This window comes from Thalia democratica, chromosome 6, assembly GCF_965202585.1.
Source record: "Thalia democratica chromosome 6, ktThaDemo2.hap1.1, whole genome shotgun sequence".
Classification (NCBI taxonomy): domain Eukaryota; kingdom Metazoa; phylum Chordata; class Thaliacea; order Salpida; family Salpidae; genus Thalia; species Thalia democratica.
This window is the reverse complement of record NC_139170.1, coordinates 19575214-19644153: the sequence shown is the minus strand read 5'-3', so window position 1 is coordinate 19644153 and position 68940 is coordinate 19575214. Positions and strand designations below refer to the sequence as shown.

At 26.5% G+C, this 68940-nt stretch overlaps 3 protein-coding genes across 3 annotated transcripts in view; 1 reads left to right on the top strand and 2 right to left on the bottom strand.

The window, feature by feature from the left end:
* The first annotated feature begins 12179 nt into the window (after positions 1-12179).
* On the top strand, positions 12180-23153 carry LOC145838166 (serine/threonine-protein kinase NLK2-like). The gene is made up of 10 exons (XM_082945720.1): positions 12180-12272; positions 15192-15321; positions 15566-15618; positions 16947-17053; positions 17284-17455; positions 17609-17735; positions 17987-18205; positions 18608-18818; positions 18987-19476; positions 22314-23153. The coding sequence occupies exons 1-10, from the start codon at positions 12214-12216 to the stop codon at positions 22909-22911; spliced, it is 2166 nt and encodes a 721-aa protein (XP_082801846.1). The 5' UTR covers positions 12180-12213; the 3' UTR covers positions 22912-23153.
* Positions 23154-53202: 30049 nt separating this feature from the next.
* LOC145838384 (GEL complex subunit OPTI-like) lies at positions 53203-54808 on the bottom strand. Its single transcript, XM_082945965.1, has 2 exons — positions 54630-54808; positions 53203-53647 (listed from the first exon to the last, which is right to left on the bottom strand). The coding sequence occupies exons 1-2, from the start codon at positions 54802-54804 to the stop codon at positions 53484-53486; spliced, it is 339 nt and encodes a 112-aa protein (XP_082802091.1). The 5' UTR covers positions 54805-54808; the 3' UTR covers positions 53203-53483.
* Positions 54809-68420: 13612 nt separating this feature from the next.
* The window catches only part of LOC145838134 (uncharacterized), a 1575-nt gene continuing 1055 nt past the window's right edge, over positions 68421-68940 (bottom strand). The window contains exon 1 of the mRNA XM_082945680.1: positions 68421-68940. This exon is cut by the window's right edge and continues 1055 nt beyond it. Within this exon, the coding sequence (XP_082801806.1) occupies positions 68615-68940 (326 nt within the window). The 3' untranslated portion in view covers positions 68421-68614.

Below are 68940 nucleotides of genomic sequence, written 5' to 3'. Positions count from 1 at the left end.
CTATAATAAAGCCTTTGATCAATCAAACTTAACATAAATTATTTAATTTTCTGTTAGTATTAAATCAAAATAACATTTAAAAAAATTACTGGTTACTAAAAATGAAACATAAAATGAAATCATCTAGACTCTAGAGCACTTTGTAGTTTTTAAAAACAAATACTATTTGATTTTTAGTACTTTTTTATCAGGGCCTAAAAGTCTGTTCTCCACTTTATTTTAAACCTTGTTTCTTGGAAAATTGTGAATATAAAATGTTAAATTAAAAGCAAAAATATTGTAATACAAAAATTGTAATTAGTTTTTATTACAGAAGAACTAGGTAATTAACAAAAATTATGTCGCACCAATATCGAACTGAAGTTTTATTTTATTCTAGGTCTATTACAACCATAGTTTTAGGATAATAATGACATATTATAAATGCATAAATAACAAAATCGAATTTATTTATCATAAAACAATAAAACTTGAATATATAATTGCTATTTTACAATGTAAATCGATTGTATCAATACAAAATTTTATATCGAATAGAGTACTGTAAAATAAAAGCGATTAAATACTTAAGTTTTATTAGTTTATAATAAATAAATTTAATTCTACTTATGTATTTATAAAACTTGTTTAAAACAAAGTATCATTTAGACTAAACGTACATTTACATAAGTTTTTAGCCTAAAACTATGTTTAAAATAGACATTAAATATAATTAATTTCAGTTCGATATTGGTGCAACATCATGCTAGGTAATTACCAGGAATTATACTATTTATAGGCTTTTAAAAACTGATTCTAACTAATTTAGAGGTTTTTTAAGGGGTTATTCTATGTTTAAACTGTATCCAAAATTAATTATTGCAAAGTTTCAGTTGCAGCAGTTTTTTGTTATTTATTGTAATGATAAAACAAGTATTATGGCTTATTTAAATTTTACACCAATCTATAGTTTCTTAAATAAGAGTAGGGATCTGCCAGTCATTTAATTTTTTCAATAAACATTTTTTGATTTGCTACAAGTTTTATTTTTAGTGCTTAAGTTTTATTTACTGGTTATCTCGTTAAAATATGCGAACTTACTTTTAAAATTTTATTGTGTTTTTTTTTCAAAAATTAGTCCGATTTACCTTTTGTAAATTCAAGCTAGAAAATAACGATTTAAGATAAATCTAAAGTTGTCTATTTTTAATTTATAGTCTTAATAGAATAAAGTTTTTTTACATAAAAGCTTTTAAATATTTTTCATTTTAGTATTTCTAAAATTGAAGTTTTAAATTTCAAACTTTAAATATAAATTACAATAAAAAATAAATATTGTAATGTTTAGTGATAAATAAAACTTAAGTGTAAATTGTTTTTATTTACTCTGGAATTCGCTTCTTGATCTCTTTTTTAGGCAGAGTCATTACAAATAAAGTTATATCAAATCTAACTGCTTTAAAACTTCTACTCATACTTCTTAGAAACAAACTTGCACTAGTTGTTGTAACTGTTTAGTCAAGTCCAAGTATTTGTGATTTTTGCTAATTTTTAAGTAATTCAAAAACATAAAGTTTAGTATTCTCTTAAAATGTTAAGAAGAAAATGACAAATCAAATTATAAATAATTGTCAACTCTGCTTCTATTTTTTTAATTTATCACTGCTTTACTGGATCTAAGTAAAAAACTTCAGAAATCACTGAACAAGACGTGTATTCATGGTGTATGACTCGATAACTGAAATTATTTTTTTACTTAATGTCCACAGACCAAACTTTTTAAGCTCTTTTTTTCATTTAACAAACAACCTAAAATAATTTTTTTAACGGCTAAGTTTAAAGAAACTCAAAACTGTTATTATTTTTTAAACTGATTAAAGATGACTTTTGGTTAGCTTATTTACAGTTAATACTAGAATTTTATCTTATAATATCTTAGTTGCTTACTAAGCTTTAACTCAACAATTAGTAAAAATTCAGCTGAACTTCTTTCTTAATTTAAGTTTTAATTTTTTCGAAGTTTCAATTAACTTTTAATACTTACTAATGATCAAAAGCAATTGAGCTGTGGTGAGTTTTATTAATACATACAGTTTAGAGAAGTATGTAAATACCAGGGGCGTGTTTTGACTGGTTTCCTGTTTCCTGCGAACCCCCTAAGAAAAACAATTCTTAGACTATCACTAAAAACATTGTTTATTGACTTTGTTTTGGTTATTTGATAAACTTTGAATAATTAATGTTGAATTTATAACACTAAAAGATTATAAGTTTCCGTAACAAAAATGCTCGTTTTTGCCCAGCTAAAATAGATTTAAAATAAAATTTTAATCGTGACATGATAATAGGTAAACGTTTTAAAGTAGCATTTTTTTTTCTGGGAAACTTTTTACTAAGATGCTCTTAGTTCCCATAATAAACTGTTACTTAGTGTAAATAACTTTTGATTAAGTATTGTTTTTCAACTAGTAAGTACAGTTTTACTTAAAAAATGTCCAATATCACCACTAAAGTTTTATTTTACTTAGTTGATTGTATATAATAATGTTGTGTGAAGCTTTTAAACCTTGAAAAGTTCAATTCAGAGAGTTTTCCAAATCATCTTTAGACCACTACACCACCTAGCAATTCAGTCTTTTATCATTTAATGGAATTTTAATACTTTTATTTAAGTTATTTTATTTTTGTATATCTGTTGGCCACAAAGTTGATTCTTGATTTTTTTAAATTTTCAAGTCAAAGAGATTTCAAAACCATCATTAAAACCTCTGCACCATCAGGCAAACATTTATAATGATTTAAGGATTTTTAAATTTTATTGTAAAATTCTAAACATTTTTTTAGTGAAATTTTAATTTTTATAAATTAAATTACTTGAAAAAAAATATTTTACTATAAATAGATATATAAATGTACAACTGTTCAAAATATAGCTTTAATCGTTTGTTAACAAAAGAACCTAGTGAGGTAACTTCACTGGAATATAAATAAAAACAAATTATACAGTAATCTTCCTTTATTCTACCAACATATGTTTCTGTGTGTCAACGAATCAACACACTTCAACTGGGTTCTGTAAAAAAATAATTACTGTAATGAGAGAGTAGAAGCATAGAATAGAATATGTGTATACATGTTTTCATTAAAATAAGATATTTTCTACAGATAATAGTTATTAATAGGTAAAATACTTAATATTAAATCCGACTGTTATAAAACTATATAATATTTATGATTATTAAGTCTAAAATAAGTAAAGTAAGCTAAATTAAACAACAAAACAACAAATTATAATATAAACAAACAACTCACGTTAATGGGAAAGATAACTGATTCAAAATTTATTGTCGTTAACTAATGAAAAATATATTTATTGCAACTAATAATTACGTCACAATGTAAACGAGGTTATTTAAACTATTTAATTTGTATTGCAAAGATCATTAATTTAGTTTTTATGTAATCTATTTTGAATAAAAATAAAACATTAACCATTAGATAGTTGATCAATAAAATTTGATAAAACTTAACGACGGTGAAGGCAATAAGAGTCACAGAAACTCGATGTAACATGTATATTATATATTGAATGTTTGTAATGATTGAATCAAAGTTATATAGAATTAATATGAACTAAATCTGCTTCCTAATTCTATATAACTTTGAAAAAAAAACATTTAGTAAACAAGCTATTGAAATACTTAGAACATAGTCCCCCAAAAACGACTAAAATTTATAAAAAGGAAGCCAAAAACGATTAAAAGGGAACTACCATGGTTGCTAATTGCTAATATAGCACTAAACATACAATACTAACTAAACACTGATACAAACTAAACACTGATTACATAATAAAAGTATATTTGCTTTTTTCAAATATGTGGTGGTCGATTAAATTTTGGAAATAATTGTAGCTAAAATAACAAGCCTAGAAACTCTGACTAACAATTGTTATAAGTTTCTATGATATAATTTTTTTAACTTTTAATTTAAAAACGCAGTGTAAAAGTTTTAGATCGTTCTAACTTTTTTAGTATGTCTTAATTTTAACGAGCATAAAGTTATAATTGTTTTTACTGTTCATTCAAGGTTTTACGAGCTAAAAACCAAAGTGTGTTGTAATAAATTTCATATTATACACAACAAATTAATAAAAGTAGAGTTCAGAATAAGATAAAAGAAGGAATTTACAAATAGTGAAAAAGTAGTCAACATTTTCTACAACTTTATTTTTATTAATAGTAGCTATATTAATAAACTTTCCTTTATATATCTTTTTTTTTTGCGATTTTTGATATTTTAGCTACATATACTATAAGTATTTTAAAGTGTTAAAGTTTTAACTTACAGTAACCTCTCGCTTATTTACGCACATTGTGTCCACAGAAAAAGTGCGTAAAGATATGAGAGATCGTAAAGAAACGAGAGGTACCAAATATACTCACTATAATGGCTGTTTTTTAATATTGCTTCTAGTTAAAAGCAGACTAGGCACTTTCCCACTTATAACTATTTGTTTACTATATTTATAAAAATGAAAACAACAGATAAAACTAAACATATAAAAAAAAAGGATTTGAATTTCTATAAAATAATAATACGAGTAAAAATAATTTAACTATTTTTAAATAATAAGTAGAAATTATTTTTATCTTTATTTATATGTGACATTTATATTCTATTCTACTAAGCAAATTCAATTTATAATTAAGCATTTCTTTACAGTTTTAAAATGATGTTTATTAATATTTAGGACAAGACTGCTGTATTATTTCTTTGGTTTTAAACTCTCATTATTTCATTATACTTTCATTATTTAACACAGTCATGTTTATTTCAGAATTTTGATTTAATCTCTTATTGTTAACAAAATTTCTGATATACTCAGGTATAACTAAATGTTTATCAATAAGTCAAGGAACATAAATTTACAAAGTCTAAAGATATAGAGAGGTGTATTAGCATTCAAAAACATATTTTATCTTAGAAATATACATTAAACCTAATTTGTGCAATATTTAAAAAAATTAAAAATTTTATTTTCCGAATTCTATAGAATTCTGAAATGCGTAACTAAACGTAACGTCACGAGTGCGTAAAGATCTGAGAGGTTACCGTTGTTAAAAAAAGCCAAGACACAAACACGACTGTTTTTCTAAAAAAATCAAGTTAAATTTTAATTACAGCTGAAAAATGATATGATTTAAACATCTGCTTTTAAAGATAATAAACTAATAAAAGTTTTGTAAAACAAGTTTTAACAATATTTTTTGAAGTTTTAATGAAAAAATTACTGTACATACATAAAATAATGTGTGTTTTAGCTTTCAGGTTTATATAAAACATAATAACTTAAAAAAGTAATAAAAATGTGTCAGAAACATCAAAAGTTGCTTAAATAAAAGAAAACTACATATGTTTTTATATTTAAGATCAACTTATTTTTTGGCATGGCAAGTTGAGAATATCTTAAACAGTTTACATGAATCATACAAATTTGTTAATTAAAGGGAAGTTCCCTTAAAATAAGGTTTATTGTAATATACTATCTTATCCCAAAAGTTTTAACCCAGAAAGTTGAAGTTGCAATATATACATATATAAATAATTAATCTTAAATATATTATTTTATTCATAATAATTAAGGATTGCCACACATTCAGGACAGTTTGAAATTTTTGAAAATCTCAGGATATTTATATATTTTTTAGAATCTAGGCTGACATAGGATAGTATTGTTTTTTGTAAAAAAAACTCTTGATAGTTGCAATATTTTTTTCTAGATTTTAAATGCGGTTGATTTATTTTCAATATTTTGTTTTTATATTACCAATTTAGTTGAAAAACTTGATTTATATTAATTTTGAAATAAATCATAAAATGTTTAAGGATATAAAAAAAAGAATGACTCAGGACAGTTTAAGGTCACTCAAGACAGTTTTTTTTGATTAAAAGAGTGGCAACCCTATATTATATTTCTTTGAAAAATGATAATGTTTTATTATAAATGTTTTATTGACCATGACATTACTAAAGTGACATCTAAGTTTAAAACTGAATTTAAACTATCAATATCTAATAAAATAATGCTTAAACAAGTTTAAAAAAAAACTTAAAATCAAAAGTTGAATATCTCTATGTGAAAAATGATATTACCTAATCTTAATTATATAAAAGTATTTTTCAAAGACAGCTTATATATCTTAAATTAAATGACAATCTATAGATATGTTATTATAAAAAAGTTGGTAATTCCCTAGTATGATGTTGCACCAATATCAAAGTATCTTTTTTCATTCATTAATAAAATGGTTTATATTTAAAGTTTGTTTATTTTAATTGTTTAAGTTTTACTTGTTATATAAGTAATTTTTATGTAAGTAGTAGGATACATTATGTTTAAAATTTAATATTGTAGCTTTAAGTTTAAATAAATACAAACTTTCATAGTGAGAATATTTTATTTACATCACAATAAAACTTTGCATGTAGTTAAAGTATCAAAATTAGTTGAAAAGTCAGCAGAAGTTGCAGTAAATCATTTTTGCTCTAAACAGCTTGTCTTCATCTCTATATTTTATTTTTTTATTTTTATTTATTTATTTTTTCTAATTTAGCTTAATTTTTAGATTTTTTTTTCTGAGTACCATTTCAGTAAATTAGTTAGTTATCAAGCTTTAAGATAGTTATTTAATGCTAATGTATTCATTATAATACTAGTTTTATGCATTTGCTCAAAAACTGATTTTGAGTTCACTATGGTGGCGGTGATCACATGATTGGATTGTTGGTGTGATTTTTTTGTTGTAGCGCCGGTGAACACTTACTTGGGGATTTAAGCTTCATGCAGGGTTGCCACTCTTTGAGCCAAAAAATCTTCCCTGAATGACCAAAAATTTCCCTGAGTAACCTTAAATTTCCCTGAGTTTCCCTGAGTATTTTTCAATTCTTAAAAAAAAATTTTTCTCTTCTAACACAAATTATTAATACCTCATTCTCATTTTTCTTCTTTAATAATAAAAGGAAGGTTGTATGTGTATGCTTCTGCATTAAATTTATGAAAAAAACTGTTTTCAAAAACTCCATCTTAAAAGGTTTAAACCAATTAAAAATTAAAAACTAAATTTTTGCACAACTTTGTGTAAACTTGTTAGTTAACTTTCTACATAAAAGAATAAAGTTTAATTTGTTTGACATTTTAATTGACAAAATTTAATTATACTATAATAATAATTTCACATGAAGAACTCACTTAAATGCATACATAATAACTTCATTATGACTTGTATGTCTTTCCTAGCAACTGTTCTGAATGCAGTAAATAAAACTTAAAAGCTTAACATTATTGTAAAAAAACCTGCAAAAAGAAAGTTTAAAGAAATAGCTAAAGAAATATCTCATATCAAAGTACAAATTAATACCTAACAACTGATACAAAATAATCTAAAATTAAATTTTTTTTATGTCTTTTAGATGTTCATACACAATCTATTTTAAATAACTGAAAACATAATTTTGATTTTAAAGCAATTTCACATTACCTAATAAAAAAATCTTAATACAACTTTTTTTGCAAGAGCAACGTTCACATTTGGTCCATCCAAAATATTACTTTATTTCCATAACTTTATTATTTAAAAAATAAGAACTAATAGTACAACATAGTGTTTTTTAAACTACATAAGTAACTAAAAATAAAAAGTTTATTAGAACTTTTCAATGAATAGTTAACAACAACTTTCATTTCTCTAAACTGTTTGATTTTACTTAAGTAAATATAAATTTAAAACTTAAAAAAACTACAATGTTAATACTAAGAATATTGAAGAACTAGCCGCAAGGCTAAAAAAATTCTAAATAACCACTTAAATAATAAAAATTACTACTTTTGAACAAAATATTGAAACTGGATTAACTAAACCTCATTCTAGATCTAGAAAAAAATTTCCCTGAGATTTTCAAAAACTTCCCTGAAATTTAGAGAAAAAATCAAAACTTCCCTGAGTTTCCCTGAGTTAAAAGAAAAATGCCAAAATTCCCTGAGTTTCCCTGAGATTCCCTGAGTTTCCCTGAGATTTTCTACAGTTTGAAAATTCCCTGAGATTCCCTGAGTTCCCTGAGTGTGTGGCAACCCTGCTCATGATTTTCCCACACTTTGTGGTTTTTAGTGTTGAGATTTTAGCCTTGTGAGTGTTCTCCAAATGGCGTGTCACCAAGGGCTTTTTTATTTGTTTAAAAGATAGTTTTTTGTTTATTTTATTTTTGGATAGTTAAAGTTAAATATTAATGGGGCAGGTAAAATTACATATGATGTAACACACTCACTTTTCCCCAGAAAACGTTTATTGTTGCAAGGGGTAGAGTTTGAAACTGATGTTTTTTTACCATAAAAAAAATATGTAAATAATTATAACTATTTTGTATTTAATAAATGTCCTAAAAACACTGCTAAATATAAATAATAAGTGTGCGTGCATTATTTTAAATTATGTAGTAAATAAAATTAAATTGTATTCATGAAATACAACCTTAAAATTTTTAAAAACTTATTAAAATTTAATTTTTGTGTATTATATTTAATTATTTATTTATATTTATTTCATTTTGTTATAAGCACATTCTAAGATTAAGGTTTAGTTTAGATTTAGAGCTTTTCAATTTCTAGTTGACACTTTGATAAGACAGAATTTTTGTAAAGAAAATCAATGTACTTCTAAAAAAGCAGATTTAAACTGTTTGTAATTGAATTGTATCAGGGTTGCCACACACTCAGGGAACTCAGGGAATCTCAGGGAATTTTCAAACTGTAGAAAATCTCAGGGAAACTCAGGGAATTTTGGCATTTTTCTTTTAACTCAGGGAAACTCAGGGAAGTTTTGATTTTTTCTCTAAATTTCAGGGAAGTTTTTGAAAATCTCAGGGAAATTTTTTTCTAGATCTAGAATGAGGTTTAGTTAATCCAGTTTCAATATTTTGTTCAAAAGTAGTAATTTTTATTATTTAAGTGGTTATTTAGAATTTTTTTAGCCTTGCGGCTAGTTCTTCAATATTCTTAGTATTAACATTGTAGTTTTTTTAAGTTTTAAAATTATAATTACTTAAGTAAAATCAAACAGTTTAGAGAAATGAAAGTTGTTGTTAACTATTCATTGAAAAGTTCTAATAAACTTTTTATTTTTAGTTACTTATGTAGTTTAAAAAACACTATGTTGTACTATTAGTTCTTATTTTTTAAATAATAAAGTTATGGAAATAAAGTAATATTTTGGATGGACCAAATGTGAACGTTGCTCTTGCAAAAAAAGTTGTATTAAGATTTTTTTATTAGGTAATGTGAAATTGCTTTAAAATCAAAATTATGTTTTCAGTTATTTAAAATAGATTGTGTATGAACATCTAAAAGACATAAAAAAAATTTAATTTAAGATTATTTTGTATCAGTTGTTAGGTATTAATTTGTACTTTGATATGAGATATTTCTTTAGCTATTTCTTTAAACTTTCTTTTTGCAGGTTTTTTTACAATAATGTTAAGCTTTTAAGTTTTATTTACTGCATTCAGAACAGTTGCTAGGAAAGACATACAAGTCATAATGAAGTTATTATGTATGCATTTAAGTGAGTTCTTCATGTGAAATTATTATTATAGTATAATTAAATTTTGTCAATTAAAATGTCAAACAAATTAAACTTTATTCTTTTATGTAGAAAGTTAACTAACAAGTTTACACAAAGTTGTGCAAAAATTTAGTTTTTAATTTTTAATTGGTTTAAACCTTTTAAGATGGAGTTTTTGAAAACAGTTTTTTTCATAAATTTAATGCAGAAGCATACACATACAACCTTCCTTTTATTATTAAAGAAGAAAAATGAGAATGAGGTATTAATAATTTGTGTTAGAAGAGAAAATTTTTTTTTTAAGAATTGAAAAATACTCAGGGAAACTCAGGGAAATTTAAGGTTACTCAGGGAAATTTTTGGTCATTCAGGGAAGATTTTTTGGCTCAAAGAGTGGCAACCCTGTTGTATTTATTATTTAAAAGTACTACAGTTTTAAAAAGTATTTATTGTTTATACATAAACTAATACTACTTCTACTACTCTTTAAATTTAAGTACTCAATTTAATAAGTACTAATTTAAGTACTCAATTTCAGTAAAGTAGTTCATATATTAAAGTTAGTTATATTTGAATAAGATTTATATTTACTGTTGAGCTCTTTAGTAAAACTTTGTTTGCAAAATATACTTTTGAAAAATTGAATTTTTTTTGTCTATCATTAAATCAAAATAAATTAATGGTTTTATTTAGTTTTCTGGTTTTTGATAAAAAACATGTTACATAACATTAAGGTAACTAAAGAAGAAAACAATATTTTATTAACTTTTCAGAAAATTTCAATACTAAGATAACATTTTACTTTATGATACATTCAAAATAACTATAATTTACAAATTGTGCATAATTTTGAATATTGAACTAAGTTACAAATTGAGATAGATGACAACAAAAATTATACTCTAGTGTTTTGAGTATATTGAAACTAGTTTGAACACAAATTAGTTTAAAAAAGTATGTTCTAAGTTATTGCTATGAAAATATTAGTATTAAAAATAGAATAAAAAGGAAAACAAGATAGAAAACTAATATAAATTTAAAAAATTAATATAGATTGAGCTATTTTTAAGAAAATATTTAAAAATAAGTGTATTTGAAAATTTTAAATAGCTTTATTTTAAAATTCTTACTTAAAATAATTAAGTTGTAATGGTTCACATTCCAATTTAATGTGAATTATAATCCACTGTTAAATTTTTCCACTTTTATGTTTTTAATTATTAATTAGAATTAAGATTCTAGTTTTTATTTTTATATTCAACTCAGGCTAGGTTGAACGTTTTTTGTAAAACTCAGCTAGTTTTTATTTAAAAAAAGTTTTACTCAAATTGTGCTTTATATATATTTTTTAGTTCTTAAGCTTGGTTTTTATAGTATTGATTTTCAATCAAAATATTCAACTTCTACTATTTAGATACTTGAGGGCATAGGGGGGTTAAACACCCTTTTTTTGGTTTTTGATCTTATTTTATATAGTTTTTACTAAGCTACAAAATGCTTATACAGATTTAAAAAATTCTAGATAATTTTTGAGATATAGCTGATCAAAGTCAGAGGCAACAATAGGATCCTTATGGGAGGCAAAAACTAAAACAGCAAATAACTAGAAATCACTAAAAATCTATCTCCTCCTACGTTTTTTGAGATAACTACCTCAAATTTTCAGGAAATGTTCCTTGATATATTTAGAAAATTCTGTCGGAACAGAATTTGAAAAAGTTAAAAAATAAAAATTTTAATACAAAAAAAATAAAAAATAAAACTGTTTTTTTTCGTTTATCTTTTATATAAAATTTTTATTTTTTAACTTTTTCAAATCCTTTCCGACAGAATTTTCTAAATATATCAAAGAACATTTTCTGAAAATTTGAGGTAGTTATTTTAAAAAACGTAGGAGGAGATAGATTTTTAGTAAAATAGTCTATTTTTGCCGTTTTAGTTTGCGCCTCCTATAAAGAACCTATTGTTGCCTCCAACTTTGACCTGCTATATCTTAAAAAATATTTTGAATTTTTATAATCTTTAAAAAGCATTTTGTAACTTAGTAAAAACTATATAAAATAAGATCATAAACCAAAAAAGGGTGTTTACCCCCCTATGCCCTTAACTTAAATATTTCATAATTTTTTGTTATGTAAACTAAAAAAAATGCTGGGCTAGTTTAAGCTAGATTGTAGGTTCCCCATCTAGTTTTTATACTTCTAGGTGTATACTAGGGTTTGGAAACTATGATTGTAATAAATATGGAACAAAATAAAATACACTTAATTTTGTCATTGTTACATCCTAAACTTACTCTTAATTGAATTTTATTATTTGCAACTAAAATTTCTAGCTTTGTATTTTAAAATAAATTATTTTGCACTAATGAACAACTTGCAAAACATAAATATTCAGTTTTATATTTGCTTACTTAAGTAGCTTACATAACTCTTGTAGTTTAGTATGGATATACTTATTTAATTTTATCTTATTTCTGTCACTGTAAAACTTTACTAAACAATGTTTAACCTCTAAATTTATAGATATTAAATTAACTGTGGAAAAATGTTTTTATAATATATTTGATTTATGATTATTTTCAGCATAAATAGTTAAATAACTTCTACCAGTCTGTATGCAGGATTCATCTCAAGATGATCACCCCATTGGATTTGGTTCATTTGGGGTCGTTTGGTTAGTTTTATTGATTTGCAATAAATTATTTACTTTCATGTGCAAAAAAAGTAAGAACTAGATAACCAAGATTGTTATTATTTTGATAAAATTAAATTTTACAAGAATACAAGATGTAAAATATAGTTTTTGTTAACTGTATAAATTTAATAAGGCTGGTTTATTCTGGTATTTTAAGATTTTAATAATTTGTTTGAAATATTCACACTTTGTTGCATTATTACAAGAAATAAGCTAGTTTTATAAATAATTATTACAATGGCAACAGCAATTTGCTGTTGTTAGATTACTTAGTTAAAAAGTTGTTAAAGCACTTAATTATTAAAAACTAACATTGTTTCTCTGTGTAAAACTATACATTACATTGTTCTATGACATTTGAATTTTTTTATAAAAAATTAAAGAGTAAAAAAAGCTTGTTTTTATAAACAAAAACTTACTTGAACTATAAATGTTGAAAAATAAACTGATAACAGTTACAATAAATGATAATCATATCAGGGTTGCCACACACTCAAGATAACTGAGAATATTTTGAAATTTTTGAAAATCTCAGGATGATACTGTATAACTCAGAATATTTTAATTTGATTTTTTCAGAATAGTTTTTTTTTAATAAAAATCTCAGGACATATAATTTTAAGAGTTCTGAAAATCAGGTCAGTTTTTTTTAGATTTAGAATGAAATTTAGTTGATTTAGTTTTAATATTTTGCTATTTTTTAACCTATTTTGTTTAAGAACTTGATTTTTATTGATTTTGAAAAGTTGTTCTTTAAGGAATTGAAAAAAACTAGAATGACTCAGGTCATTTTTTTTGACTCAAGGAGTGGCAACCCGGTCATATACTGTGTTTAATTACAAACATTACTTAATAAGATTCAAGTTTTGTAATAGAGCTTTAAAAAAAAACGATAGTGTTTAAAACAATATTGTTTAAGAACAGTCCAGAAGAAGTTTATAAAAACAAAATCAACTAACTTTATGATGCAGATGATAGTATTAGTTAGAATTAGTTGGTACCATGATAATAGTTTCCAAACCAATAACTGTATCATAGTATTAAACTTAACAATTTCTTATAATTGTAAACTGATTTGAATTACAATCAATATTACAGATTTATTTATGCACTTGAAAATAATTAAATATATGGTATTTTGTATTTATTCTAAATGGGAAGTAATCAGACAAACTGTTAGTGTAAATTTAAACCCGCAGTAAACAATACTTATTGCTGATTCTATGCAAAGAAGACAAAAAGCAACAGCTATTTTATGATTGAATACAGACTTTGAAACATGATTTTAAAGTACTATAATAAATAAAAATATAAAAACTCATGAGAAAATAAACAAAGTATGTGTTTTGAATGTAGCATTTTTGGATACTAAAAATAAATATAATTAGGATACATCTGTGTGTTTGTGTATGAGTGTAAGGTGAAAAACAAAAGTTAAATATCCTAAGAAAAATCTTTGATTTTATAGACAGTATTTCAAACTATTTTGCCTTTTATTTAAGATTTAAAAAAATCTCAAACTGCTATTGTTAAGCGCTCAAGAGTGCATGTCTGGCATTTGAAGTTTTATTTTTTTTATTCTCTATAAGATGATAATTAAATTTAAAAGGTCAGACTATATAAACTTGACAATGAGTGCTCAAAAACTGTAGAAGGACATTATTTTGCAATGTGATGGTGTATTCTGTCTTCTTAATTTGCCATCTCCATAAGGAATTTATTTGACATTATAACTTTGATTCGCTTTATCATAAAACCTACTGGCACTTTGAAAAACTGGTAAAACTCAACTGGTAGTTTAGTTATAATTATAAAAAACATGACTAATAAAATAAAAAAGATTAGCCTCTTTTGGACTTAACATTAAATTTAATGTAAAGTAATTTAATTAATAGACTTTTACACTTATACCAAAAAGTTATTTTCTTATATTTTATGCAAAAATAAACGGTAAAAGTAGTAATTAGGTACACTTAATTATAAATAAAAACTATTTGTTTATTATTCTTTATAAAGATGACGTAAATTAAATGTTTATTGTGAAACTATAATTTATTAAATCATGAATTAAAGCTATTAATGTTATTATTTATTCTTAGTTAAACAATGGTTTAAAGCTTTTCATATTAAAAATTTACTGAGTTAATGCTGATGTTTAATACATGTTGTTACTAAATAAAAAATAGGTAAAAATACACAACAATATGTTTTGATATATGTATTTGCTTAAAAATTTCTAAACTTTTAATTTACACTGAAAAATAAAAACTAAGTTGCTCTCTGAAATCTTTGCAGGAAATTATAAAAATTAGCCTACAACCATCCAAATTAAATGAAAGCTAAAATATAATATAAAAAGTTATAATATTTTTTTAACTTCACAGAACTACTTTAGCAGACAAAAATGTTTTAATACAACTTAAAAATTAAAATTTAACTTATAAGTCTTGAAAAGAATGATATAGTTTTTTCGAAGTTTAGTGTAGAAAAATAGAAAATAACAGATTAACTTTTACTTACGTAGTTTTTGTGTATTTCAGTGTTTGTTTTCATAAAATACTGTTTATCAAGCAGTTCATCTACCAGCGTTATAAAGCAGCAGTATAATTTAATTATTTTATGTTTAGAAACTTCTTATTAACTGAAGCACTGGCTATACAACCGAAGATAAAATATTGTTATAAATTAACTTACAAAAAAAATCATTAAGCATTATCATTGGCAGTAAAAATCTTTAAATTTTTAGTGATAGTTAAGAAATATTTTATTAAAACTAAATTAGTGCTTAATGCAATAAACCAGAAAAATTAAATTTTTGATGTAAATGTTAAAGTAATCGGATTGTATTGTTAAATGTAGTATTTTGTGATATAAATTAATTACTATACTTTATTAAAGGCAATGTAGAGATCCAAGAAATCAAGATATGCTTGCTTTGAAAAAGCTACCAAATGCCTTTAATCACTTAATTGCTGCTAAACGTATGTTAAGAGAAATAAAAATGCTGAAATACTTCAAACATGACAATGTTAGTTTATTCTAAATAATATATGACAAAGTAGTATTTAAAGTTATATTTTAACTAATAAGAAATTTGATTATATTAAAAGATTCTTAGTTATTCAGAATAAGTAGATTTGTTTTTATTATACAAAGTTAACAATAATAATAAAAATAAGATACTTTAAGTATATTTTATAATACATAAAATTTAATTAAAGTAATACATATTTGAATATCTCATGAATAACAAGGTCAACATCATTCTACAGGTTATCAGAACAGTTGGTATTTTGAAGTCGGCTGAAACAGGTGTTGATGAAATGTAAGTTAATTTCGTTATAAAAATTTAAATATTGCTACAACTTGCTCCAAGGACAGCAATATTTTCTTTGAAACTTTTCTTTTGTAGATTTAAAATTTATTTGTAATAATGATAAAATATATAATGTAATAAGGTGTCAGAACCAAATAAGTAAAGCCCATTTGTAAATCAAAACAACTGTTTTTGTACGCAAATATATTATTGACTTATGATGTTTTGCTCATAAAATATGAAGAGCTCTATTTTACTTAGTACTTTAATGCTTAAGTCTGTGATTCGAAATCACTTTGAAAGAGTCAAGTGTCAAAAATTTTGCTAAAGGAGTGAAAATAAATAATAGAACTAAATAGTACTAGTTTTTCTACCAAGTTATAAATCTTAAATGTTACATTAAGTTTTATTGTATAACTGTTCAAAAATATAGGTTTAATCGTTTGCTAACAAAAGATCATAGTGAAGTAACTTCACTGGAATATAAATAAAAACAAATTGTACAGTATACCAATATTTACTATTTCTACTTCAACCTTAAAAAAAAATCAGAAAGAAAAGTTTAAGTTTTTTTTTGTTTAGATTTCTACAAATCTAATAAAGAAATAGAATGAAGCAGTAAAATGTTTTTATTTTATTAAACAGTTGTTTTAAAAACAAAGTAATTGGGGGTTCTTCTTGGTTTTAGAATATGGTCTTATCTGTATATCGTTGTCTTAGCTATAGGAAACTTTTCACATTTTTATTTACTTGTAAGAAACTTTAAAAACATAAAAGTTCAAAGTTGGGAAATGAAGCAGGGTACCCTATTGAAGTTAATAACTAAAAAATACTGTTAAATTTAAAATGTATCATATTGTATTATTAAAAGATATTTTCTAAATATTTACTATACATTTATTTATATTTCCACAATAGAGTTTTTAAAATAAATGGAGAATTTTTAACTTATAAAAGTTTTAGTTATCGACTTTTACTAAAAATACAGAATACTCACATTTTAAAACTGTCAAAAAAAAATTTTTTTTTTTTGAATTTACTAGTTCTCAAGTAAAAAAAAAGACTTAAAATCAATTATATTTGTTTATTTACAAGTTTTTATAAAACTGACTTTATCTCAAAAAGTAATTTTTTATTTATTTCATGTCAAAGCTTTTATACAAAAACTAATATGAATTTTGTAAAAATAGTACACAGACAAATTTTTATTAAATTAGATTAGTTTATAAAAGGGGTAGATCATTTAAACATTATACTAAGTTAAATAAAGAAAAACTTAAACACTTATTATGATAAAAAATTTCTAATATTTTAGTTCAAAAATTGTCACTTTTCAGTTATTTGCTCACACCACTGATGGATACTGATTTGCACAGAATAATCACACACAACAATATTCTAACTCCAAACCATGTATCTCTTATAATGTATCAAATATTCAGAGGTTTTTTTTGATTATATGTGTACTTGAATAAATATTCAATTTTGTAAATAATAAAAATTGTCAAATTTTACATTTATTGCGTCAGATGTTATTCTTTTAAAATTTTGAGAGTTTATATGTTTAAAAATTCAAATAATATTTTTCAGTTTACCTTTTTTAATTCCTAATTCAGTTTCCATTATTACTGCTTAAACAACTTGAAACTTGTTTTTTATTAATCAAAACTTAAGGTTTGAAATACATTCATGCGGCCAGGATAATGCATCGTGATTTAAAACCTGGCAATATTTTAATGAATCAGAATTGCTTACTGAAGATATGTGATTTTGGACTTGCTAGGAGTGTTGTAACTAACAATGGAAATACCTCCATGACGAATGAAGTTGTTACTCAGTATTACAGGTTCATATCCGATTTCCAAATTGCTTAAAATGTTTTATGTACTTTCAAACAGATTTCTGCGATATTAATCAAGTTATTGACAATTTTTAATAAAAACGTATTTATGTTCATCTTTATTTCTAAAATTTTTTGAATTTTTTTTTTCAATTTTAGACCACCAGAGCTATTCACTGGAGTTAATTACTATTCAACCGAAATAGATATGTGGAGTGTAGGATGCATACTAGCCGAACTTCTTTCAAAAAAAATACTTTTCCAATGCAATTCAGCTTCACAACAAGTTAGTTATACAAATGTTAAAAGTACGTAATTACAAAAGTTTTAAAAGACATAAGGAATATTTTTAATGAAATAATCATAAACAAGTTTTTAAGAGAACTTTATAATAGTTTATTTAAATATTAAGCATAAGACTGTATCACACAATTGTTGAATTACATTGGCTTTGCTGAAAATAACTGAAACATTACTACTAGTCAAGATAAATAAAATGTTTGTAAAAAATCACTCGTTTATAAACTATTGTTGTAGCTGGACTTGCAGTACAAACTTCTTTCATTTCCATCAGCGTTAGAAAGTAATCCCTACACGATCTCATCGAATTCATCATTGTCACAGCTCACCAAAGATGAAAAGAGGCACTATTTTAAAGCTATTTCCCAAAATAGCAGTCCAGAAGAAAATTTTAAACATCTTACAAGCAATTACTTGGCTCAACACATGCTGTCTTGTTTGCTTGTGTGGAATCCTGTAAGTTATGTTTTCCAAGTTTCTTGTTAAGTTTTAGAATTTACTTTTTGTTTCCACTTTTTTTTTATAAATAGCAAACTTACAATTTTTTAAGTTTTCAAATAAATCAATGTACCTGTAGTATATTTCTGGAATTGTTAAGAAAATTTGTTTTTATCAAAAACTATATTTTAATCTGAATTAATCAAAAGTTATTTACAACTATACCTGTATTATTTTTCTCTATGTGAAATAAAGATAAACATATCATACAAAACTGTTTTTAAATTTTTTTTTAATTATCATAAACCTGGTTTTAAACAAAAAATAAATAAACAACAGAATATTACGTGATCACCAAAAACTTAAAAGTTGGTCTGTATTATCTACTTTGTAGCAAAAACTATTTAATTTAATAAACAGGCTATGCGCATAAGCTGTGACCAAGCGCTACAGCACCAATTCATTGAATCTGGTCGACACAATTTCCACAATTCGCTGTGTAATTGCTGCTTTCACAATAATGTCAACCAGCGTGTTAAAAGGGCGCAAACTAACGACCCTGAACCTGTGCCTCCTGTAAAATTTGATGACAATTACGAGCGTAGCTTACAAAATTTAGAGGACGTTAAAAGTTTGTTTTTACATTATTTATTAGCTTAGTGTAGTATATATTTTTTAATTTAATTGCACTAAAGTGAATTTAAATATTGATAAGTTAGATGGTATCTTTTTTAGAATAAAAATTAACAATTTTGATAATTATAAAACATGATTTTTTACACAAATCAAAAATTTTCAGATGTGTTGGACTGCGAAGTGCGAGACTCGCAAAAACTGTTCAAAAACATGGCCCCGCTCGAAATCAACCCTCAGTCGAACGTCTACCCGACATTCCTCGCTTCCACGGTGATGCAGTACGCTGACGATGAGCAAGACGAGCAAAAGCAAGACAAGCGCCATCATAAGCAGGCCGATCAGCAAGTACCTCAGAATCACGCTCACCACCACCACCAGCAGTATCAGCAGCCGCACTACATCACGAGAAACGTCCACCAGCAGCAGCAGATGAGAATTCAGCAGCAACAGCAGAACGCTCAGGCTTATCAGCAGCATCAGATGCGTCTCGCTCAACAGCAGCAAATGAGAATCCAGCAGCAAAACGCGTACAACTCCCAGGTCAACGCGCACCAGCGTCATCAAGTGGATCATTCCGGCAGGTTGATGCACCAGCAGCAGCTTCAACAGCAAGTTCCTCAGCAGCAAAGAAGCTACAGGACGGCTGTACGCAGGTTAGGTCGCTATCCGAACGTCAAAAGATGACGGAAGTGGTGTTTTTTTAATGGCAACTCTGCTTCTTCGCTTTTAAAAAAACGTAAAGTTGTTCAACTATTCTCTTAAGATATGTATGCTCCCAAAAAATACATTTAAAAAGAAGTTGTGCTCTCAAAAAAAGTCAGCTAATTTAGTGCTTGTCTATTTTTGGCAAGTTTCCTAATAATGATACCGTAAAATGTCTTTATACTATTAAAACGTGTTAACTGTACATGATTTACACAAATATAAATAAAACCGGGATTTAAGGTAATATTCTGAAAATCCTCAGTCAATTTTCAAAAGTATCATGAAAGATTTAAACATTTTATGGAAAAAAATGTTTAAGTTTAATTAAATATTTCTAAAAAAAAAACTTGCTAGAATTTTCTTTCAAACTCAAAACTTTTGTACAGATGCAAAAATAAAATACTGATTACTAAATTTATACCAAATAATCTAGTTTGTTAAATCTTATAATTTTAGTTACTATAAAATGAAGTTTTTAATATTTAATTAAAAAAAAAATAATTTGAGAACTACTAGATATTTTTTAAGAAATAGAAGTTTAAGTGTAATTTTTACACATTTTTTTAGCTAGTTTGAATTTTGTTTCTCAGCATGTAAGGAACTTCACTTACTTAAACTTACCGTTTAGATTTTATGATATTTACTTAGTTTGTAAAAACATAATAATTTGTTTTATTTTTTTTTACATTGTCAAAAACTAAACTCGTACACAACAAACTTAAATGCAAAATCAAGTTTCTTTACTTATTAAGGACACTGTTTTAAATCATGTTTTCCTTTTTTTTTTTGTTAAACCATGTTAATAACTTTTTATTTAGTTTATTATTTGTTATTTTTATTGATATTAGTTTTAAATTTCACAGCCTAGCTTTTCATTTTTAACGTGCATTTAAAGTTAATTTTTTTAAGTGTTTTCTGTAATAAAACTTTTAGTGTTAGTTTTTTTGTAGCTCTATGTTTAAGAAATTGAATCATGTAAACTGTTTTGAAGTAAAGTTTTTGTTTTATTTTCTTTTTAGCTGTATTTTTATTGTTAGTTCTTTTTAACCAATGTAATCAGTATTTTGTGTCTTTTTGTATAGAAAAGTTCGACTTTAATAAACACGTCATTGCAAGCAACTGAACACTTTGAATTTTGTACACTGATGTATATATTACTCTATACTAGCTTTTTTAAAGCGAATACAGAATAGTTTGTATAAAAACATCTTTAAAAAAAATTAAATCTTAGCTTAATTTATAAAAAAATATTTAAGGAATTTAATTTATTTTAATAAAATAAATTCTACTACATTGTGAATAAGTTTAGACGTTTTTATATTTCAATTAACGTTAAGGCTTAAAATCTTAAAGTTGTTAAATTTATTTAAGTTTAATTAGGTTAATTATTTTTCGACAATGAGAAAATAGTTCTATTTAACATTTTTATAAATAATTAATATAAGCTTAATACAAATTATTAAATAAAATCAGGTAATTTTAACTTGGTATTACAATTCTAAAACAAAAATTTTTTTTTGAATATTTATTTTTAGATTTTAAGTTTTTATTATGGTTCTATAATGAGCTAAAAATAAAAAAAGACTGTTTGTTAAAAATAGTTAAGAATAAAAAACGCAGCTAAAAAGTAAACCAAAACTTCTTTTAATGATCAGTTTACATAACTTAATTTCTTAGAAATAGAACTACAAAAAAATTAAAATTTTATTACGAAAAACATTCAACTTTTTTACTATAAAAAATACATCAAACTAGTAATATTCTCAAGGAGAAAAAGTTTATGTTAAATTTTTAGCAAAATCCACTAAGTATGTTTTATATGGTAATATAATTTAATGTGATACTAATATTTATGTTTAATATAAGGAATATTAGAACAAGTAACAAAAATAGAACTCAATTTTTAAACTATACATTACTATTTTTACTATTAATGAAAAATGATTGAGTTTCTTATTCTAAAATTATAAACACTAAAGTTTTTTTCAAAATCTTCTAATACTATTTTCGTTTTGACTATGAGTTACAACTATACTTAACTCAAGAAAGAAAATTTAGTTTAGTTTCTAAGATGTGGCTACAATTGTCATAACAACATCATTATTATCTTTTAGAAGGCCAATATATTTTTAGTTAACAATTGATACTTTTTATTCAAAAATAAGAGTTGTTTTACTTTAAAAGAAATTCCCAACAAATATTACTTCATTTTGATTTTTTTAGTGTTTCTATGCTATAAAAACAAAGTATCAACAATTTAAAGAAAATTAGATCCTTTCTATGAACAAAATTGTGTTTCAATGATATATATTTTTTATCATGTAGTGCATAAAAAGTAATGCATATTGTTCGATACTATGTCATGTACTTTATTTTTCTTACAACAAACGAATATAATAAGAACAACTGTTAAATAGTAACCTAAGCTCATCTATAAATAAACTACTATTTGTATACATAATACTTGGTAAAAAATATCGTTTAACTTAGTTCTAGTTTTGTTTGATACCATTTACTTTCTTTGTTTAAAAGTTTGATCCATTATAGACAATTTATTAAGAAAAATACAAGTAATTTTTCCGATTATTAAGTCAATGTTTTAAAATAAGTTCACTTTAAAAAAACGCCGCCATGATGCTTTGAACCAAGTATTAAAACTTTTGAGTATTACAAAAATTTAAATAAACTATTATACTTATCTTTTAAGGTTTAAAATATTTTACAAAGTTTGTTACTTTTACGAATTATTTGGATATTTCTAAGATATTTTACAAAATTGTTACAGGATTCCACCTCAAGCTACTTATCAATTGCAGCAACCCGTAAACCAACAAAATCAGATGATGTATGCAGGAAACCAACAACACTTTCCACCCCATTTCACAACTCAACCTAAACGTTTGAAACTTGATGCTATTAATAAAAACTTGCCTTATGCGGTTCCTGCAAACATGACAACAGTTAATAGGACTGCTGCCCCATTAGCCACGGTTAGAAGTTTTCAAAGTGGACATCAGATTGTTTCTGGTTTTGGTCAGACAAACAATTTTGCCAGTTTAGGTCAATTCAACAACGGTTTCAACAGTTCGAATCTTCCCGTGAACAGTAATACAAATCTAGGTAATAGTTCGAGTCATCAAATTGTCTCGGTAGGTAGACCAGATGGCTTACCGAATTCGGCCAACTTAGGAAATATGACAAGAAGCACATTTTTAAACAACTCAAGAGCTGCTGTAGGTAATTATGGAACTTTATCAAATGTGACCAACTTTAATAACCCAAATGTGCCATACGATCCTAGTTTGGTAAGTATTGGTCAACAAAATCCAAGTATGCACAATGTTGATTTGAACAACACTAACAATTTTGGGAACTTAGGATAACCACATTTCAAAGAATGACATATATTGTTGAACTAAATTTACGATAAATAGTTTGTAATTTAATCCTTTACAGTCGCTATGATTGTCTAATTTTATTGTTTTAATATTTTTAGAGATACTTTTAGGCAATTTGATTTATAGGACGTATTTTTAAAAGTATCATTTTTAAACGTTTTACATGTTAAATTTAAAACAAAACAAGAAAAAAGTTATGTAAAGCATACGTACAATTAAATGGTAAACTTGTAATCATAAAGAGTGTTAAATTCGAGCTTGAATTTTTTCTCTTCATAATTGAAAATACGTTTGAGTGTACTTTTTTAAACTAATAAGCATATTTTGCTGCTAGACGCATTAATTATTAAGTCTTATGGTAGAAAATAAAAAAATTTGTATAGTTTTGGTTTTCATTACTTCTTAAACTCTTCTATAACTTAATAATTTTCAGGGTTTGATAAATATAATTATTTAAAACACTTTTTTACCTGAGTTTTCAACAAAAAAGTTTTTATACTTTTTTAAGAGCTAGGATGAAGAGTACGTAGGTAGTCTGCCTTTTTAGATTAGAATCGGACAGTTTTTGATAAATTAAAGTTGGTTAAAAGACTTATGAAAATAACTGTCCCAAAAAAAAATCTTCTATTTGAATCAGAATTTAAAATGATTTTTAATAAACGAAAGATCTCCTGCTTAGTGTTTTTGTTTTGAAAAATTGAGAAAGTTATTTTCAATGTTTTTTTTAAACTATTTTAATTTTAAGAGCTATAAATAGGTTTTAAGAAAATTTTGTTAGTTGTAAATAAATTTAGAATAAATTAAATGTAAACAAATATAGAACATATTAATGTTATATAACAACTTTTTGCAACTGTATGAAGTATTGAAATGTTAAGTTATATACACAAGTTCAGTGACCAAACGTTATGAAGTCATAAGGATCGGGTTTTAAGAAGTATATAAAATTGTTACAAGATTCAAAGTATTTAAAATTTTACATTGCCTTCAAAAAAACATTGCTCTTGAACTAAAAAAGCTCTAACCAGTTTTATCAACCTTCTAATTTAAAAAAGGTATTTTTTATTCATAATTTTGTTTTAATAATTTTTTTGTTATTTCTTAATTAGATCATTTTATCCAAATGGTTCTTGTTAAATAAGAAATAATGTAGTAGTTGTTGTTAATGCTAAATTTAGTTAATACATGAAGAACCCTGAATGTTAATCTTATTTAGGTAAGTGTTTTTTAGTGCAGATTCGTTAAATAAAAAAATAATGAACACTGCACTGATTTAAACTTAGTTTGGTAAACAATGAACTTCACCACACGACCAACAACTACGGCATCCGAGACTACCACAAACCGGTTTCGTCCTTATTAGGATTAATCAGAAGGCGTTGTCGCAAGAAACCAATATTGAGATGAACCATTTTGAAGAATATTGAGAAGCTCATTGTTTATTGTTGATGGCGCGAAACATCTCAGCTTTGTTGATGATGGTCGTAATAAATACTCGTTATTTTCTTTTCAATTATAAGCACTTAACAACATAATTATTTTTCATGTGATTTTCTTTAGATTCTAAGCTATCAGTTTTTTAGACACTTGACTGACATTAATTTAAACAATTAACTCTTCAGTTAAGTACCACCAGAGCTTTTGACTACTATTGATTTTATAGAAGTTGTAAGTTTTTTATTGTTTTAATTAAGGTTTTTATATACCTTTAATAAACTATACTCAAAGCTAAGTAATTAAGTAACTACGCACAACTAAAAACATAGAAAGAGTAAATAAGATATTACCGCGAAGTAAAACAAATGAAATATTTTCATACAAATTTTCAAAGAAAAAAATTGCTCTCATATCAATAAACCACAAAAGTAGATAAAATAAGAGATAATTTATTTGTATTTTGAAAAAAAAGAAGAAGTTGATCAGCTATGAGCTTGTCTTCAAAATGCAACTATTTAATTGCATAACGTTCTTATATATACAGTTTACCTACAAAAAGCAATAAAGTCAATTTTTTGTTGAAAATAAATGCCAAGTTTGCAAGAAGGTATCTTTCGGAACCACCATCTTCTGTTTATTCTGAAAGGTTATTTTCAGAAGCTAGTAACTTGTACGAACAAAAGTGGAATCGATTGCTTCCAAAAACCGACGAAAAACTTTAATTTCTTCATCACAACTTGTAAAAACATAAATAGGTTTCTTTGTAACTTAATGGCGTTGATATGAGTAAAGTTGCTAAAGAAGTTGTTGTAAGTATAAGTCTAATGTAAAATCTAACATAAAAAAAGCCGTTGTATTTTTAAAGCATTGTAACAATTAATTTAATTTTTTATTACGTCATACAAGTACAAAATTCAAAAGTCGTATACGTAGCTTGAAATTTAACATTTAAACTGAGATTTCGTAAAGGAAGATTTTTTGTTTTGTTACAACGTTCTTTTTCCTAGTGTTCAAATAAAGCATTTAGAAAATAATTAGTGATGTACCGGACTCACTATCCGGGTCCGTATCCGGCCGGATATTGCCATTTTTGTCTGATATCCGGTTCCGGCCGGATTCTAATTTGAAAAAATAAGTCCGGGTCCGGTACATCACTAAAAATAACATTGTGTTTTTTTTAACAAAATATTTGTATTAAACAATTTTTACTAATAAATGGTATTACAATGATTAAATAATTTAAGTTTGTTCTCTATTGAAACTACATAAAACTTAAAACATTTAAGATCCGGATCCGGCCGGATCTTAAATAGTGTACCCGGTAGATCACTAAAGATACAGACTTTGAATTTTTTTTTCAATTTTAATTTTCTTACACTTTCATCATACTTCTAAAATTTGTGCATCTAAATGCTCTGTTTATGAGAACATTGATATATTTCTTTTTTGCTCCTCCCCAGCACAACACCATATATAAAATTGCTATTAAACCGAGAATTAAAGATATAATACTATGGTTTTTCATTAAAAAATGTCTTGTTTTATACAATATATTCAGTATAGACCTAAATATCACATAAGTACAACCAAAAAATACAAACAAGCAACTAACTTTTCTAAACTTACACTCAAAGTTTAAAATGATAATAACAACTATTTATACTAAATAAATAAATACTATGTATTTTTTTATCTAATTTGAACTGTATAATAACTGTTTGCACTTATAAGTTTTGCATATTTCGTTTTTGCATTATTACGTAAGAAAAGGTAATCACGCATCAAATTTTTTTTAAGACAGAGAACATTTTTTAAAATCGTAAGTAGAAGTATTTAAAATGACAAAAAAAAAAAAAACGTTTAGTTATTCTGATAGTTATAGCAGCTATAGTAATAGTGACAGCTATAGTAGTAGTAATAGTGACATTGGCAGCAGAGGTTATACGAAAGTTAAGACCGGTAGAAGTAAAAAGAAAGTTTGCAAGTGTATAATTATCATAGTTTTGATCTTTTCATTACTTTCTGCAATAGTTTTATTCATTCTTTTCCCAACAAACGCATCATTTCTACCCAGCATCAGTAAGTACTTAGCTTACAGTTCGTTATATATAGTTTTAATTGAAACCTAAAAGAAAATAAACAAGAATAAGCTTATGGTAGTAATTAAAGTTGTCAAAAAAAAATTGTGAAGCTTTTTATAAAATTATTATGGTTGAATAATAAAAGTAATTTTTATAATATTTGAAAGATGATCAGATATATAATATAAAAATTTCAAAATACGTAGAAAAATATTTAATAATCGATACAAATATTTTTTGTAAAACAAAATTCAAACTGTATTTTTCAAACTAACTTATGCTACTTTTCTAAACAGTCGTAACTGTTGTAAAAATTTTAAATTTTTTTATCTACAATTAAGCACAAACCATTTAAGTATTTTAAACACAAAGATTTTAAATAAATTATTTGGTTAAATATTCTTTTGTTTACATCAAATACTAGTAGTTTTCTTTGTATAAGTAGACCTAAAATAGTAAACAAATATGTTTTCTGTATACTTAGAAAAAAGGTTATATAAATTTAAAGTTCAAAAAAATTTTAATATTTTACTTCTTTTTCAAACTTTCAGAAAAAAAAAACTAAAAATTATAAACTGTGCTACTTCATTAAAAAAATATTGTGCCAAGACTAATAAAAAATTGAACAATAGTTAAGTAAACCTTTAACAACTTTTATTCAAAAATTACATAATCTGTAGATGAAATTTTGTCTGTTTATTATACATGTTTTTAAACTATCTGCTAAAAAGGTGTCTTTTGTGTTAAAAAGTTGCTAAAAAGGTAATCTTTTTCAGCTAAGTTTGAAACTTTAAAATGTTATAAACTATTATACAGCGTGCAGGCCACCGCCAAAAATAGCAAATGGAAAACAAATTGGTCCAAACAGCCCACTTCCAAACACTGTAGTAAATTACACTTGCAACGAAGGATTTTTCGCTTTCGGACCAAATTCCGAGAATTTAAAAACAAAATGCCTAAACGACTTGAGCTACACTATTGACGCAAGTCAGCTTGCAACGTGTGTTCTTATTGGTAATATTTTTTCAAGTATTGCAAAGTAAACTTTAGATGCGATCGCAAATAGTATAAAGTTTAAGTTATATAAGTTTATTTTTTCAGCATGCGGAAATTTAAGTGTGATAGCAAATGGAAACTTCAATGAAAAACTGCTTAACCATTATGCAGAAGGTCAGACTGTTTCATTTACTTGCAACTCTGACTACGTCGAAGACCCGTCTAACGGTTTAGTTGAATGCGGAAAAGAAGGTTGGAATAAAGTTCCCAGTTGCAGAATAGGTGAAGTTGTTATTTTGTACTAAGCACATTTTTGTCAAATTTAACATGTGTTCTATTTTCATTTATTTATGCTAAATGTAATAAAGTTGTAATGTTTTAAATTATTTTTTTTTAAGCAGGTTGTACCAATCCTCCAGTGATAGCCAATGGGAGAAGGTTAAGTGCAAACCGACCGGTTTCAGGCACCATCGTAAGTTATGAGTGCAACGAAGGATTTTTTCCTTTTGGTCCGAACTCTGAAAATTTGCAAACTGAGTGCTTAAGTAACCAAAGCTATACTTTAGAAACAGAAGATTTGGCTTCGTGTGTTCGAACTGGTCTGTTAATTTTTGCATTAAGGGCATAGGGGGGTAAACACCCTTATTTTGTTTTTGATCTTATTTTATATAATTTTTACTAAGCTACAAGATGCTTTTTACAGATTTAAAAAAATCAAAATAATTTTTGAGATATAGCCTGTCAAAGTCCGGGGCAACAGTAGGTTCCTTATGGGAGGCGCAAAAGGAGGATCAAAAACCAAAAAAGGGTGTTTACCCTCACTCCCCTATGCCCTTAAAATGATTAAACACTAAACTTATATGTAAAAAAAGTTGTAAATGTTTACTTTACTTGAAACATTAGTCTTATAAGATTTCGAACTTAAATTAAGTAAGTTATACTTAAGAACTGTAGTAAATTACACTTGCAAAGAAGGATTTTTCGCTTTCGGACCAAATTCCGAGAATTTAAAAACAAAACGTCTAAACGACTTGAGCTACACTATTGACGCAAGTCAGCTTGCAACGTGTGTTCTTATTGGTAATATTTTTTCAAGTATTGCAAAATAAACTTTAGATTAAATAAGCATCTTTGTTGGTTGAGTTTATTCACAAACTAATTACAAGAATGATCAAGTCTATAAAATAAAACATAATGAAAACTAGGTAAATACTTATACATCTCCCCCAAGATTTTATCAACAAACGAGATAAAACAATACAACTACCCAGCAAAATAAACTTATTTAAAAATAAACCTTAAATTTAAACACAGTTTTAAGGTCTAAAAGTTAGCGAAACTAAACTCAAAAAGACAAAAAACATTGAAAAGTTACAATTAACTTAGTTTACTATTAAATAAAAATGTTAATACAAATTCCAGTTTAAGCAAACACACAAACTGTAACAAAAATTTAGAGAGTTCATTTTATTTTTCTTCGCTCATCTGCTGAATACGAGCATTCAAAAACTTACTTACTTCACCGATTTTGAACTTTTCAGTTTTGAAGAACGAAACCACACGCCATTTTTCTAACCACCTTGAAACTTCACTCAATTCGTTGATAATCATCTCTATCATGTTTTCAACCTCAAACAAGTAGAAGGTGCATTACTGATAGCAGTAAACGCTGAGGAAATACTACCACACACATTTTACAAATACTCGGTACTAACCAATAGTTCGACTTTTTAAAAGTCAATTTCTACGTCCTCATCCGAGGATTTCTTCAAACAGACAGCTGTTAGACAAGTTGGCTGCGAACTCACTTACAAACTTTATGACGTCACTATTGGACTGACAGTCATCAATAAGACCAAAAAGCATTGTTTAACAGTGATCTTTCCAACTTGACAAAGAGTTAATGTCAGCAAAATCGACTTCACAAAACGTATATAAAGCATCAATAAATTGTGCATGGAAACGCTAAAAAATAGTCGGAAATCTTCATACAATCATTTCGATCACGTTGTTGTTCGCAAGAAAGCTTTAATGAACCTGGTAGCTTGTTTGCTTTTCTATAGTGACATAAGTCGAGAAAGCATAGATTGAATCAAATCTGTGCCATTCCTGTTAAACATCAATTTTGAAGAAAGCCATTAGTACAAAAGAAAATTACACAATGCTTTTTTCTTTGAGAATCTTCCTTCTGGGAGCACAGAACATCAAAACTTTTCTTGATATCTTTTTTCTCAACTTTACCAGAAAAGACAAACTTCTACAGTGGTATGTTTTCTTCTCTCAGATAAGGGATACTACTTAGAGATTTGAAAACAGGAGGGCTAAAACTTCTCAGAAACTTACGATTTCGAACAGTTAAGCGACCTAATCCATCAACCTTGACAACACATCCATCAACCAAGTCCTTCACTTCCACCACCACTCCACTTTTCCCCACTTGCTAGGAAAGTTACCTGTTTGATTTTGTATCACGATATGATCACCGCAATTCAGTGTGAACTGAGGATGTTGGTGATCCAACATCCAAAGTCTCAGTTGGGTCTGGTTGACTGTCTGTGGGCAGATTGTAAACCTGACATTTTTGTTCATACTTTTCCTGCAGGCGGGGTGACTTTCTAAAACGCTTATTCTTAGGATCCGCTACAGGCAGCTTTTCATTTATAGTACTTAGGTTGGACATATTTAATGTAAAACACTTTTGTGCTAACTTATACTTATCAGTGGATTTTATCTATAAGTACTTAAATCTATTCTAGACTACTTTATATAATCAGACAAGACAGTTTGGAGTGATGTATCTATTATACAAAAAAACCATAAAGAAATACAAACAAAAAAAAACAAATTACTTTTAAATCTTTTATAAATTACTTGGTAAAAGTGCAACTTAGGATTAAACCAAGTTTTAGTGCAGAAAACTATAAAATATTTAAATAACTGTCAAGTGTATAAATCAATTTCAAGAGACTTAACACAATTAACAATTGTTTAAATAAAAACCTTTAGTGAGCAATAACTATACAAGGCTTAATAAACTTTTAAACATTTAAATTTAACTCAACTAATTTAAAGCAGTTAACATAGAATTTAAATATTAACTCTATATTCAAACAATACCTATAATAAACATATACAATAAGCTCAATATAAAATTTATTTCTGAAGGTTTTTTACACAGCTGCCCAACATACTCTAACTGACTAACTGCTCACATAAAATCTGTATTGTCATGTTTTGATGAATCATTGCATCATGAGCCTTGATTCTCATTGGCTCGTTCAGATGCGACTTAGCTTCCATCTTTGGTCATTGTTGTCTAGCTGCATGCAACCGTGTCAAGCTCTAAATATTCTCTTGAACTCAACGTTCAAACAATGACAATGCAAGGAATTTGCAGCAGCTCATTACAGTGGCAACAATTTTTTGTTCCTACTTATATTTTCCAGAGACTTAACGTAACGAATACTGAAAGATTTTTCCTTTTTGCTCTATACGTCACGCCACATTTTTGAGATCTGCGGGTTATTATAAGGCATAACACTCTTTCTGGCGTAACGTAGTGACTTCTATAATTTCGTCCTAAAAGGATCTATGCAGGGGATAATTTGCATCCTTGATCAGGCATATTTCTCTGCATAAGTAAAGCTTGTACCATTCTGTCGTTATTTAGTTCACCATTTAGACCAACGTTTTCCATTAACAATCGCTTAGTGGCCTTTACTGCTAGTTCTGCTCTACCGTTTGACATAAGATGATATGCAGATGACATACGATAGTGTATACCCCATTGTTTTACAAAATTCTTGGAAATTTTTGCTGAAAACTCTGGAACACCATCTGAAGATACTTCAACTAGAACACCAAACGTAAAGAAAAATACGATGCAAAGCTTTATTTAGTCCCTTTGAACCAGACTCATTTGTACCTAATTTTATTATTTGTTTTTCTGTCCAATCTGTAAGTCTGTCAGCGGTTACAAAATAAAACCACCCTCTGAAATAAAAAAATCACAGACAATCGATTCAAAGAAACTTTTAGTATCAGTAGTTCATTTGAAGGTGGGCGAGAATTGCTTTGGGATTTGTGCGGTTTTCGTCGCCATCCCGTGTGTAGAAGTACGTTTTTCTGTCCCTGTACCTCCGTTTTCTTCTTCGCGTTTTTCTGCTTGAACATATTTTTCCTACGACTTTGGCTGCAAAAGCTGTCAAAATTTTGTGTATACAATCTACCAACTAGAAGTGCATTTGACTCATCAGCATAGTTTTGACTTTTATGAACTTTTTTACGGGACATTATCCAGCATTGTTTACAGGCAGAACACTCAATTAACCTCATACTTTTACTGCTCCAAACAAATTTATCAGTTGATTTATTACATATGCTACAAGTAATTTTACCACTTGGGTTTTTGTGTGGTTTTCTTTAAGGACTTGTATGAAAAATCTGAGGCCGTAACAGCGGGTTTTGACAACAATGCACCACGTGCCATCTCTTTTCCTTCAATAAAACCAATTGTCTCATTGAAATTTTTCTCATCTAGACTTTCCCATCCTAGCACCTCTTTCCAGATATCTTCATCTGCTAGACCATTCACCATAACATCTTTTAAGATTACTTTTGTGAAGTCTACTACTTGATTACAGCCTTCTTTAGGGCTAGTACAGATGTAAAAGCATGTACTGGCTTTTCCTTTTAAAAAGCAGCAAATGATATAGTGTTTTCAGTCAAATCCTGTCTTGTACTAAGAAAGTCTGATCGTCGGCAACAACTGAAACAGGAATGACTGCTAGCTGCTTGATCATGGCTAAAAGCTCTCGCTCACTTAAATTTACTATATATGTATATCCCCTTAGATTAGCATCGCCTAGATCAGGGGTCGGCAGGCAGTTGGTGCTCGCGGGCCAGATTTCAAGTTTCCAAAATCTTCGCGGGCCGCAGTTTTAGTTTTAATCAAACTGAAGAAAGTTTTACTTTTATACAGTTTTATTTTTTAAGGACTTAAAGCTACACAAAAAATGCCTGTTAAATTATACATACTAATTGGAATAAAATTTACATTTACTAATATACATAAGTGTTAAAAAAATTTGTACATTTTTAATAACTTAATCAATTTAGATTAATATTTTTATTACTTTACTTACAACCCAACTCTCTATAAAAACTGTACTTGAAAAACATCTATAGGTCACTTAATACTTTTTTATATTATGAACCACCTTTTCATATTTTAAAAAGCAATAACTTTTTAAAACAACTTTCCCGTTTTAAATAGTTTGCACTTTTTTAAAAATTGAGTAATTAGTTAAGTAATTAGAACTAATACCTGTTTGTATCGTAAAAAAAGTAAAAAATATGTTTTTACATAATTTATGCTCAAATACTTTAATAAAATAGCTTGTAAGTATTTTTTAGCTTTTAAAGTACAGTAACCTCTCGCTTATTTACGCACATTGTGTCCACAGAAAAAGTGCGTAAAGATATGAGAGATCGTAAAGAAACGAGAGGTACCAAATATACTCACTATAATGGCTGTTTTTTAATATTGCTTCTAGTTAAAAGCAGACTGGGTACTTTCCTACTTTTAACTATTTGTTTACTTCATTTATAAATATGAAAACAACAGATAAAACTATACATATATTAAAAAAAAAAATTTTAATTTCTATAAAATAATAATAATACGAGTAGAAATAGTTTTACTATTTTAATGATAAATAGAAATTATCTTTATTTTTATTTATATGTTATATTTATAGTCTATTCTACTTAGCAAATTCAATTTATAATTAAGCATTTCTTTACAATTATAAAATGGTGTTTATTAATATATAGGCAAGACTGCTGTATTATTTCTTCGTGTTTTAAACTCTTATTATTTCATTATACTTTCATTATTAAACACACTCATATTTATTTCAAAATTTTGATTTAATCTCTTATTGTTAAAAAAATTTCTGATATACTGAGGTATAACTAAATGTTTATCAATTAGTCAAGGAACATAAATTTACAAAGTCTAAAGATATAGAGAGGTATGATAGCATTCAAAAACATATTTTAAATTAAAAATATATATTAAACCTGATTTGTGCAATACTAATAAAAATTAATTTTTTTATTTTCTAAATTTTATAGAATTCTGAAATGCGTAACTAAACGAGAGTGCGTAACGTCACGAGTGCGTAAAGATCCGAGAGGTTACTGTAGTTGCCACTTTGAAAACGAAAATGTCTGAATAAAATCAAACCAGTTTATGTTTATTAAAAGTTGAAAATGCTAAAAGCTTGCTGTTAATCAAGCTTAAATACTTAACTAAAAAATTATCACAGTAAATAGCACATTACATTTAAATAAACTAGAAAAAATAAACAATTAATAAACTACACTACAGTAATAAAAACTATTTTGAGAATTCGAACGTTTATTATAAGTGTTTGAAATAACAGTTTCGCACGCATGAGATTTTGAAAATGTCTTAAACAAGTCTAACCTAGTCTGAGTTTTTAAATATTTCAAACCAGACTGTTTGTTTGACAACCTTTTTAAAATAAAGAAATAAGGAAGTTTATTAACAGTGATTTAATTATACAGCAAAATAAATATTACAGTTCAGCTTAAATAGACAATAATGTTTCTTAAATACTTTTAATGGAAATAAAAAAAAAATGATAAGTCATTAATGAGGTATAAAAACTAACTTTTTATTGATCATTATATCAATTCTTTATCTGCAATAAAAATGGTGCATTTAGAAATAGTGAATGAAAACTTAAAAATTGTTAGGATTTATTCCAAGACAAGAAAAAAAACCGCTTAAGTCAGTTTCAACAAAGCACATGATTATGTTCAGTAACTACAGACTTATCAAAAAAAAACTCTTAAGGAAATTTAAAAAGTAGAAAAAGTATTACTGTACATTACAATAAATCCTATGGCAACTAATGTACAAGGTTTTACATGCAATAAAAGAAAATTATATTGCGAAATCATATAAATCTGACTACCAACAAGAGATTATAAAGATAACAATAGTGAAATATATAATCATTATACTTAAAACTTTTATTATTACCTATTTAAAAAATGTTTTTCCTGTGTTGTATACACATGAAGTATGTCAAACAAAAACATATGTGCTATTTTTTACCCTTAGAAAGAATGTAGACAGTTCCAGGGTTGCCAAAGGATTTTAAGAAATATTTCCAGGTTTTCAAAAGTACAAGTTTTTGGGTCTATTTTTGGTACAAAATTAATTTTATGATAAAAACTGTCTTGAACAGTATCGCAAAATTTAAAAGGTATTGTTAAGCACTTTTAATTTTTATAATTTTAAAAATGGTGTTAACAAAAAAATATTTATATGATAGACTTTTTATGTCAAATCAAAATTCTTTACTTTGCATTTAAATTGTTTAAAATTCAAGGTTTTTTCGAAAATTGTCGAATTCCAGGTTTTTCCCAATTCTTTTAGCATAGATTGTCAAACTCCAAGCTTTTATAGAATTTAAGGTTTTTTTGCAACAATGATTGTTCACACTTATATGTAAATAAATAAGCATAACGTTTTTAACTAGAGCAGCTGCAAGACTTAAAATTCAATACACATTATAGTTCAAACTAACGCTGTGAATTGAACATAACATACATCATAAATTTACTTCAAAGCCACTCTTAAAAGCAAAAAAGCCAGCGTGAGTGATTAAAAACTAAGGGTGTTTTAGAAAAAAAAATCAATTCAAGCCAAAAACATTAAAATGCCTAAATTTGATGATATTTAAAAAGTTTTCAAACTAACCTGACTTAGTCTGAGTGTGTGGCAACGTTAACTTGTTTATTTGCTTATATTTAAACTATTTCGTTTAATTAGATATGTTCTTTATTGAACGATATAACAAGCGCTAAAAAAGTCTGGTCTTAAGTACTGGTGTACAGACGAACCTTTTGGTTATCGAGTCGCGTACACCACGACTACACGAAGTTAATAAATTTAAGATCTCTAAATCTAGTTTGTATTAAAAATGGCAAAAAACAACACCTGTGTATATTAGTATGCAAAGTTTAGATAAATTTTCAAAAATATATTGTTTGAAAAATGAAAACATCTAACAAAAACTGTTTTAATTTATGTCATATACATTGTTTTAAATGTGTCTGTACACACTAAGATATTACATATATATAATATATAAATAATGAAATTTACTTAATCTAACTAAGTATAGATAAAATAGTTGTTCAAAAAAAGAGCATCTATGTACATTGGTGCGCCTAGTAAATAAGTTAAAGTGCAAAGAAAACATCTAAAAAATAAATTTGTAAAAACCAAAATAAAACAAACTTTACTTCTTATTATTATGCTACTTCAAATGTTTTTGTGCACACTCAAATTTAACTTAGTGTGATTAAAGTCTAAAAAAAATTATGCTTAAGTTACTTGTTAAGCACAATACCTAAAATGTAAAGAAATTATGTTTTAGTTAACAATTGTGCATTACTTTTTCACAAAATTCAAAACATTTGTATTTAGTTTATTTACTTAGTAAGTAAACTAAATATACTATATGTAAGTAAATATAACATTAATTCTAAGCACTCATAACACTTTTATTTCAGATTTTAACTTGCTGTTGTAAAAACAAAATTACTATGAAACTGAGAAAAAAAAACACTAGTCAAATACTAATCTGTCTTTTTCTCATTTTTAAGCTAAGCATATAACTGTTTCGATTGTTTAAAAGTGTTATACAGAGACTTATAACGAAATCAATCAAATTAAACTAAATTACCGAAAACAATTTAATTTAAAATAAGTTTTTGCTCAGCGGGCCACATTTACCTGCTCGCGGGCCGCAGCATTTTCTTTCGCGGGCCGCATTCCATTTAAAAAATAAAGGTGCTCGCGGGCCGCAGATTTATCCTTCAAGGGCCGCAGTTAGCCCGCGGGCAGCAGTTTGCCGACCCCTGGCCTAGATCTTCCTCACAGCACTGGTACAGTTGCTGACGTTTTTCTGCATCTGTCATCTCTGTGTTATCTTTAAACATAGTCCATTTTTCCAAAAATGTGTCCCAACCTTCTTTATTGCAATCTCTCCCTATTTGTGGACAGTCCATCTTTGGAGGTTTTGGTTTTGAAGAACTTGCATAAATGTGAACATTGTTGTGTATGATAAGCAAAAAGGCAGCTACAGAAGCATAGACATCTGGTGTTTCATATGTGCAACTCTCAAGAGGGCGTTTAATCACAGGCGTTGTTGATTCAACTCAGTAAGAATCTATCATAAATAAATATCTTTTTTAGTTGAGTTTCTCACAAACTAATTACAAGAATGATAAAGTCTGTAAAAAAAAACATAATGAAAACTATGTAAATACTTATACATAGATGTGATCGCAAGCAGTTAAAATTTAACTTATATAAGCTCTTTTTCAGCATGCGAAAAGTTAAGTGTGATAGCAAATGGAAACTTCAATGAAAAACTGCTTAACCATTATGCAGAAGGTCAGACTGTTTTATTTACTTGCAACTCTGACTACGTCGAAGACCCGTCTAACGGTTTAGTTGAATGCGGAAAAGAAGGTTGGAATAAAGTTCCCAGTTGCAGAATAGGTGAAGTTGTTATTTTGTACTAAACACATTTTTGTCAAATTTAACATGTGTTCTGTTGTCATTTATTTATGCTAAATGTAATAAAGTTGTCATGTTTTAAATTATTTTTTTTTAAACAGGTTGTACCAATCCTCCAGTGATAGCCAATGGGAGAAGGTTAAGTGCAAACCGACCGGTTTCAGGCACCATCGTAAGTTATGAGTGCAACGAAGGATTTTTTCCTTTTGGTCCGAACTCTGAAAATTTGCAAACTGAGTGCTTAAGTAGCCAAAGCTATACTTTAGAAACAGAAGATTTGGCTTCGTGTGTTCGAACTGGTCTGTTATTATTTGCATTAAAATTATTAAATACTAAACTAATGTATAAAAAGTTTTAGATACTTCATTTACTTTAAACATAAGTCTTATAAGAGTTTAAACTTCGATTAAATAAGTTATACTTAAGAACTGTAGTAAATTACACTTGCAAAGAAGGATTTTTCGCTTTCGGACCAAATTCCGAGAATTTAAAAACAAAATGTCTAAAAGACTTGAGCTACACTATTGACGCAAGTCAGCTTGCAACGTGTGTTCTTATTGGTAATATTTTTTCAAGTATTGCAAAATAAACTTTAGATGCGATCGCAAATTGTATAAAGTTTAAATTATATAGGTCTTTTTTCAGCATGCGGTAAGTTAAGTGTGATAGCAAATGGAAACTTCAATGAAAAACTGCTTAACCATTATGCAGAAGGTCAGACTGTTTTATTTACTTGCAACTCTGACTACGTCGAAGACCCGTCTAACGGTTTAGTTGAATGTGGAAAAGAAGGTTGGAATAAAGTTCCTAGTTGCAAATTAGGTTAAGTTGTTATTTTGTACTAAGCACATTTTTGTCAAATTTAACATGTGTTCTGTTGTCATTTATTTATGCTTAATGTAATAAAGTTGTAATGTTTTAAATTATTTTTTTTAAACAGGTTGTACCAATCCTCCAGTGATAGCCAATGGGAGAAGGTTAAGTGCAAACCGACCGGTTTCAGGCACCATTGTAAGTTATGAGTGCAACGAAGGATTTTTTCCTTTTGGTCCGAACTCTGAAAATTTGCAAACTGAGTGCTTAAGTAACCGGAGCTATACTTTAGAAACAGAAGATTTGGCTTCGTGTGTTCGAATTGGTCTGTAAATTTTTGTATTAAAATGATTAAACACTAAACTTATATGTACAAAGAGTTGTAGATGTTTACTTTACTTAAGACATAATTAGTCAAATAAGAGTTCGAACTTTAATTAAATAAGTCATACTTAATATCGTTCGTTTATCAGTGTTGAAAAACTAAATTATAGCTGTTGGACTTTTGATACAGAGAACTCAAAACAAAAATAAATAAGTTAAAGTAGAGGTTTGAAATAGCAAAAATTTTTTTAGCGAAATCGATAAACACATTGTTCTATAATTAGTTAGAAATTAATCTATCAGATTGCAAAAAGCCTCCTCCTTTACCAAACGGTAAGTACAATGAAACTCTAGCTGAAAATTACCGTCAAGGACAGATCATAAATGGGTTTCATTGTGACCCGGGGTTTTTACCTTCACCTGCTGACGGTTTGATTGAGTGTGGGGCGAGAGGATGGCTTGAAAATGGACTATGTAGACTAGGTTTAACAACATTTTATTTTTATTAGAATAGCTGTTTTATAAAAAAAAAGGTTGTATGAAAAGTTCACTTAGTATTAGCTACTACATTCTTATTTACGTTATTGTGCTCTTAGTTTTAAGAAGCTGTTTGTATAGTTTGTTGGGAAGTGCCAAAAGTTCTCAACGCAAGGTTTTCTGGAGAAAGTCGTCCGACCCCAAATTCAATTATATATTATGCTTGCAATGAAGGCTACTTTGCTTACGGACCTAATGTTGATAACACTCAAACTAAATGCTTAAGCGACCGAAGTTACACTTTAGACGTAGATCAGCTGGTTCAATGTGTATCTATCGGTTCGTTTTAGTTTTTCTTTGAAAAAAATAGTATACTGTTATTTTAGCTAAAAAAAGAAAAACTGAATTTATTCTTTCAACTTTCATTATAATTTTTAGATTGCAAGGCACCTCCTTCAGTAGTTAAAGGATTTTACGCCGGATCCCTCAAATCAAGCTATCACAAAGGCGACACTATGAATTTTGTTTGCCAACCAGGTCTTTTACCGAGTCCCATAGCCTCAACCATTGAGTGCGGTCCTGACGGTTGGCTAGCACGAGCAGAATGTATTGAAGGTAAAATTTGTTTAAAAAACTATTTTGTTTGTAAAACACTTCTTCGTTTCACGGTGAACTAACATCTTTTCAAAATAGGGATTTATACTTGCTTTTTTTACAGCTTGCTTAGAACCTCCAGTCGTACCGAATGCAAAACGTACTGGGCCGGACCGTCCAGTTCCGGGCGTCGTTATAAGTTATAAATGCAACGAAGGCCACTTTGCTTCTGGACCGAACTACATGAACTTAAAAACCGAGTGCTTGAGTGATGCAACGTACAGTTTAGACGCGGATAAGCTGGCTCAGTGCCTCGCTATTTGTCAGTTGATGAACCTTTTATTTTTGTACTTTTATACTAATCTGATTATATCTTGTAATAAGTTGTTACGTTTAGCTTGTTCAAGACCTGAGCCAATACTTTTTGGAAATTACAACAAAGAGCTGACGGATCACTACGCGCGGGATGAAACAATTATATTTATCTGTGACCCGGGAAGGTTACCGGATCCGTCTGACGGAATACTCGACTGCACAGCGGACGGATGGGAGCAACTCGCTTATTGTCATGATTGTGGGTAAATATTTCATATTAAAATGCTTTTATGACAAAACAATGCCCTTTTGTTCACCACAGCTTGCCCACCGCCCCCGGAAATCGCAAACGGAAGACACAATCGAACCACGAACCCGACACACCGCGTACCGATTGGATCTGTCTTCGAGTACTCTTGCGTCGACGAAAACTATTTTCCAGTCGGCGAGTTTGCAGACAATTTGAAGACGGAGTGTTTGGAGGGCGGCACTTACTCGCGTCAGAGCACCAGTCTTGCCGCTTGCGCTCTTAAAAGTTTGTCGCTTTAAATATTATTCTCTATCATGATCCCTTTCGTTATCAGATTTTTTTTAGTTTACAACATAGACTATACTGATAAGACATTTTTAAATTTAAATTACGTTTTATACAACAAATTTGTGCTAATTATGTATCTCAGGAACAGACTAAATAAAAAAAAATTCGGTTGAAGTTGCAAGACTTGGGTAAGTAAATACTGACGTAAATAAGTTTTTTACCATTATAACATACTCAACTATTAGTTTCTTAATTATAATTGCATTTAGAATATTAAAAAAAAGTATTTCATTTACTTATTCATGTTTCGTTTTCTTGATTTTTTCAAATATTTATTATTAAAATTAACAGCTAAACCATTAATTACAAACTTAGTGAACTTCAGATTGCGTCAAGCCAGATAGTTTTACAAACGGATTTTACGTTGGCCACTTGAAAAAGTTTTACGTGAAAAAAGAAGAAGTAAATTTTATATGCAACTCCGGGTATACGCCCAGACCTGAAACTTCATCTATTGTTTGTGGTGAAGACAGATGGAATGTTTCACCGACTTGTGTTCCAGGTAAAAACTCTTTGTAATTGAACTTAAATTTACTTAAACTTTGACTCATGGTATTATTAAACAATTGTTTTAACAAATTTATTAAGTTTTGAATTAAATTTGCAGTACAAAAGTTAAATGTTAATAATCAGTGCTACTTTCACTGTTAAATTTTCTAATAATACTTTGTAAGCATATAAAATACCTTATGTTTATTAATTTTTTTATGCCTAGTCAACTGAGCTTGCAAACTATGGTTGGCGTTTTTTTGGAATGGAAGTATTTTTCGTTTAACTGAAACTTCACTATAGCATCGAATTTTTACAGATGCTGTTGTTATTGTTTATTTTTAATAAATGTAATATTTTTAAATCGGATATTTTTTTTTTCATTTTATTCACTAAGGCTGCCCGAAACCGGAAAGCTTCGCAAACGGTGCTTACACCGAAGAACTGAGGAAATACTACGCTTTAGATGAAACGGTGGGTTTTGGTTGCAACTCCGGGTATGTCCCTAAGCCTGAAAGTCATAAGGTTGTTTGTGGTGTTGCAGGATGGAATAGTTCGCCAACTTGTGTGGAAGGTTGTTAACATATTGTTAATAATCAAAACAAACGCTTAACAGTTTTCCGTACCGTTTGTCGTTATTTATTTTGATAAACTTCAAACTACCAAGGTTTTTTTATTATTTTTTTTTACAAATCACTTTCAGTAACTTAGCTTTATAAAAATAAACTTTAAGTTTTTTTGATTGATTAGATAATCTTTTGCTACTAGCTCTTAAAATTCTCTTCGAAAATCAAAGTTTGTTTGTTTTATAGATTTAAATAATCACAAACCATTTATAGTTTTTTAGTTTTAAACTAAAAGCCTGTTTAAGACTTATTTTAAGTTTTTAACACATAACTAAAACATCTAATTTTTTTTAAAGTACTTTATAAAAATTCTGGCACAGTAAAGTGCTAGTAAGTGCTTCAATTGTTATTTTAATAATCTTCTTTACAACACGTTGCAGTCGCAGAGGGTGACTGTAATGATCTGAAGAAATCTGATAATTCGCTCACAAACGGAGTTTATGTCATCAAGCTGAGTGGCAGCGTGTACGAAGTTTACTGCGACATGGAAACAGACGAATATGGATGGATTGTCAGTTTGCCAAAATATATGTTTTGTTCTACTGTCTTAAAAGTATAAACAGTATATCAAAATAGCTTTTTTTATTACTCTAATTTTAATTTCAAATAGCCAAATATTTTTGAAATAAATATCAAAACAGGTGTTGCAGCGTCGATTCGATGGAAGTGTCAGTTTTGCGCGAACCTGGAAAGAATATTCAGAGGGTTTTGGAAGTAAGGAAGGAGAATTTTGGATAGGTCAGTCTATAAAGTAGTTTTTTGTGTTTCATTAGAAAAATGTATAAACTTTTTTAAACAGTAGTTATTCTAAATGCTTTGAATTTAAATTAAAAAGCTTGTTACGTTTTAATGCTTTTTTTGCGTATCTTTTTATAATCATAAAACACTCCTTTTAACCATATGATTTTATTAAAAAAAAAATTTCAACCCTTTTGAAGTCTATTCTAGAAGTAATAGATATAAATATTAAAAAAATCTTAAAATCACTTAAAAAAAGTACTAAAATTTTAGAACGACTTAAATTTTCTTATTTAGAGATCCACAATTGTTGTTGTCATAACTCCTACTAGTCTATCAGTTCTCAGAAAACAACTGAAATAACTTACAAAAATATATATATTCACTTGTGTGATTGTATTTGCGCCCCTCCCCCTCTCTTCAAAAATAACTTTTTAATAAATTACATATTAATGCTCTTAATTTTCGAGTAAAATTATTTACAGGCCTAGGAACTATGCATGATATTTTAAAATCCCGGGACTTTATGTTGAAGTTTGACATGGAAGCTACGATTGCGGTGGCATTTCCTAGAAAATACGCAGAATATGAGTGGGTGTTGACTTGTTTGCAGATATTTTTTTTGCGTATTTAATTTGCACTCGTACAAAAAGTATTTTGAAATGCTAACATCATTTGTTTCAAGTATTTATTGCTTACGATTTTTTTTTAATTTGCTACATGTACCATAAGTTTTCCAATCTCAAAATTTTTAATTAAATAGTTAACTAATATTTTACTAACAACTATAGTTGTTATACAAATTTTTAATTTTATATAGATTTGTTTGGCTGGATGATGAGGCGGACAACTTTAGAATACACTTCGGCAGATACACCACCGATGAAGCGTCTAATAACGATGCGGGTTGATTTTATTTAGTAATTTAGTTATTTTTTTATAAAGTAGCAATTGTTTATTATTATGGTTTAACATCTTCAATAAAATTATTTTAAAAAAATTTCCTACTTTAACATAAAAATAAAAATTCAACGAGCTTTGTGATGTCACGCAGGCGACTCGTTGGGAGTTGGTAGCGCGGCAGTTCCCCATCCCCACGAAACACACAACGGGATGATGTTCACGACGTGGGACAATGACAACGATTTGGCGGAGGAGGGAAACTGCGCGCAGGAGGTCGGAGCTTGGAGGGGAGGCGGCGGCGGGTGGTGGTTCAGCAAGTGAGGAAAATTATTGTATATAGTAGTTTTATCAGCAAGTGGTACAGTAAATTAAAGTTGTTGACTTGTGTAGTTCGACAAATAACTAATATATAAGTTTTGTTAGTTAATTTTCATATGATAAAAATTCATGGTTAGCTTTAGATTTTACTTTTTGTTATAAGAGAATATTAAAACATTCAAAAATTTTGCATGTATTTTTTTACAAGTTAGAGGTGTTTTTATTAAGGAATTTTGAGTTTGCAAAAAAATCAACTCATTCCTTTATAAATGAGTTGTTAAATTTGTTTAATTTTTTTTTATCAACGTTTTTTTACAAGCTGCGGAAACGTGAACTTAAACGGTGATTACAAGACAAGGGAAGAATATCCCGCGAAAGGCGGTCTTCTGTGGAAGTTCGTATCGGGAACAAAGAACTCGCTGAAGTACAGTCAAATGAAAGTGAGAAGAAATTAGCCGTTCCACTTATGGCTGTTGAAAAATCATGCATGCTTTAAAATTTTTCTGGTTAAATTTCTAAAGTCTTTTGCTTCGTTTGTGAAATCGTTTAATACTATAAAGTCGCAATTGTAGCGTTCTAAGATCAAATTTCTTTTGAACTTCAAAAACGTTACTTGTGCAATTAAATTTAAGAAATCTTCTCGTTGCATCCGATGTTCATAATTTAATAATTGACTTCTTACATTTTTTTGTATATTTATTTCAGGGTTTTAATGTTTTTTAAATACTTTATAGATTGTTTCTCTAATTCTCTTTGGTCAAAAACAACTTTTCTAAACCACTCAATTGTGCGATTTAATTTTTTTAAGTTGTCGTGTGTTTGTATTTATTTTAGTTTCTACATATGTATTTTATATATTTAATTTAAATAAAACTACTTATACTTTAAGCATTTAGATAAGATCAATTAATAATTTATAAAATTTTGTAAAAAAGCCTTGAACTCATATGGCATTAATCATATGTCAAATAGCTAATACTTACACAAGTTTTTTTAAACACTATATTAAGGGCGTGTTTTCATTGTTTTCCTGTGCGACTCCTAAAAAATATGAAAAAATGATGCTTTAATTATTCAACGAGAAAGTAGTTTAATCATACGTTTTTACTTATTTTAGTAGACTCACTTGTGCTTTCTTTCCAAAATTTCAAAGGTTGAAAAAAAAAATGCCAAAAATATTCTTTAACAACCAAATGCAATAGCTTTTTTAGTTTCTTTAGAGGGGACCTTTTGAAAAAAAGCTTGGGAAATCATGTTCAAATTACATATTTATTTAAGTTGTTATACAATTTTTTTTACTCGTAGAAAATTAATTTATCTGAAAAAAAAGCACTTAATAAACTTTTGATACATAGTAATTGAAAGTTAGGATATTTAACGCAGATTTCCAAATATCTTTAACCATGATGCTTTCTATTTAGTATTTGTTAATTTTACAGTTTTGATTCATAAAGTTTACAAAAACTGACTAATTCATTTAAATAACTCGACCACGACATCAATATAGTGACATTTTAACAGTTTCTTTAAATGAGCAGTTAATGTACATATTTTTGTGTTATTTTAACTTTTAAAAATATTTTCTTAATACAAATACTTATACCAGTAACTTTCTATAGTGATATTTCAAGTTTTATAATCTGGTTCAACTATTTAAAATTTATAATCTTTTTTTCAAGCTCTATTCTTAACTTTTTATTTATTTTTAAATAATGTTATTGTTTTTTAGTTCTTGTCTAAATTTATAACTTGTTTTTACTTTAAAGTTTAATAAACAGTTAATATCTACTAACACTATCTACATATATAAAAATAATATTTTATTTTTTCCTTATCTTATGTTTTCAACTTAAATATGTATTGTTTTCAAGTATCCACCAATGGTCAAATATACAATACATCTGTAAACTAAAAAAACCTGTTTGTTAAAAGGGTTTTTTAGTGCCCGTTTCAAACATATAACTTGTTTTGTTGCACGACAATTCAAACTCCGACAACTCAAATTCGGACATTTCAAATGCGACAATTAAACTTTTTAAATAAGACGAGTAAAATTTAGACATATGTTGCAACAAGTAATATAAAGAGAATTATAACTTTTATCAAATGTTGTTTTTTAGATTTGAGGTATTGAAATTTCATAGGATTATTTTTTTAGTTATCGTAAATAAACAAGTTTTCCTAAAAAATAAATTTTTAGAATTAAAATTATATTTTAGAAATAGATGACTATTAAGTAAATATTTATAGTAACTTAAGAAATAAAATAAGTAATCTTAAAAAACATGTATAATTTTTTTAGTAAGTATATAAAATATCATTAGCATAAACCGATCAAAAATAACATTAATTTTTAAATGTAATGATATAAACTCATTTGACTAATCATAAAGCGTAGATCTATAAAATAAATTGTTTTGATTGAATATCATAAAATATTAAATTAGTTATCAATGTTTTTTATTACGCTAATTTTTTCAAATTCTATTGAACATCAATCATTAAAGCAGTACTTAACAAGAAATTGCTTAAAGAAATCTTCTATCTATTACAAAGACATTACAAATAAACTGATTATAAATAATAATTCATTAATCTAACTATACTTAAGCAATGTAGTCACTAACAAGAAGTTGAGGACCGAGTCATGGTGACAAGACCAAGACCCGAGTTCTGATTTCAAAAACTAAAACGAGTATTGCAATACAGTATTTTGATGTCTTATAGCTAAAATTGTTAAAACCTTTTTTACCATACTATTATTTGAATTTTTTAGACTAAAATATAACTTAAGTCGGTATTCAAATCAAAATTTTTAATTAAAAATGTTAATAGTTTTTAATGACCTTTTTTTAAAGTAAACATTATATTTTATGTTCATAATTTTTTACTACAAAATTTAATGTTTACAAACTGATAGGAATACTTTTTTTTATTACTTTTTTATAGTGGTTATATAATATCAATTTAGTTCACTTATGTAATTTAAAAGTATTCCTTTCGTTATAAAAAAAATTATACAAAACAGTATCAATCGAACAATTATTGTTTATAATAAAAAGGCAGTGCTGACTTAACTGATCAATGCCAGCAAATAGTTGCTTCATGCTTGCATATATAAATCGTTTGTAGATTGTAGATTGCAATTTTTTCGGTTGTGGCTGACTGACGAGTCCTAATCAGGACGAAACCGGTCTCAGTCTACCGAAAGGTTGTGGTCTGATGATCGAATTGGTAAGATCAACCCTTTTTATTTATATATTGATAAACTATTAAAGTTTATCGAAAAATTTAGTTGATTATATAAAACAAGTTTGGTGCATCGTAATAAAAAACAGTTCTTCTCTTAATAAACAGCGTTTATAAAATGTTTCAATATGATAAAATAAATTGATAATTAGTTATTTTTAATTAATAGTTTAGGAAACTGTGTTATCTTAGAGCTGCAACTTACTAATAAAAAAGTCAAGCTTAAGAATCTCCGAATAATAAATAGGTAATTTTAAAGTTTATAAGTATTACTATTTCTAAATAGGACGGAACGTTTTTTATTTTAGTTTAATGTTTCATTCATAAAATGTTTAAATTCTATAAACTTTTTGTACAAAACTACTATAATCCATAATAAAGCATTATCTTAAAAAGTAAACATACTGTTTGAAATTTACTTAAGTCATAAGTTGCACACTAAGTAGTTAAACAAAATTAAAAGTTAGTTTTATATTTAACAATAACTTTTAAAACATTTTTTGTTTTAATATTTACAATTACTTATATTAACCTTAACTGGTTATTCAATTTCTTGCATAATGCATTCATATAAAAAGTAATTAAAATGTTAAACATTAACTGAATTTATCTCAGTAGAAGAATAACATAAAACAATTTTTATAAGATTTAATTATATTTTAAATTTAAACCTAAATGTACATATATGAATAGTTGTGGGCCAGTTTTTGCTATGATGAAGATGTAAAGTTGATTAAAGCAAATACAAAATTATTTTAGTGAATCACGTTCATTATGTGAGTACAGAAAGCTGAAAGTGTGTTCCTCTGTTTTTTTTTGTATAATTTCACCTCAAAGAAAATAATAACCCAACAGTGTCATTATACCGATGTGAAGAATATGGGAAAGATTTAAAATGTCCTGCTAGGGTTAGTTTAATAATGTTGTATTAAATATAACAAATAATGTAATTTAAACATTTAGCATTCATTTTAAACTGTTTCTTATTTATCTTTTTAGCTGCCTTATTGTAAATTAAGTTAGTAGAGTTGTAAAAAATAGTTTAGTTTAAGTTAGTTTTATAAAACTCAATTCTAAATTTTTGTAAGAGATGATTTAATAGAAGAAATTAAAAATGAACATAATCACAGTCCAAATTACACCAGTATAACTGTAAGTATACTTTTAGTTAAAACATTGACATAGCATAAAAATAAACATTACTTAATAGTTTGTTTGATTACCATTTTATTAGTCCCTACTGTAGTTGTTGTATTGATAGTTTTAATTGTAGGATCTTTGATAAACTTTATCAATAGTTTTAAATAAATCATTTTTTTTTTTCAATGTATTGTAAATTTTTTGTTAAGAAGTTGTATACAAAAAGTTTTTTATTGCATCCAAAAATATTTATAAAGTTTTAAATATTAGGTAATGAATTATTAGGCCTTTGTGGGCCGGTAATTTTCATCCGCGGGCCGATCATTTTCATTCGCGGGCCGGATTCCACTGAAATTTTTAAAAAGTTAGAACTATTAACTATCACTCTGCGGGCCATACGTTGTCCACCCCTACTCTATAACAATAGGGAGATTTAAAGCCTACACAGCATGTTGAAAACTTGAATTATGATAATTTGAAATAAAAATCAACAATTTTAAAAACAAATCGCTAAAAAAAACGACAAGTATGGAGAAAAACAATAAAAGTTACGAAACAAATAAAATCTTATTGTTCAACTTTTTATAAAACATCATTTTACTTCGATTATCTTTTATATTTATTTCAAAGTTTAAGTTTATTATTTGAGATAATAATAAAGAAAACAACTAATGATGTAAAATCTTTAATAGCAAAAACTGAAAAGAGGTTACTCGCTTAAAACTTTATTTTATGTTGTTGGATTTAACTATCGGAGTTTTAGTTGTCGGCATTTATATTGTCAAAATTAAAATAGTCAATTTTAATGTTTTAAATGTTGGAGTATTAGTTGTTGGAATTTAAATTGTTCAAATTTGAATTGTCCGAATTTGAATTGTCGGATTTGGATTGTCGGAATTTAAGTTGTCGGAATTATGATTGTATAAGTTTGAATTGTCCGAATTTGGATTGTCGTTATTTGAATTGTCGGAATTTGAATGATCGGAATTTGAGTTGTCAGAGTTTGAGTTGTCGTATTTTAATTGCTTAACTTTTAGTTGTCGGAATTTGAATTGTCCGAATTTGAGTTGTAGAATTTGAATTGTCGTATTTGAATTTTCTGAATTATATTGTCGGAATTTAAATTGTCATGTAAGCAATTTGTTTTTCTTTACGTTCAAGTTTTAGTCAATAGTCAATCAATATTAACAATATTTTCTTATATAAATGAGTTAAACGTCTTTTCATAGTTAATGTACTAATGAGCTTATTAAGTAAAACACTATTTATAAAACAAACTCAAAATGATAATTGGCTAAAAAGTACTATTAACAGTCTAATATTAATTTAAAAAATAATAACTTTAATTATAAGTGATAAATGCTTTAACATTTTAGTACATACGCTCAACATTAAAAAAAACTATCAATAAATACTTAAAAAGCGTTTTATTATATAAAAAAATTCTGCAACACTAATTTAGAAAGCCTAGACACGTCCCTGAACTATAGCATAATATGAAAAAGAGAGCTCAGAATTAAAAGCTGAAAAGTGCATGCATATACTTTTGTCAGAAAGAAACTGAAAGAAAAAACAACTAACAGGAATACAAAGACAAAAGAAAATATTTTACTGATAAACCGAAAAGGAAACTAAAACTTGATTGAGTATTTTATACTGAACTTTGTCTGTTATAAATTTATTCTTCATTACGATCTTTACGAATTTCATAGATGCTGTTTTATGTTTTCTTAAGTGCCTCAACTTATACTTTATTTCAAAAAATAAAACGAACCACTTTTTAAAGAGAAACTTTAAAATTTTTATACCCACTACAAAGTGGGCTGAATAAGGGGTTCAAGCGGTCATTGACTGTAAAAACTAATTTTGCTAAATAGAAAATTCAACTAAATGTTAAATAAAGTTAAATATAATTTGATTTCTTTGCTTTAAAATTGGTTTTGTTACTTTCCTGCTTCAAGTATTTAAGAAGTTAAGAAAGTTTAAATCTAACTATTTTTTGTTTTTTAAAGAGTAAAAACTGATAAGTTTTTTTTATAGTTTTTGTGAAAAATTTGTTTGCAGATAGTTAAAGAAAAGAACCTAAATAGTTATTTATAAACATTTATTTTTACTTTTTTTTTTAATTTGGTATAATGTATAGCGAAAAAAAAAGATAATTTATTTAGAACTATTAGGGCTCTGATTTAATTTTAAAAAAGTGATTTTTTTTTCAAAAAATAGTAAATAGGCATCAAAATATCGGTTTTAAAAACCTAGAAAATAGTTATACGCCTATCGATAAATTTAATTGTTAATTTTAATATAGAATCCTTGTCATATTTGTAAAAACATTATAAAAAATCTGCAAAAGGCATTTGAGATATCTATCTCTTTAAAAACTCTATGTTGCCTTAACTGCACCATTGAATTTTTAAAATTTAAGTTTTTTTTATGAGAAATAATAAAATACTTTTAAATAATTACTTTTTAAATATTTAAAGAATTTTGGCTTTTTTAAGCTTACCGTAAACCAAAGAAAATAAAAAACCTAATAATTTTTTAGCAGTTGCTGTAGGTCTTAATTTTACATTAACTTTAAGTTTTTCTTACAAGTTGTTCAACTCCAAAATAGTAAAAAATTGTTACACTTAATCTTACAAAATTTTTAATACATTTTAAGCAGAATAGAACCAAACCCAGTTTTTTTAAGAAAAAGCCCAGCTCTAAACAATTAAGTTAAAGTCTCGATTTAACTTGTTAGTCACTAGAATGGTCAATGGCCGCTTGCCTGCCCACTGTGTAGTAGACACACTTATTTATTTTCAAATATTAAATTTACATATTTTGACCGATTATTAAAAACACCAACAAAAAAAAAATTCAGTTGCGTAATAAAAAGTTTTAAATAGTTTAGTAAATAAGGAACATTGTTTAAGAGCCACCTACAGGTTTGCTATAGATATTTTTTTTTACTTTTTTTATTCCTATTTTTTCTTTTTTGATTGCTTTTACTAGTAAGTTAATCTTAATATTAAAAGGTGTTTTTAGACAAATTTAAATTACTTAAAAAGTGCTATATCGCTGTTTAAATTCATTTACTTTCTGATGCAACCTGTACTAACATTTTGAGTAAATTTTTTCAACGTTGTTCTCATGATTGTCCAAAACCCTTTATATTGATATAACATAAGCAGCCATAAAGTTTAGTTATAATTTACTTATATTTGATATCTTTTAATTAACTCTCATCAAACTATTTAATTAAGTAATATTTTAAAACTTGCAATAATTTATGTATTTCTAGGCTTAAGGAGCTACATGTGACATATAAGTAAAGTTTATACTTAAAGTAACCAGCTAAACAGAGCTGGTCTTTTCAGCCCAGTGGTGACTATAAGTTGTGCAAGCTGTAAAACAAATAATGTCTAATAATTCTTAAACATCCTAAAAAATTGTGTAACAACTATTTTACATAAAAAAAATGAGATTATCGTTTCTTTAAATAAGTTGTCGTGGTGTTTTATCTGTTCAGAGTTTATTATACAATTTTCTTTTAAAGTATTTGTTTATTTTTTTTTTCTTCAAACGTGTTCTGATATATTGTCTTTTTTCTCTTTTATTTTAAATTGGTAAACTACTGCATAAACAAAAAAATATGATTTTCTCTTTGATCTCAGTAGTTTCAAATCACAAAAAAAATAGTGCTTGTTATTATTGTTGCCAAAACAACTAGGACATTTTCAACCATATTTATTTTTTAATTTTGATTTGCTAAAATTTACTTTTAATTTTATCAAAATTGTTTCAAAAATTCCTGGTTTTTGCGAATTTCTCAAATTCCAGTTTTTTACCTACACGGTCGAATCCAAATTTAATGGGAACCCTTAAATCAATTGTTATATTGCTTTTAAATTTTTATTTATTAAACTTTCACCTGTCTTGGTAGAGCTTTCAAAACAATGCTATAAAATTATTTAAGTTTTATAAGAAAATAAAACAAAATGCTGATTATAAAGATAAAAATAGTCACTTGGTTTAGTATCATATCACAAGTTTGTTTACTAACATTTCAGTAGTTAATATAACTTAGATTCGCTCAAGGGTACTGTACAACTCAGATATAAGACATCTTCAAATGGCAAGTTTTTGTTTTAAAGTTGTACATAGGACCGTTTAGAAAGTTAGTTTTTTGGTTTAACAGTAGTGTGTATCAGTAAAGATATCATTTAAAAATAAGTCTATAAATAATTCCATTTAAATTTCCAAAAACTTTTTTACTATTTAAAAACAAGTATGGAAAGTTTATCTAAAGGAGAGTCTGAGCTGAAAAAAAAAGAGTCAGCAAATATTTTTACAACTTTTTTTAAAATCATACCCTTATCCCTAACATATTAAAAAATAATTAAAAAACAAGTTATGATAATTAAAATTATAAATTACGAAAAAAAGCTTTGTTTTTTTGCTGACTTCGCAATTTCTTCAGCTCAGACTGCCTTTAAGTATATCCGCCAAAAAACACAAATTAAAAAACTGTATTTTTTCTTTTGCGAGGGCACCTTATTTTATTTGTATTCCAAAACTTCAGTATTTTTTCTTTAACTTAATAATTAAAGATTGTTTATTAATAAAATATAGGACATGTATGAAAATATAGGACATATATGAAAATATATGCTAAAATAAGTTTTTCCCAAAGATTTCAAATTAGTTAAAACTCAAAAATTTGTGGCTTCTATCTCGTGTAAACTAAATGTATGCAATGATTTAGTTATAACTTTTCAACATTTGTTTTATTAACCAAAAAATTGAAATTGTTTTAATTGGTGCAATAAAATAGTATTATAAACGTTCTAAATGCAAAAAAAATGTTTTGTTTAGCTATTCTATTAAAGATTTTTTAAATTGACATAATTAATTTTCATTTTTAAATGTGATTTATACTTAAAATGATTTATTTTATGATTACACCAATGATTTTTTGTAAAAACTTTATAAAATTAATTCTATTATATTCAAAGCACAACAGATCTTTCAAAAACAATTTATTAATGGTTCACAAAACATTAATTTTAAACAAAACAAATATTGCAACTATAATTTGTCCTAGCCAGTAAAAACTAATAGATAACAGTCTCAATAAAAATCTTAAACTAAATTTTTAGAAAAGAATAAAGGGAATTAAATATAAAAGATACAACGTTTTAAGAAAATTAGAACCTGTTAAAAACGGATCCAATTAGATCATGACAATAATATTTAAACATATATAACATACTAACAAAAGATCTTTAAAAATTATCAACAAAATAGTTTCAAAACTGAATAAGATAACTTCAAAACCATAAGCTTTAATATACTTTTACGCTTGACAAAACAAATAATCTTAAAGCATGCACCAATAACTGATGATAAACTAAGTTTTGTAAAAGTATTAGTTTTATTAGTACTTGGATTAAAATAAATAAATTTACTAAATCTATAATTTCAATTCAAATGCACAAAAAATTATTTAAACATAATTCGTAAAAAAACCTCAATTATTTCTTTAAACTAAATAGAGGTATGACTTTTAAAATTTAAATTAAAACACTTTATAAAAAGTATATATACTATTAGAAAACTATTAAGAAAGCTTAGTTTTATTTCAACTTAAAATACATTGAGATAAAACTGCTGGAAAACTAAACAAATCTTAATTCAGTTAGCTAAATTTTAGCATCACAAACTACAATTTGTAATATGTATACTTCTTCTAGTAATCAATTAACATTTAGACACATGAAATTTAAAAGCAAATTTTCAAAAATAAACTAGAAGAATGTTTGAACTACAAAAATATATAAGTTAGGCTAATTTTCAGAGTGCATGCTAGTATAAGCTATTATCCAGGAAACCATGAATGTAGCAAAAGCAGACATGAAACCTTCTTGGGCTAGACTCATAAAACCACCAAATTCCTCAACATCCTGTTTCTGATATCCTCCAACATAAGAATTGAGCAGCAGGGTGGTTGCTAAAATTAAATAAAACAAGTCTAAACTGTTTTTCACCTTGATTTATTTCACAAAGCATAAAGAATTATAATATTATATTTAGACTATATACTTTTTTTTAATTATCTGTTTCAAAATTTGAAAAACTGCAACATTCAAAGTCTTGTAGACTATATAAGGAATGTATCTTTAAAATTTCAGATTTCTAGCTCAAAAAATAAAAAAATAGATAGTTTTTAAAGAATTTCTAAACTTCCAAGAAATCTTACAAAGTAAAATTGTGGTTCATAAGTTTGTTATAGAAAATATTTATAAAAACAAATATATCTTGAATGTTCATATAATTTATTATAATCTATAAAACTGACTTACTTACAGTTTATACTTTTAGAATTTATATAAGTCTATTGTTAATTAATGTTAGAAAAAGTTTTCTCCTCTTATACTTTTAATTGTATTTTTTATTATATTTATAGGTTTTTTTTTATGTTGTGCATTAAAAAATTGAATGTTAAGCAAAAAAATTGAATTAGTAAAGCCTTATTTAGTTTTACATATTAATTTAATAATTCAATATATTACAATTCCAATACTTCTTAACATATAATTAGCTACTATCTAAATACTTTTAGAAAAATATTATTAGAGTGTATCCAAAAATTTTGTTTGTCAAAAAAATATTAATATCAAGATACGCGGCAAATAATTAAGACAGTCTGTAAGCAGCAAAATCAAGAAACAATACAATTAATTAACAAATTAACAAAGGTTTTTTTTTTATGCTACAAATTAATTTGTTCAACTATTTATAACGCGGTTAAATGACAAAAGGAAATAATTTTTTTTACTGAAAACAAAGAAGTTGAAACATAACTGGAAAAAGAGCAAAACTAAGTTTTTTTTACAATTATGTTTAAAATGAACTAATGAATAAATTTGTTTCGCTAATATTAAAAAAGTTGGTTTAATAGCTTTTTTCTTTATGCAGCAAAATATTCAAACCTGCAACATAAAGTATGATTCCAAGTATTCCAGTCAAAGGAAGAAAACCCCATACTAATCCAACAAGTAATGCTAAGATTTGCCTACCCCAATAAACAACATCCAGCAATTCTTCTTTATCAGGCCATTCAGATTTAGCAATTGCTTTAGAAAAGAGTGATGTATTCTTTGACATTTTATAAGATTACTGGATAAATTATAACCAAATTTATAACTGAATTTTTTTTATAAACTTTAAAAAAAAATCAATTGTCATTATATTAGAAAGGTCATGTAGAGGAAAAACAGTTTGGTTACTATAAATTTAAAAGGGCAGCAATTTTTCAACAAATTTTTGAACTTTTCACAAGAATTTTTTTATTTATACGAATTTTTCTATACCAGGGACAAAAAAATAATTTATGTTTAATATTAATGATATCTATTTAACTTGTGCTGTTAATGCCATTTCAACTAAAATCAAAAAATTATTATGGTATAAATAACCATAAGTTTTATAGTTTAATTTGAAAATAAAGATATATATACAATTTGTTCAAAATGGTTTACAAAATAGCACCTCTAATATAAGTTTCAATACTAAACTAGGGTGGCCACTGGCTTTTGAAAATTTCTTCCAGGTTTTCTGAACTTCATCCAGGTTTTTGAAAGTACATGTTTTTAGGTCTATTTTTTAGTTTAAAGTTAATTTTAAGGTTAAAAACTGTGTTAAGTAGTATAAAAACATTGAAAAGATTCAGTTAAGTTACTTTAAATAAGTTTTTTAATAAGAAAATCTTAATGATGACAATAATTTTTTTATGTTTATGTAAGTATTTCATCTTAACATATAAAATTCAAGGTTTTTTAAAGTTTTTTGTTCAAATTCCAACTTTTTTTTTCAAAATTTCTATTATTCTAGACTTTTTAGGCTAAATTGTCAAAATGCAGATTTTTTTAGCGTTCCTAGTTTTGTGTCTACCCTGGCTAAAGTAAAAACTAAGATAAATATCTTATATTTTCAAAACTGGTTTAGAACAGCAGCACTATAATATTTTAAAATGAAAGATTAAGAAAAAAGTATTATTGTTACATAACTGGTTTCAAAAGGTTTGAAAATAAGTTCTTTAAAATATTAAAAAAAATTATAAGTGTTTTTTTTTATCATTATTTCTAAATTTAAATATAATTAATTTTTTTTTGTATTTTTTTGATATTTTCATAGAATTTAATACTTGGAGTTAGATATTGGTTTATTTAAATTTACAACAGCTGATTGTGAGTTCACAATGGTGTCAGTAATCACACATTAGATTATTGATGTAAATTTTGTTCCATCCAGGGTTGCCACTCATATTTTCAAAATTTTTTCCAGGTTTTTTTTAGTAGACATTTTTGGGTTAAAGACTGAAAAAATACTGTAAAGCTACTTAAAATGTGTTTTATATTAAAAAAAATTTAGGTGATGACAAAATTTTTTTATCTATATGATAATTTTTTTGAGTCTAACCAAAATTTTACTACTAAACATGTAAAAATTCTTAAAAATTCCAGGTTTTTGTTCAAAATTCCAGGTTTATCCAGTTTTTTTTTGCCTAAATTGTCAAATTCCAGGTTTTTCCAGGATTCCAGGTAAAGTGGCAACCCTGTCCATCGTCCTCAAATACTTGGGATTTAAACTCAGGGTTGCCACACACTCAGGGAACTCAGGGAATCTCAGGGAATTTTCAAACTGTAGAAAATCTCAGGGAAACTCAGGGAATTTTGGCATTTTTCTTTTAACTCAGGGAAACTCAGGGAAGTTTTGATTTTTTCTCTAAATTTCAGGGAAGTTTTTGAAATTCTCAGGGAATTTTTTTTCTAGATCTAGAATGAGATTTAGTTAATCCAGTTTCAATATTTTGTTCAAAAGTAGTAATTTTTATTATTTAAGTGGTTATTTAGAATTTTTTTAGCCTTGCGGCTAGTTCTTCAATATTCTTAGTATTAACATTGTAGTTTTTTTAAGTTTTAAATTTATATTTACTTAAATTATACTTTTTGAAAATTTTCTTGAAAAAAGTCACAGTTTAGACACCTTTTATTTTGACACACTCGATATCCCAAGCAAGTATAAAGATTTAACAAGAGTCTTTGAGGCTGTTTTTGTGCTTCACAATGGCCAGGCAAGTGTTGAACGGGGCTTTAGCTTAAATAAGGAAGTAATATCAACTAATATGGGAGAGATGACAATAAGGTCCCGAAGAATGGTCAAAGATCATCTATATGCAAACAGTCTAGAACCAAGCACAGTGGAACTAAATTCTGAATTGTTAAAATTTGTAAAATCTTCTAGGGCCCAATATTTGGCATATCTTTAGCAACAGCGATTTGCTAAAAATGTTCCAAATAAAGGTGATGCTTTGAGCAAGTTAGGAGAACAAAAAAGTAAACTTACAAAGCAACTCAAATGTTTGAATGAAGACTATGACAAATATACTGCAGATGCCAACAAACAGTCTGATTTAGAAGCAATGAAAGAATTATTAGCAAGAGGAATAGCTGCTAAGGACAACGCAAATAAACTTGAAAATAAAATTAAAACTATCGATTTAGAAATTGCATACTTAAAAAAACAGTATTAAGATTTTTTTATTAGGTAATGTGAAATTGTTTTAAAATCAAAATTATGTTTTCAGTTATTTGAAATAGATTGTGTATGAACATCTAAAAGACATAAAAAAAATTTAATTTTAGATTATTTTGTATCAGTTGTTAGTTATTAAGTTGTACTTTGATATGAGATATTTCTTTAGCTATTTCTTTAAACTTTCTTTTTGCAGGTTTTTTTACAATAATATTAAGCTTTTGAGTTTTTTTACTGCATTCAGAACAGTTGCTAGGAAAGACAGACAAGTAATAATGAAGTTATTATGTATGCATTTAAGTGAGTTCTTCATGTGAAATTATTATCATAGTATAATTAAATTTTGTCAATTAAAATGTCAAACAAATTAAACTTTATTCTTTTATGTAGAAAGTTAACTAACAAGTATACAAAAAGTTGTGCAAAAATTTAGTTTTTAATTTTTAATTGGTTTAAACCTTTTAAGATTGAGTTTTTGAAAACAGTTTTTTTCATAAATTTAATGCAGAAGCATACACATACAACCTTCCTTTTATTATTAAAGAAGAAAAATGAGAATGAGGTATTAATAATTTGTGTTAGAAGCGAAAAAAAAAATTTAAGATTTGAAAAATACTCAGGGAAACTCAGGGAATTTTAAGGTTACTCAGGGAAATTTTTGGTCACTCAGGGAAGATTTTTCGGCTCAAAGAGTAGCAACCCTGTAAACTTCATAATTTTCCTACACTTTGTTGTTTTTAGTATTGAGATTTTAATCTAGTGAGTATTTGTCAAATGATGTATCACCAGGGGTTTTTTTTAGGTCAAAACAGATAGTTTTTTTTGGTTGATTTAATTTTAATTTTAAAGGGGCAGGTAGAAATACATGCAATAACTCTTAGTTGCTTGATCTTCAAAAAATGTTTTGTTGTAGAGGAAATAGTAAGACTGATATTTTCTATCATAAAAAAATAATTGTTTTAAAAATAAAATTTGAAATTATACTGATAGTAGCAGGTAAAAATAAACTATTAATAAAAACATAATCAAATTCTTTATAGAAGAAAAATAGTATAAGCTATAAAGTTTCTGTAAAAAATTCAAAATTTTTATGAACAACTGCTGCTCTTTGTAGTTATTAGCAATTTTTTGAACCAACTTTTTATAGCTCAATTTATTTTTATCTATAATAATTTTTTTAAACTTTGATTTTGGTTTTGTTTGTTATAATTTTAGTTAAGGTGGGTTTAGGATAAGGGTAAAGATTTTAAAATAATAATAAAAGAAATAGTAATAAAAGAAATCTAAAAACAAAGATGTATAAAATACAAAAATTAATATAAGTTGATCTAGAAAAATTTTATCCAAAAAGAGGCTAATCCTTAAAGTAATAATAACTAACATTTTTTGTAATCATCTTCTAACAGAAGTTTTTAATAAAGTTCCTAGTTGGTTTTTATGACTTTCTAAAACTAAAATTAATATTTGAGGTAGAAAAATTAAAGTTTCAGAGTTTTATAAGTGCCTTAATAAAGGATAATTAAAACTTATAGCTTGTCATACAATGTAAAAACATTATTTTTAAATTTTCTCAGTTCATAAGGTTACCACCCCTATCATACAATTCAATAACAATATTTTTTTAATTTTCTCAGTCTACAAGGTTACCACTTTTTGAGACAAAAAATACAACCAGAGTGACCAGAAATATCCTGATTTTTTTTTGGTTGTAATTATTTTTTCTTGGATGCAACTTGGATCTTTGATTGTTAATCTTAAAATAAGTATACAAAACTTGTAAGGTGCCTAATACCTATCATAATAAATGACATGCTTAGTTCATTTATATTTTTAAAGTCTATGCAACATAATGACTAATATCAAAATTGTTCAGTATTCAAAAATATCAACAAAAATATGGCCAAAGTCTGCAGAGCAGAAGCCTGGACTTTCGTATGCCGTGAGACAAGATAAAGTCTGAAAAAAGGGTTGATTATAGCAATTTGATCATCAGACCACAAGCTTTCGGTAGACTGAGACCAGTTTTATCCCTATTAGGACGTAAAGTCACAGCCATAAAACTTGCAATCTTCAGTTTACAATCGGTTTATGATGCTTTCACATGAAGTCACCATTTGCTGGTATTGATCGGCTATTAAAGGCTACCCGCAGTCTGTTTTTAGTTTTAGTCACTAATACAATGCGCTTTCAGTTGAAAAAATGCAAGTTGAGAAAGGTGCTCAAATTTCAAATAATAAAAAATAATAAAAAGTTAGAAATAAGAAAAAATAGCTACACACAAGAGTTTTAAATATTGTGTTTAGTTTTTATTATTTTTTTAACTGTTATGGTGATGTTTACTATCACTAATATTATAGTAGTATTACTATAAGTCATATGTAAGTGTTTCACATTATCACTTACATACACAAAATTGTTTTAAATTCTAATAAGATACAATGAAATATTTGGTTATGGTTAACTTTAGGTGAGTACCAATATCAAGCTTAAATTATAATACATTTGATATCTTATTTAATCATAATTTTAGGCTAAATAATTATCTTTTATAAATACATGAATAAAGTTAAACTTATATATCATAAAATTTTAACTTAAATGTTTAATTGCTCTTACTTTACAATATAAAGTGATAATATCAATACATTAATTTTATTTATATTTTATATTTAATGATATTGTAAAATAATATTGATTAAATATTTTAGTTTATAATACATTAATTAAGTTCTTCCTATGTGTTTATATATCTTGATAAAAACAAAGTGTTGTTTTTTTAGCTTAAAATTATGGATAAATAAGACATTAAATGTATTATATTTTCAGTTTGATATTGGTGCTCATCTAAAGTTAACCATAGCTAAATATTTTTTGTATATGTGTCAACCGCTAGGTTTTAATTTGCAGTTTGGTAATTACTGAGAATGATACTTAACCAATATCAATCTGAAATTTTAGTTGAAAGTTATATTCAATTTATAAGTAAGTGTTATACTGTGAAGTATTAAAAATAAGTAAATAACAAAAATATGACGTCAGCACTGTTTTTTGTCGTGTACAGTTTAATACATTGTCCATATGGCACATTTACACATTTTCAAACATACTTTATCACAAAGTTTATAAGCATAAGCTGTTAAAATACTTATTGTGATTAAAAAAATTTGACAGCTCGTTTTTATTGAGGAAAGCATAGATAAATCAAAACAAAATTCAATTATGGTAATATATGTAAATTAAATAGTGCACTATGCAAAGCAGCATTTAGTCTAGTAAGAGCCAATTTAGCTCAGCCAAATATTCGATAATATATTTTGCCAGAGAACCCTTTTATAAAAATTCGAAATAAAAAAAAACTGTTCAAGATTGAACAGTTGATAAGTTGAACATTAAATTAGTTTATACACTAAACAAGATGTTACACTAAAGTTTTAATTTAGTAAAGTTTTGTTTTAAGAAATTTATTTTAAAGATAAAAATTACAACTAAAAAAAAAACTTTGGCTAAAAAGTTTAAGTTTATCATCCGTAAAACATTTATTACATATAAAATAAATTTAAATTACCTAAAACATTTGTGTCTTAAAATTGAAAAAAAATTAAAAATCGAAGTTACTGCTTACTTTGATGCTAGTTTTGACAAAACAAGCATTTTTTATTGTTATGAAACAGTACTTTCTGTAATCCAGTGAGATTATAGTTTTTTTTAAGCATCGATTATTAAGCGATAAAAATTCGCTCAAAAAGTTTGGCTTAAGGTACCTTGTGTACGAAAAAACCTTTCGGTTATCGATTCGTACGTAGTACGTACACAACTTAATTTACAACTGATCTATTGAAATGGGTGTAAGAATATACTTCAACAAACCTTTAACTAACTAAATCAAGTCATCTAAAGTTTTTATGAACTAATTTCATAAAAAAAAACTAGCATTTGATTAAAACAATCTTATTACATAAAAAAATATTAATGAAAATATTAGTGAAAGTCTTATAAAGCCTATTCTTTGACAAAGCCTTACATATGCTGTTTTCCGGTTGCGACTGACTAACTAGTTTCAATAAAAACGAAACCCGGGTCTCAGTTTACCAAAAGCTTGTTATCTGATCATCGAAACTATATGATCACAGTTGCTATTGTTGGAAATTTCTGTTTATACAATAAACGATTTGCAAAAAAAAATTGCTTTAATTTCTCAATTATTTTCAATTTCTATTTTGCCCGATTTTTTAAACATATACAAATTTATGTCTTTATAAGGTGAATAAAAATAAATAAGATTGTTCACAAAGTGAAGAGTTTAAAAATTTAGGTGGAAACTTATGACGTGAAAAAATGGATAGAAAATAATCAATTTAAACAGTTAATAATTATTTGCTAATGTTACTTCAATAGCTTACTTATTAAATGATTTGAAAAAAAAAAAATAGTTTGTAAAATTGTTTTTTTAATCATTTTTATATGCAAAATAGTTGCATTACAAAAAAAAACTTAAGTCACATCAGCGAACTACTTGATATTTTAATAACTAAAAAACTAATCATAGATTTTACAAATCAAACACAAAATTTTATAGTTCTTAACTCCTATCCAATGACCAAGTAAGTTATAAGGGCTAAAAACCAGACTTAGCCTCGATAATTTAAAACAATTAATTATTAATTTAAAACACTTAGTTACTATCCTGTGAAAATTTATACATTTGTTTTTTTTTTCAGTAATATGTTCTTGCCAAAGAGTTGCATGCATAGTTTGATGTAAGTATTTTTTGAGGAGACTTATCATTTATCCTGTGATAATCAATAAACAAGTTTGTTAATTTAGTTTTTAGCGTAATACACAAGTTTAATTAAAATTTGTTTTAGTTAAAACAATATAGACTCACAGATTTGTTTAGTTCTTATTGTTTTTTTGTGGAATTACAGATCTTACACCTAATGTGTTTAAAAACTGTTTGTAATCATTTTTTTGCAAAACCTTCGACCCAAAAAACTCAACAAAGTTTTTTACTTGAAAAACTTTGAAAAAAAACCGCTTGTTGTTAAAATAAAACCTTGCTACTTTGCTATATCTTCTTTGTTTAAACTAAAGTGTAAATTAATAAAACATAGTTTGAACAAGAAATATTTGAAACTTTATTAAGTATATAAACAATTATTTTAATTACTCATTACTCGTATTCTTTTATTTCTTATTTTATCACATTTTTGGTTAAAATAGTATATTTTTTTTACTTTTTAGTTTTTTTAAAGAAAAACTGCGGCCTACAAAAACTTTTTTTTTATAGTATAAACTTTTTTTTTCTAATTACTTTCACTTGAATGCTGTAAACTAGTTGAAGCCTCAAAAAAAATACAAGCTAAGAATATACAAGCTAAAATATTGAAAGCCTATTATAATATTAAAGTCTTGTCCTAGACAAGACGTTTAAAGGTATCCGTGGTGTGCGATAACCGAAAGGTTTTTGTGCACCAGGTCCTAAAACCAAACATTTTGAGCGTTTTTTTTTGTTTAATAAACTATAAAAAAGCATTCTACACAACTGCAAAAATAAAGTTGAGTTCAAAATAGCACGCAAGTAATTTGATAGTTTCAAAGTTGCACCTATCAAAACATTATTCTGTTTTACTCTCAGTAGTTTTGCAGAAAGTTTGTTGCATTGTTTAAGTTATAAACTATGTATTCAACTTTTTGAATTATTAGAAATAAAACAACTACAAAGTTTTTATTAGTAAATTATTAATACATGTTTAACGAAGTTTTAAACTAGGCTAGCAGAAAGTTAAAACAATCAAAATTAGCACGCTCAAAGTATCTTTCATTCAGATTAGTTAATGAAAAACTCGTTCTCACGTTTGATTTGTTCCTAAATTTTAAATGAAAAAAAGTGTTATTTTAAAAAGAAAATACAAGAAAAACAGTTAGTTTTATAGCTCAAAATTGTTAATTTTTAAGAAGATCTGTAAACTGTTTGCAATGATGATATTATTTTGTATGTTTTAGTTGTATACTAAAAATCACATTATAATTAACAACAGTCTTTACTCAGTATTGTAATTTCATTTTAAAAGTATTGATTACCACTATGTTTTTAATTATACTTGGAATATTAGTAAATTTTATTTAATAAGCTTACATTTCTTAGATAAGTTAGAAAAATAAATGTAAAATACATACAAAAGATGATATTAATGAAAATAAACATGATTAGATTTAATGTAGCTATTTTAAGGCCAAAGTTTTTCAGGTACGCACTTTTGCGCTGTGCTCGAAGTGCGTACCTTAGCGGTATCTTAATGTATACAGTTAACATTTTAATTTACTCAAACCTTGTTCAACATTTATATCAAACAATAAAGTTTTATTTAAGATTTAAGTTATAAAAACAAAAAAAAAACTCAAAAGAGTATTAATTGGACCCTTTTTTTTTGAACATTCAAAATCTAATGTCTTATATAAAACTAAGTCGTAAAGTTTAATTATTTAAAATACTATCAATATTTATAAGTTGATAAAAATCTAAAGAACCTTTGAAAATTTTGTTTGTAAACTTTTAAAATTATATTTATTACATTAAAATGATTTTACATCTACACAAGATCAAATGAATTAATATGTACTTGAATACATTTTAGAGAATATGAACTCATTTATAAGAAAAATAAACTAGTTTTTAAAAATTTGCCAAAACAATTAGGTTGTCAAAGTCTAAATGCTTTTTTGGGCACAACAAATTATAATTTAAACTTAATTCTAACGATTTAAACCAGGGTTCCCCAAAGTGAGCCATATGGCCCCCATAGGCATACAAGGAGCCAAAGGGAGGGGGAGGGCTGTGAGAAGGGGCCACAGGGGGCCATAGTTTGAAACTTACTGTATGCCTATAAATAAGTTTATAGTTTTCTGAGGGGGCCATAGCTTTTCTTACTGCTTTGAAGTGGGCCTTATAAAAAAAAAGGTTAGGAAACCCTGATTTAAACAAAGATTGATTATATTATCTAGTTTTTTTAAAATCATGTAACTTTATTTTTTCTTCGTTGAAGATATTTTACTCAATTTTTTTTTTTATTATTACTTTGTTGTAGTATAAAACATATAGTTTTAATAATTTTAGTAATTACTTTTGGCTTATTATATTCTTTTATGTTACTTAAAACTAAAATTTCTTATACATAGTTTATTTTTGTTTATTTTAAGTAATTTTGATGAGAAACAGGCATATTTGTTTCAATTGTCTCCAATGTTTATCTTTAATTTAGATTAAATTTTTCTCAAATCTATTTTTTTTGCTCAACTGTTAATCGATTTAAGTACTGTTAAAATATAAAATAAACTTATTAAAACTCGACTAATTAGTCAACTACTATTAATAGAAGCTAATGGATAAGTTATACTACTTAAGCATTTTCTTTCAGGCTACAGAGAGTGTTTAAAAATACCTACTTAAGTTACAGATTATAATTGATTATTAACAAAATTTATAGTTATGAGTTAACAATTGAAGTAATAAATCTATGTAGACAAATTTGTCAAAACAATTGAGTTGCAACTTTATTAGTTCACAAGTTTGTTAATAAAACAATGTTTCACTCGGTTAATCAATGATATTTTTTTATACGATTAAAATAAACATTTATGGAGACATTAAGGCTTACCTTAAGATTACAAACTATATTAAGAGTCTTAACTAAATAAAAAATAATAATAAACAAGCTTAAAGCTATTATGAGTAAAATTATTATAAAAGTTTGTTAAGAATCATATTGTAGGTAAGTAAAGGTTGTTAATAAACACTTATGTAACAATTTATCCACTGAGTAATATAAAACTGAATGGTGTAAAGCAATTAAGTTTACTAAACCATGTAATAGCTTTAGAATTAAAATTATTAAGTTGTGATTAACATTAAGCATGATGATATGTAAATTTATTCATGCTGTAGTTTTATAAAACTTGCACGAATTATTACACATTCACACAAAACAATTGATATGCGTTTTTGTCAAACTTCTATTAATATTTAAAAAAAATTCAAAACCATTGTCTGTGAATTTATAGTCGATTTTCTATATACATTTTTATATTCGACTTCAAAGAGTTGTTAATAATTAAACGTCGCAAAGCCGTATCACACGTTAATTTAAAAAAATAGCAAGCTGTGAAAAATTGTTTTAAAGTAGTAAATTTAACAACAAAAAACAACTACTTTTTATACAATTTGTTTTCTACAACTAACAAAAAAAAGTGATGAACTATGTTAACAAACGACATATAACAAGTCCGCTAGTTATAGTAGGCCCGCTACCAGCCGAAACCGGCTATGCGTGTTAAGCATAGAAGAATAAAAATAGTTATATATTACAATCACAGTAATGCAACTAATGATACAAACAAATAATAAGAACTAATAGTAATTAAAAAAAATACGTGTATAATAAAGTTTATTTTGCTTATAATTTCTTTGTCTGCCTCGATTTCTTTAAGTATAATTTTTCTTTTTTTTTCAGTCTTTTGTGAACAGTAGATCGCCAATTGGCGTGGTCATTTGCAAGCAACTCCTACTCATCAGTTCTTATGTTAAAGCTTTTTATGTTGCGCTTGCATACGTCCTAAAAAGGCAGTTCTGGGCAACCTCGGTTGTGTTTGTCAACGACCAACTCGCCATACAACAGAAACTTTGGGATTCGCTCTTCACCAATCCATAGAATATGACCGAAACCTGCGCTGACGGAGGGTAGAGTACATGGTAATAAGACTAGTACGTCTGAAAACTTCCTTGTTGGTGATCTTTTGTTGCCATGCAATTCTAAAGATTCGGCATAAGCACCGTAAGTGGAAGGTGTTGATTTTCTTCTCCAGTACCCTAGACAACGTCTATGTTTCGCTACCATGGGAACGGGTCAACTATGCACGAATAAATTTTTTGCACAAAGGGACATTTTTGCACGGGAGTAAAAAAATAAATAAAAGGAAAATAAAACAAGAAAAATAGAGAAGAAAAAAAATAATTACGACCAAGGGTAAGCGGTAACAGTGATAGCAAAATAAAATTGATAAAGAAAATAAATAGAACAAACTAATTAAAAAAATAAAAAAAGTAATCAACCGAGGGTAAAGATTAGGGGTAACAGCGATAGTATAAGTAAATCAGAAAAAAATTAAAGGTAGAATACAAATTTAATAAAAAAAATTCAAACCATGCAAAAGTGTCTTCGTGCATATTTGACACCTACCCGCTACCGTATAGCAGAAGTGTATACACAGGAGCAATAAACATTAGACTTTGTGAAAATGCTTATTTTTTGGATAATAAGTTAATTTTTTTAATAGATATTTTGTAGATCAACTGTGATGATTTATAATTGATTAGATGATTTTTAGCATCTTAAGTTTTTGCACACCCAGCTTGTGTAGAAATCAAATGCAGTTTACCACTCAACAAGAGTAGAAGGTCATTTAAAACCAAGCCTTAAAGCTGAAAAAGGCAAAGACATAAAAATATTTGAAACAAAATTTATGTTATAGATCTTAGCATAATTCTTCCAATGATAAAATTTTAAAAATAGGCTTATAGAAAATTATGATTTGTAAGTGGGTCTATTGGTTTGCAGGAAGTTATATATAAATGATTTTTCAAAATGTGAAAAATTATCACCAGGAACAAGTGGTACCTAAATATTTTAACAAAATAATATTGGTACCAAATTATTTATGTTTTTTACATCTCACCACATAGGTTTGCTTTCTATTTGTAGTGGAATAAGTTTGAAGGGAACCATTAACGCTATAAAGGTATCTGCAGAAAATTGAATGAGAGTAAGATAAATATCATAGATGTAGCAAAATATACTTTAAAATAACTAAGTCTTAAGTGCAGCAGAGCTTGTCGTTGAAATGCGTTCAAGCAAAAAATCAAGGCAAAAAATGTTTTTATACTTAGAATTAGTAAATAAAAACATAACAAAAGGTAGTCTTGGACCAACTGTTTTTGCTTTTTTTTTCTATTTTGCTTTTAACTTAGAACTTGGTAGTTGAGCTACTTACACATCAAAAAAGTTGTTAGAGCTGCAGTTTTAATTAAAATAAATAGATGTTTACTAAGCTTTCTTCTTAAAGTTATTATGATTTTTCACAATATTTGTAAACTTTCTCCATTCCAGTTGAAAACAAAGGTGTCAGTTTGAATTCAAGAAAACAACTTAACACATATAAACTTTTATACGTTTAAATAACATCAAACAGTTAGATATATTTTTCAAATTTAATTAATTGGACAATTTATTGATTGCTTTTTTACTATATGCTTCATGTTGATGACAAAAATTGTAAAGTCCTCTTCTGCATAAAATCTATAAATACATTTCTTTTCTAAACTTAAAATAATTTCAACTTAAATTAATAAAAAAAGGAGTAAATTCTTGTTAATAATTGTAAATTTAGTATCTTAGATGCACAGAAATTTTTAGATGGAGGGAGAAGTAGAAATTAAACACAACTTAATGAAGAAGTGTTTATTATAAATAAAAACTTAATATTTTAAACAAAAAAAAAAGTAATCTAAAATTACATTGAAAAATAATATAAAGAATTAGAACTTTTATTATTTTAACTAATACTTAACAAGTTAGCAACATGTATTTTGAAGTCTAATTGTTTGGTATCTGATTATTTACTATTAGCAAAAACATATAATTAAATTAAAAGCTAAAAAAAACTTTAATCAATCAAAAACAACTATTAAACGTTGTAATTAATTATTAAAGTTGTTATAGCAATCTCAAAAGTTTAATACAGCACAATTTCGAGGTTAATAAAACTTTATTTGATGTTGATGGTTGTAGAAATTTCAACAATGTTCGAGTAATAAAAGTAAGCAGTTTAGCTAGAATAAATAAAAAGTTGAACAATTATTTTTAAATGTAGATACTCTTTCTTTAGTGAGCCTGCGTCTTTTTTCATTTACTTGAAGCAGAGGTTACCATGTTAACAAAAACAAAGTAACCTTTTATCTTTTATAAAATTAGAATATTTGAAAAATTGAAATCAAAATCACACTTTAAAACAGGATTTCAAAAACTAAAAAGACATTTCACAAAAAAAAGCAACTCTTGGATTTCAGATGCTTAGATAAATTTCAAAATTACCTAAAAACATAAAGTTTTAAGTCAAAATACAAGCACCATTTAAATACTTTACTTTCGAAATTTATGTATTTGTAAACGTAAATAATATGCTTTTTAAAAGGTTTCCAAACAAATTTTGTAGTTGTTAACAATAAAATACTCACATAATTAATAGATTTTAATCTAAACACCGTGTATATAAGAAAAGTACTAGATGTAGCTTAAAAAAACACAACAAATTTTCAAAATCTTTATTCTTATTTGCTGTTATGCGAAGGTTGAGTAGAGCTAGTAGAAGGTTGTATAAGCTGATCAAATGCCGAGTTTATTGCATCCTCTCCATAATTTTCATTAAAATTTAGCGAAAATTCATTCAATGGGAAATTTTCTGTATTATAATCAATAATTTTATTCTTATCATCATCAGTATTACTCAATGATATATTAGTATCCATACCTAAACTATGATGATCAGAATTGGTAGTTTTAATAGAATTATAATTAAACTCGTCAAGGTAAGCAGTATTGTCGTTGAAATTTGTAGCTGAGTTAATAATCTCATCATTAAAAGAATCTAAACTCG

Excerpts from the sequence above, each read along its gene's own strand:
- LOC145838166 (XM_082945720.1), top strand. The coding sequence starts at position 12,214 with ATGCAGGATTCATCTCAAGATGATCACCCCATTGGATTTGGTTCATTT. Across the intron at positions 15,322-15,565 it reads AATACTTCAAACATGACAAT|GTTATCAGAACAGTTGGTAT; the intron begins GTTAGTTTATTC and ends ATCATTCTACAG. Across the intron at positions 18,819-18,986 it reads AAATTTAGAGGACGTTAAAA|ATGTGTTGGACTGCGAAGTG; the intron begins GTTTGTTTTTAC and ends AAAAATTTTCAG.
- LOC145838384 (XM_082945965.1), bottom strand. The coding sequence starts at position 54,804 with ATGTCAAAGAATACATCACTCTTTTCTAAAGCAATTGCTAAATCTGAA. Across the intron at positions 53,648-54,629 it reads AATCATACTTTATGTTGCAG|CAACCACCCTGCTGCTCAAT; the intron begins GTTTGAATATTT and ends ATTTAATTTTAG.